Here is a 60,816-nt window from a genome sequence, read left to right as displayed (position 1 = left end):
CTGCATGCATTTGAGCCCCAGCAGAGAGTGCGGGCTGGCCACACATCCAGGAGGAAGGAAGTGAGCTCTGTTCATGTGGAGAACCACCACAGTGTGCTGGCAAAGTGGTGAAATGGGGCAAATATTTTCAATATTACAGTTGTAGGACCTCCAAATAGCAGCCTAAGACCCCTCAAAGGATAATCCATGAGATTCCAGAATGGCTCGGAAGTTTTGGGAGATTCATATTATATATTAGCTGCTGCTCATATAAGATGTACAATACAGGCAGTTCTGGCTTATTTGAAGCCAGCAGTCAGCCAACTCAGCCCATGAGAGGAGGTTTAGAGCATAATCCAAATAAGACAAAGCTCCTGCTAAGAACAACACTGAGAACCCCATTTCCTTAATTTTTTTCACCGATGGGAGCATTTCTTTGGAAGGATGTGAACATTTCCTCTGCAGCACAGCCGGGGTGCACCATCCCTCCCAGGATTTTCACTCTGCATCTCTGCCCCTGACCCAGTATGTGGAGAGTGAGTCCAAGCCACTGCTGGAAGCATGTTCTGGCTGAAAGGACACCTGGAGTGCACCAGCAAACTGCTTGCAAGTGGCCTCTCATTTTGTAGGTCTGTTCTCTGCATGGCCGGGCTGTTCCTGGTGTCTCGCTGAACTTGTGCCATATGGAGCAAATGCTGCAACGTCTGTCTGTGTCTGCCTGACTGTGCCACTCAAGGGTTCTCTGCAAACAGTGCTCTGCTCTCAGTATTTGCATGAGCTGGGACAGTCCTTGGATGGGGCTTTTCTCACCCTTCCCAAGTTGTTGGTTTTTTTTCCCCACAGGATCTCTCAAAGCATAAGGAGCCATCTCCAGGGACCTGGAACTGGATGGCTGCTGGCAGGGAGAATGTGGCTGGAAACAGTTGCAGGGTTATGCTCTGCACCTTCCCTCTCCCTCTCATCCATATGTGACACTGGGATCTGGTTTAGCTCTGGGCAGTGAAAAGTGTGACAAGAAAGAGAGAAAAAAGGTCTCTCATCCACTCCTGTGTCTCTCTGCTGTGCAGCCACCTGGAGTCTGCTGGCTTGCAAGGGAAGAAAGGGCGAAGGCAGAAGATCTGGGCAGAGACCATGGGGCTATGCATCCCTTCCTAGCAAACATGCTCTGCAGCAAGAGGACCTGAAACATGTGAAAAAGTTTGATTTTTTTGCTTGAGAGAAGCAAAACCCTGGACCCAGACATCTCCTTAGCCTGTAGTTTTCTTGAAAAGTGGTGTGTTTGGAAGTGCCTGTGTGCATGTGGTGTGCTCATGTCTGTGTGTGATTCCCAGGTGAGGATCAGCACTCTCAGGGCTGTGATGTGTGTTGAGTTGCACCTCACTCTTCCTGCCTGCCTTGTTTTTCTTGGGCTGACAAGCTCCTGACTAATGGCAGTCACTGCTGCTTAATCAGGAAGCAATTTAATGATAACCTTTTCTAATTAACTAGCAGAGAGAAAAATGAATAAACTGTGAAACAGCCAGCTGGCTGCAGTGTCCCGAGCCAAAGGGCCTGTCAGGTGAGAGAAAATGGTGTCTGGGAACAAGGATGGCAGCTCTGGGCCTGCCATTGGCAGGGTAGTAAAATTCTGAGGTGGGAGGGGGTTATGGTGTTCCCCAGGGCCTTTTCTCTGCTTTCTCCCCTGCTCTGGTCACCCACATGGGAATGTGACTGTTCAGGAAAGGCATTTTCATGTGTATGATCAAGCCCCATGTATAATTAAAACTCTGGGAAGACCTTTTATTTGAATTTTTATTTTAATTGATGCAAATATGAACAATCACCTTATTTTGAAGATGTTCACAAAACCATAAATCCGCCCAAGTTGGAAAGCACATGGAAAGACCATCTGATCAAACCCTTTGTGGGAAAGGGAGCCAAGATGAGGTTATCTATCACCCTGTCCAATTGGATCTTGAAAACCTTCCATGATGGGGACCCCACTATGTCCCTGGGGAGCTTGTTTCAATGTTTGATTGTTCTCAATGCAAAAAAATTCTTTCTCATTTCAAGATGAAACCTCTTCCAGTGTAATTTCTTGAACAGTGTAGGACCCAGTGCTGCTCCCTGAGGAACTGCACTTGTGACAGGCTGCCAGTGCCAGCCTGCATAAAACCCATTGATTGCTGCCTTCTGCTGTGGCCTGGGAGCCAATTCCCTCCCCATGTCACAGATCCCCCCCCCTTCAGCCTGTCTGGTCAACTCATCCAGGAGGAGGCCATGGGAAACATGGTCAAATATTGTGCTGAAGTCCAGGTTAACTACTTCCACTACTCTTCCCATATAGACAGAAAATGTCATTTGGCTGTAGAAGGTGTTTAGGTTAATCTGCTATGATTTCCCTCTAATAAATCTGTGCTGGCTTTCCCAATCACCTATTTAATTTGCTTTGTGATAGTTTCTTGGAAGACTGTACTACTTTCCAAGGGCCTGGAATTATACTAATGGGCCCATAATTTCCTGTGTCCTCTTTTGTGTTCTGCTTGTAGAAAACCTTGACATCTGTCCTCTTCCAGCCTCCAGGCACATCCCCTCATCTATCTGGTCACTAGTGGTGTCCCCAGGGATCAGTGTTGGGCTCAGTCCTGTTTATTTGCAATCTGGATGAGAGGATTGAGTTTACCATTAGCAAATTTGTGGACGACACCAAGTTGGGTTGGACTGTCACTCTGCAGAGAAAGCTGGGCAGGTTGGATGAATGGGCTGAGATTAAGGTATGACATTTAACATGACCAAGTGCCAGGCCCTGCACTTCACCCACAACCACCCCAGGCAGTGCTACAGGATGGGGGCAGAGTGGCTGAAAAGCTGCCCAGTGGAAAAGGATCCGGGGGTGCTGGCTGACAGCAGCTGAACATGAACCAGTACTGCCCAAATGGCCAAGCAGGCCAATGGCACCTGGCCTGTATCAGGAGTAGTGTGGCCAGCAGGACCAGGGCAGTGATTGTCCCCCTGTGCTCAGCACTGGTGAGGCCACATCCTGAGTGCTGTGACCATTTCTGAGCCCCTCAGCTCAGGAAAGACATTGAGGTGCTGGAGTCCAGACAAGGGCAACAGAGCTGTGAGGGGTCTGGAGCAGCTGGGGGAGCTGGGGGTGTTTAGCCTGAGAAAAGGAGGCTCAGTGGAAACTTTATCACTCTCTGAAAGCACCTGAAAGGAGATTGCAGCTAGCAGAGGTAGGGCTCTTCTGCCAGGCAGCCAGGGACAGAGCCTCAATCTGCACCAGTGGAGGTTAAGGTGGGACATTATGAAGAATTTCTTCACAGAACAGGCTATTAGACATTGGAATGGGCTGCCCAGGGAGGTGGTGGAGTCACCTGGAGGTGTTTAGTGAAAGACTGAACGCAGGCTTCAGTGCCATGATGTGGCTGACATGGTGGTGTTCGATCATGGGTTGGACTCGATGATCTCAGAGGTCTTTTCCAACCTACCACTGATATTCAAAAATGACAAAGCAGCCTTGCAATGCCAGCTGCTGCTCCTAACCCCGGGGACAGAGTCCTTCCTCACTGCTGACAAGAGCCGTGACCCTTTCTCACACATCAGCTCACTGCTGACTCCCCGCTCAGACACCGTTAGGAAAAGCACATATTGGAGAGCCAGACCCACACAGCAGGGGCAGCGGGCGAGGGGATCTGCCCCGCCCGTACAGCGCTGGGTGCTGGCTGGGGAAAGACTTCAGCCTGGGGCCGGCAACAGAGTCCCCGCACGCCGTACGGGGCCTGACCGAGGGCGGCCCCGGTGTCCCGGCTCCCTCCACGGAACGCCGCAACTCCAGCGCCCCCGAGATGGCGCCGCGACCGGAAGACTTCATTTCCCAGTGCCCCGCGCGCCCCACTCGCCACTCTTATCTCCCGGCGTGCTGTGCACTCCCCGCCGCTCCGTGCCACAGGGCGGTAGCGCAGGGCCTGCTGGGAGCTGTAGTCTCTCGACGGCGCTCCGGGCCGCGCCCGCCGGCGGTGAGCGGGCGGCGGAGCCTCCGCGGCGGGCGGGAAGAAAGCCTGACCTCCGGGACCGCGGGGGTGGCGGGGGGACCCGAGGGACGGGTCGGGACCTCCGTGGGGTCTGGGACGGGAGCCTGCCTGGCTCCTGGGAGAGGAGGGGGCAGAGGGTGAGCCCCACCGCCCGCAGGAAGCTGAGGAGCGGAGGGGCGGGCATCCCGCAGGACGCGGGCGGCGAGTGCATGGAGCGGGGTGGGCTGCTGGGAGAAGTGGCGGGAGGCAGCTCCTCGCTGCTGTGTGAAGGTGTGTGACCTGCGAACGGAGCTTTCTCAGGAGGAGCTGGCTCTGTCCTGTGGGGTTCAGCATGTATGTGCCACGCTGTGTGAGATACCCAGGAACCGAAGGTGAACAGGGAAGATGGGCATCGTCCCATCTTTGCTAAAAGGTACCCGAAATAGGACACACTAACACCAAAGGGATGTAATCCTTTGCCTCCATGTGCCTTCGCAGGGCTGGCTCTGCAGTGCAGGGTTTCCCTGTGCTTTGCTATTTTACTAGTTCTGCTGGGAATTGCAGAGAAGAGTACTTGAATAGAATAGGAGTTTTCTCCTTTTTCCATATGTTTTATCTATGCAGGACTGGCATGCAAGGCCTCATCAGTGTCTGTCACCATCTACGTGTTGATAATGGCTCAGCATTAATGTGACAGCTTTACTGTACTACTAGATTCATGTAGGATCAGTTACAGTAATACTCAATTACTAATAATGCTAAGTTATCAATACAATAGTAATCTGTGGATTGTTTTTTTTTTGTTTGTTTTTGGGTTTTTTTGTTTGTTTGTTTGTTTGTTTTTCTGTAGACTGGCCTCTCTTCCTCTAAAGAAGCAGTTGCCTCTGTGATTTATTCCCAATGTAGTTTTGGTAGAGACTTGTTGTTGGAATTGTTGAAGATGTCATCAGGCCTTACGGAGGAGCAGAAGAGGAGGATAGAGGAGAACCGGCGGCTGGCTTTGGCCAGGAGGGCAGAGAGGCTGGCAGCCCAGGGCGCTGGGCACGGGGGCATCGCTGCAGCTCCGCACACCGGGCACGGGCTGGGCAAGCCGGGCGGCTCCAAGGAGGAAAACAATCATGTCGGGTTCACCAGCCAGCCCCCACTCAATCCAAACGCGCCTATGGAGCAGAGGAGCTGTCTCCAGAAAGGCTGTAACCATTACCCAGCCAAGCAACAGATGGCTGGCTCACACAGAGAGCAGCAGAAGAGTTGTTCAGAGGACTTGGAGCAAGCAAGTGGCCTAAAGCAGTTCCCTGCGATGATCCCAAATTCTCTGAGTTATTCCCATAAACATTTCTTGGATGCTGGTAGTCAGGAAGATGGACAGCACACTTCTGTTAATCATGGAACATTCCAGCAGCCCAAAGGCAACCCAATGTTCAAAAACCCCACAGGACCAGCTCATCCAAGATTCACTGATAATGGGCACCCTGAGGGTAGTAAAGATTTACAAACTCAGGACAAATCTGCCATTAAATATGTTTCACCACCAAGCGATGCAGAAATGCTGGAAAGCATGAACACAGTGACAGAAAGAACAGGGGGAGGTTTTTTCTCTCAGGCCAGTGATGGGATGCAGAAGCTGACCACCTCTGCTGGTGTAGGTTCTGCCTTTGAAGCTGCCTCTCACAAGAAAGCAAATAATGTTATAAAAGGTAGTAAAGATTTACAAACTTGGGACAAATCTGCCATTAAATATGTTTCACCACCAATCTGTGTCCTCCTGAGCGATTCAGAAATGCTGGCAAATATAAACATACCTACAGAAAGAACAGAGGGAGGTTTTGTCTCTCAGGCCAGTGGTGGGATGCAGAAGCTGGCCACCTCTGCTGCTGTGGGCTCTGCCTTTGAAGCTGCCTCTCACAAGAAAGCAAATAATGTTACAAAAGGAAAATGTGTGAAATATGGGGAAGACCGATTCCAGGTTGAAATAGGGTACAACGCTGAACTTATTGCTGTGTTTAAGAAGGTTCCAAGCAAAGCCTATGGTAAGAATTGTTTGTTTGCTGTTATCTCTGTTTTAAATTGGGTTGAAGTTTTGGCATCTGCTGCTATTGTAGTTGCTACTTCTCTTACCAATGTACCTATTGCTGGGGTGGAATTTGTGGTATTAATGGAGGATTAAAGAAGTAAATACAGATTAAATTGGATAGGAATTCTGGACATAAATAGCTTGAGCTTGGATTTAGAAAAGAAGTCTAAAGCCTTGCTTTATGAGTAGTGCTCTGAGAAGTTAAGTGGCAGCAGCTGGTCAGTTTGTTGAAAGTGAAGGAAGCAAAGTTATTCATATACTGGGATGTGAAAATGGGTCACTTCAGCTATAGTTCAGAGTTATGAGCTGATTCTGTTTCATGGGTGACGGAGAGCAGTGGAATCTCTCCCTTTTGTTTTTCTTCTAATATTTCACCATTATCTTTATTTGTTTTATTCTATTTTTGTTTTCCCTCAGGTTTTGCTGATCCCTGTGAGTGGTTGTTGCATTCCTGTTTAGTATTCATATTCCCTATGTTTTTTCTGATGTCATGTAGCTGTAAACATGGGCATAAGTGTTTTTCAGATGTGTGGCAAAAAATTTGCATGAGTAGATTGAATACTCTTACCTCACATGAACATTTTTTGGCACCACTTTTTTTCTGCCCCAAATGATTCATATTCTGCCCTATTACTCTTGCCCTACTTTAGATCCTGCTATGAAAAAATGGAATTTCAGCATGGAAGATTACAGCAGTGTCTGTAAGTAAATGTTGAATGATAAAAACAAGTGGAATCTTGACACCCCCTCCTTCCCCTGCTTTCCATAGTTATTGTTTAGCTTTGTTAGTGTCTTGAGTAATAAAAGTAGTGCTACTTAAAGATAATACCCATCTTTTAGGCATCAAGCTCATAAAATTTTTCTGATATTTTGTAGTTGATTAGAAATAATTTAATTTTTCATGTAATCTAAATACCAAGCACAGCTTGCCCTTTCTCTACCATTGCATTTTTCAGCAACCAACAAGATCATAGCAAATTATCTGCTGTGCTGGTACTTGTTTTGAATTTGTTTTGAAAACTGAGTGTGTTCCAGTGGCTAATGTTTAATTTCTGGGTCCATTCATGTATTTTCTTTTTAAATAGCTCTTCTATAAACACATTTATTGTTCATTTTCTGTGTCAGAAAAGGATAAAGGGTAGTTCTCCAGAGTTTTGAGTGAGATTGAAAATGAATTTGCCCTTTTTTTGGTATAACAAGGGTGGGTTCATCTTTTTTTTCCTCTCCTGTCGTCTTATTCTGGAAAGATGGAGAGATTATAGAGGCAAACACTTCAGGTAGGCTCTTCAGAAGCACACTGTACTGAAGTGAGTGATAAATCACTATTGATTTCACTGGGAACAGAATTAGGCCTGTGTTGAGCACTTTAAAAAACCACAGTTGAGTGCTGGTATTTTAGCTTCCCATGTGGGTTGCCACACATTTATAATTTAAATGCTGTTGGCTTGCTTGAAGTGTATCAAGTACAGATGAGAGCAGAGTCTCTGCACCAAGGAGCCTGCAAATGAAGAGAATGGTTTTTAGAAATCAAGCATTTTTCTTTAAAGCCATGAAATACCTGAGGACTCTATGGGAGGTTCCTATTTACAAGTGAAGACAGTATGTGACCAACATTGGCCTGTGAAATTGGGGAAAATAGCCTGAGAAAAGGGAACTAACTTAAAAGGGCCTTGAAAATGTAAAAGTGAAAGTGTAAACCAATTATTTTTAAAGTTCCCACTTGTAATTTAGTTTTTCTGAATAATGTAATCCTGTATTACCTTTTTTTTTCCTTTGTACTATAAATTAAACTTGCAGTCAAGCTTAGAAACAAATGTTGAAATAAAGGAGTAAAATAGGCTTTTTTTCTCCCTAATTTCTTTCCGTTTTAGTTGTAGAGGTGACCTCTAACTACACAATGCTAAACCAGTAGCATTTAAAATCTTTTGCTTGGTGCATTGGGAGGAGAAGGTGTAAATTGGTGTTTTCCAATCCCTCTAATTTAAAAATTATTTTCAGTGGGTACTCTTAAACTTTTTATTTGGAGTAGAAATCTCAAATGCTTGGATTTATTCAGGAAGTAGCTTATTTTAAAATAAGGTTGGATGATACCCAAATGGTTTATTTATTAATTGATTAGGAAGAAATCGTCTGATTTTCTTTTTTCTCCATTTTCACATCTTGACCACTGAACTTAAAGTTTGTACTTTTTTGTTGTGTATCAGTTTTCTGGACTAGTTAAAAAGAAGCAGAGAGGAGCATCGTGTGCAGCTCAGTGCTCAAAAGACTGGATTCACCTGGGTTTATGCTAAACATCTCCCACAGAGGGAAAGTTGCCTTCTACAAGTACTTGAAGAGAGAGTGTGCTTAATGGTGCCTTGCTTTTGAGTGTAATTGACTCTGCAGATGTTCATGAATCTTTGTGTTACTATGGTATCTGTGAGGTGGAGGCTTGGGCACAAACTGCACTACTTTGGTGCTGTAAAAAGTATAAGAAATAGTATTTCTTAACCATCAAAGTTCAGTTATAATAATAAAGGCAACACATGGGTATGGATTGGCAGAGAAACACAGGGGTAAGTGACATGTTTATTTCTGTGGACAGCTGTGTTCTCAGGCTAACATCAGTAAAATGCTGTGTCCCTCCAGTCTCCATGCCCTGGCATTGTGTCAGAAGTGATTGCTGGTGGTGGGCAGGACAGGAGTGCAGGTGGCTGGGTGGAGGTGCAAGTCTAACTGTAGGACGCAGAATAAAGGGTAATAAAGGTTAAAGGGAACTTAAATTGTAACAAAAGAGATTTAGGAATTTGGACTGGATTCCTTCCTACAGCATTCCTCCTAGGTGGATTGTGTATCAGACATTGATGTGAGGCAGGAGGCAGATTTTTAAGTTTTTCTCCTTTGTTGTTTACAGAAGCACCTCCCCATCTTTTTAGACACATGCTGTTGATCACCATGCCCCCATCCCTGTGATTTTCTGAGTTAAAGCACTGTAAGGCTGGGTGCAATTTACTGCTAAATGTGCTTCTGCAGATTGTTTGCCCTGGCCTAGGGAGCCACATTTTAGAATTGCTGACAGAGAGGGAGCTTAGTGCAATCACAGTGCTGGACAGGCCCTTGTTCATTTACTATCACATGTTCCCTTTGCCCCTGCTGCATTCTCTGTGGAAAATCCCACCAGCCTCCTCCTCCAGGCCATTGCTTTCTCTATTCTTTGTCCCTGTGAATGAAAGCAGGGAATCATCATCCCTTTTAAACTTGTGTGGGTTCTTTGTTATTAATTCTTTTCTATATCTCTACTCTCCCTAGTGGAAGCAGCCAATCAACTTTCATCAGTAATTCTGGCACCACTGGAAGGACAAAGTGTGGTTGGCCTGGCATCAGGCTCTCATTTTGTTGGCAGCAGGGTTGATGTGAAATCCCTCTTGAAGATGTGTAAGAGCTGGAAGAAGCCCTCAGCCCTGGTCAAAGGGAAGTGTGTGCTCATCTCCCGCCTGCGATTTGAGGTCGATGTTGGGTATTCTGCAGAAGTGATTGCAGTGTTCAAAAAGATGGATTCCAGAAATTATGGTGGGTCTCCTGCTGTGTCTGCTTTGTAATAATGGCTGTGTTGGGGCTGTTCTTGCTTTGTAGATAAGAGGTTGTGAGAGTACATCCCTCTGAAAGAGCACGGGAGAATGTGCTTTGGTGAAGATTTTAAAAGATCTTGTAGTTCTAGTTTAGTGTTGTATCCATGTCCAGCACTTTATCCCATGGCAGAACATGTCCTCTGCCTGTTAGCTGAGGTGATAGTTCAGGTCTCAGCATGATTACCTTGACATTTACTGTAAATACTGTGAATGAGGTGGGTTGTGCTGATAATCTGCCAGCAGTATGGAGACCATGCAGAGTTATTGTCTTTATTATCAAATGCAGCAGGATGTTCTCTTACTTCTGCTTTACTGTGGTGTACAGTGGCTGCAACTGCCTGAGCAGATTTAGTTTGCCAGGAGTTTTACCAATGTTTTCAAGGCAAGTGTAACTGTAGAGCACTCTTTATGTTGGCATTCAGATTTCTATGGTAAATATAATTTTTTTTCCACTTGTAATTTGGGAAATGAGACACAGTGATGAGGTGACATACACAATGTCACAGGCAGTGACAGCATGGAGAAGAAATTCTGGAGCTCTAGTTCTTTGGGCAGGGTCCCACTTCCTTGTTGTGCCTTCACCTGACTCTGAATTTAGTCTTCTTTCCCTGGTATTGCACACAGCTGCTACGCAGGGATAAGCCTGCCAGATAGATCTGGCATTAAATTTGGATATTGATGAATTTCCTCCTGCACCCTCCTGAGCACTTTGACTCTAGGGTATGGAGGCACAAGTGAAAGTGATTGTTTTACTGACTGAAGTCAGAGTTTGTTGATTCACAAGCAGAAACTTTGCACACATTCTTCATCCCTTCTTGCAGTGAAGAAAAAATGGTTGCCAAAATCCTTGAGCAGATGGGCTCATTAGGAGAGCTGATCTTGGCTTGCTGTGGTGATACCACCATTTCTAGATGTATGGTCATACTTTTAAATCTTTTCCAAACTAACTGCTTAACATGACAGCAAACACAGGAGAATTGATTTTGATCAAGGTAATAGTTCTTCTAAAATGGACAGAGAATTCAGTCTTTTTTTAAAAGAGACTTATGACAGTGTTTGTTGTAACTATTGCAGATATGAATACCAGAAAATGGAATTTCCTGCTGGAGGATTACCCCAAACTAAGTGAGTAGCTGTGTTTCTCCAGTGAAGGAGAACTTCTGTGCATCAGTTTCTGTCTATTTCCTTTTGCCTTTATGTATCTGTATAATCCTGCTGAAACTGTGACTTGCCAAACTGAAATGTAAAACTGTCTTTTAGTATGTTTTTTTTCCTAATAGATGCAACTTTGCAGAATCATCCAGTCTCTGCAGCATGCTTCTAGCACATCTGCTTCTCAGGTTTTTATGTTTAATTGAGGTTATAGAGTGCTTTGAGATGAATAGCAGTACACAAGTCCTATAGATTGTAACTATTATTTATCATCGCAGTCAGCATGCTGTGTTTGCTTCACTGCTCATGTGAGGGTTTGTGGCTGTGGAATTTGGTGGGGGTAAGTTTCAGAAGGATAATAAGCCAGGTGCTCTCTGCACATCCTTGGGAAGTGTGAGTGTTTCAGAGGTGAAATGCTGTTGCTCAGAGTGCTTGTTCTCCAGCATGGGCTCCTCCTTCCATGGGATATCAGAGTGTGTTTAATAACTGAGTAAGTGCCTGCTTCTATGATGCATGCCTTAGTAACGTTAGTAATGGTTGTAGGGCTGAAAGCCCTGTGGTGGGGCTGTGTAGGAAGGCCAGGTCTTGAAAACAAGTGAGTGTGTCTTGGAGGAGACTGTTATGGAACTGCAAGATTAGGATGTTGACATTCCTGATTTTGGTGAGTGCTGATGATCACTCACAATTTGGTCAGAAGGCCTTTTGTACATGCAAAGGGCCTGATCCTGTAGCATGTGCCAGGCAGTGTGAGCACGCACATCACCTCCTAGTCTGTCATGGGATCAGTCATGCTGGCTGGGAGTTGTACACATTACATGAGGTGTTCAGAATCCCACAGATTTGAGGAAAGGAAAATAATTCCATGAATCTTGCAGAGAGTAATTTGTGAGGGCATTTGAGGATTCCAGCACGTGCCTTTTAGAGGAGCAGCATTTACTTTGTTGCCTGTTCATTTCCCTACATCAAAATTAAAAAAAGAGAATTTAGGCTGGATGCCATTTCCAGCAGAGAGATCTGTTAGCTGGGAACTGTTTGTAGAGGTTAATGTCTCTTTGCCTAGTTGCTCAGTCATCTTTATATAAAGGTCACTTCACTAAAAACTGTCTGTTGGATGAATCATGCGGTGGCAGATATATCTTAATCACTCTCCCAGCTCATGTACAGAACAATAGCAACAGAATTATCAGTGAGCAAATTGTAGCAATTATGCTAACACACATCTCGGTCTGTGAGTGTAATAACAAGCTTGTGCTCTTCTTTGGATGGAGAGAGTTCCTGCTATTGAAGAAGTATAAATTAAACCAGAGAGTTTTAAAAGTTTGGTCATTGCCCAACCACAAATGGAAATCTTTTCATATGTATATTTCTTGGAATTGCTTTCCCCCTTTATATGGCAGGGGTCCATCCTGCTGTTTTCCTCTTGGAGACTACTGAAACAAAAATACCTAATTGAATTCTGGTGCATTTACTGCTGGTATAGTGAGTTCTTATTTTAGTTGTTTTTCCAAGCAGGTTTTTTTAGCCTTCTGGACTTCATATACAAACCATTATTAAAGAAAAAAAAGGAAGCTGCTTCCTGCAATAAAAATTTGTGCCCCTGCATTTGTGTTCCTAGTGTAGAGGTGTCTTTGATTTCATAGTCACTGGACAAAAATTATTACATAAGTTCTCCTGGTTACAGCTCGCTGTGTGTTTAAAACTGGTGTTAATTTGCTTAGAGATTAACTGTTGGATTAAAAAGAAACACTTTTATTTTTGGGGGGATGGAATAGAGAGGCTGTTGGAGGGGACTAAAGTAGGGTTGTCCAGGAGGAGAATTGGTTGGATGCTCTGGTTGTTATGATGTGTGGGTTGAAAAGGTGAAGGCTCTGAGGTCTTGGTATAATGGATGCTGGGGATCCCTTTAGTCAAACTGGGAAGGTAAAGTTGTGGGGCTTCATGGGTGAAGTACTGAGGAACTGAAGTGGCTGCCTGTAAGCTGCTTCTGTCCAGGAGAAGAGCAGTGGCCACCAGCTGGGCAGGGAGGTGCTATGGATCCTGAAGGATGGCTGTTGGAGTGCTGCTGGTGATGGTACAAAAGCTGTTTCTGAGTCTTGAGGTGCTTCCTGTTTTCTTACCCAATGTGGTAAAGTGGAGGCAGAACCCAACTGTGTGAATTCAGGGAACAGGAGGAGAAGAGAGTTTTCAAAATTGAAGATTAATTATATTCTTTAGGTAACTCTCTTCAGTCACTTCTGATGGTTTTGTCATGGTGGGCACCTCAGAGGTACAGAATCCCAAGGTCAAGATAAAGATGCCCCTGCTTTCTAGGCTTCAGGAGTTCTTTTTTTCAAATCTGTACTTCAATTCTGAGTAAAGTGTGCCCTAAGCTGCCCTCAGCATGAATAATCCAGCTCCAGCTGTATTAGTAGCAATCGTCTCTGAATGATGGCATCAGAGTTGCAGTTTTTTATAATCAAGTCTAAGTAAGAGGGGAGGAGATGTGATTCATCATGTGGTTCTGAAATAGACTTTAGGGAAGAGGCCAGGCTAACACCTGTGCATGATGCCATGATTTCTGTGACCTGTTTCAGGATAGGAGATGATATTTTTGATGAGGTTGAGGGTTGTGTCCCGAGATCCATAATGGAAGTTGTGTGTGTGTTGTCCTTCAGATAATGAACTGCTCTGTTCTTTGCAGTGCAAGAGTTACTGAGCCTCATGTCCGTAGAAGTGGAGCCACTGCCTGAAGCAGTAATTAAGACCTTTGCTGCTCAGCTCCAGAGATCTCCATCACTGACAGACATTCCTGATGCTGACCTTTCAGGAGTGGACTCCAAAATTGTGACGAGCCTCATGCCCTTTCAGCGGGAAGGTGTGAAGTATGTCCTTTTTGCATGCTGTTAAGTGCTAGTCCTTGTCTAGAATTGTGTCATTTCTATTGGTGCACAGATTGCCTTCTTGTCCATGGAGGGCTCTGCATTTCTCTAGAGTCTGGGCCTATTATACTCTGCCACTTTGATTATTTGGTATAGGATGGTTTGTTTAGGACTTTTTTTTTAATTCTTTATTATTTTTTGGGTGACACATCTGTTTTATTTCGAGATAGAATTCATCATGAGTCAGGTGGAAAGTAGTATTTTGCTAGCCTAAAAAATTGATCAAATGATACATCTCTGATCTCCCTCTTGTGATTCAGTATGTAGATATTTGTCATATGATTTTTTATTGTGTAAGGTATTTTTTTTTTTCCCAAGTGCATCTCTTCTGTTGTTGTTGTTTTTTGAATATTAAATACGTATGGGAAAGGACCAAGAAATGGGACTCAAGCCCTAAAACATTTTAAATTACTATTTATATGTATAGATAAAAGTTTAAGTGTCCCTGTCCCCATCATATATAATCAATAGTTGTTGATTTCAATATGCAATCCAGGACAGTCTGTACTTAATGGTCTTAAATTGCTATTGTTGTTAGTAATAATTTCTTAGCCAGAATGAACTCTGGAACACAATGTGAGTAATATAATGGAAAAAATGTGCTTTAAATAATTGTAAGGTCTTGAGACTACTTCTCATATAAAATCAAAGATTTCATATGAGAACCACAGCTGAACCACTCTGTTAAGGAGTTTGCAAGCTTTGAGAGATTTGTGGGAGTTGCTCACTTGTATGAAGACTAAGGGAGAAAATCCAGGCTTACTGAAGAACCCAGATCACTTACAGGTGATCCACATCAGAGGCTTCATCATGACTTGTGCTCATCATGGTTGCCAGATATAACCCATATCTTGACTCTTCTTTCCCTCTCTGTTTTTCCCAGTTTTGCCATTTCCAGAAAGGGACGTTTGCTGCTGGCGGATGACATGGGCCTGGGCAAGACCATCCAGGCCATCTGCATTGCTGCCTATTACCAGCAGGAGTGGCCCTTGCTGGTGGTCACTCCTTCTTCTGTGAGGTTTACATGGGCAGAGGTACTGTGGGCTTGGCCATGTGCAGGGGTCAGTGAAGAGCCTGTGGGATGGTTACACTGTGCTGTGCTTTGCAAAAGTTAAACTTTTAAATGTATTAAGGCAAAGAAACAAAAAAAAATATACTGATTTAGAAACTTGATGATAGTGGGAAAATGCTTGGCATTGACTGTATGGTATATGCCTAATTTTTTTTTTATTGGCTGATTTTCTTTTCATAGTCCAGCTGATCTGTTGGGAAAAGGGACAGCTAGAGAAAGTGTGTCCTCTGACCCTGTGTTAACTTTTTTCCCTGCAAGTCAGTTGGCTCCAAGTGGGCATTTTACTCATCAGTGTCAAAGATAATAGTTACATTCAAGCAATTGTCTGGTATTTGAGCCCATCATAGCAGTATTTGCCAGTTCCTTGGCTGGAACAGAGTCCCAGATGCTGGGATTCTCCATTCTGTTCAAAAAGCCCCATTATCATCATCATTGTCTGTCATAATAAGTCTTTTGGCCTGTCCAGTGTATGCTGCTGACTCTCTGAGTCCTTTATTAATGTTGGTCAAAGCCCAAGAGAGCTTGGATGGCTGAGAAGTGTCTTGAAATAAATCACTGCCATAGTTTGTACCCTGAGGCTGCTGGGTTGCCATGGGCTAGTGAAATGTTCAGTGTGGGAGAAAAAGGTGAGCCAGAGCTTTTAGGTCAGTGAATTCTTTCCAGAGAAGGAGGAGGTGGGAATTTTGCTTTTCCTGGAATATGGCATTGATGAGAAAAGTATTGATTTGGATTTACTGGTTTTGTGCTATAACCAGGTTGTTAGAGCATCTTGGTGTGAGTTTTATTATCCCGTAGTGCAACAAAAGGCAGGGGGAAAAGAAGATAAAGTTGTTTACTGAGAATGGGAGTGATGCTCATCATACTTGAAATCTCAATGTCTATAGACCTGTGGGACAGCACCTAACCTGAGTGCATCTGTGGGTTATCTACCAGGAACAATTTGGGCCTAGGTTTCCTTGTTGAAGTACTGGGAACTGCAAATAAACTTCTAGATTCTGCTTCAGGTGCTTCAGGAGATTTCAGAAATATGAGGCATTTTTGAATGGTTGTTTTGTTGTTTTTTTTTTTTTTTAAATTTGAGTGCTTGATTTCTTCCTTCCCCTGCTCCCAGCTGCCCAGGAGGCTCCTGTGAGAGATGTTTTGTTAGGACACTTCTTTAGAGATCTGGTTGGTTTTTGAGTATGTGATGGATGTGGATGTAAGAAAAATGTGTCACAGAAATTCAGAAGGTGAAATTTGTTATAGTCTGTAATCTACTCAGTTCATTCTTGTACAGATGTGCTGTACTGTAATGGTTACAAGCTTTTGTGGTGTCTCTGGAACCAAATCAGCAGAAATTTTCTTCATCTTAGTGATATCAGTGTTGTATTTTGGCTTTTTGTGCTCAGGCCACTGAGTGACTTTATAGTCAAGGTGCCATAGGAAGGGACAAGGTACTCTTGGGTCTGAAATGTTGTACCCCTGTGCATTTAGAGTTCAGCATTGAAACTTAATTATTTAATAGGGTGGTTTCATAGCACTCCTTGTGGACTAAAGTCAGCACCCCGTAAAAAATTCAGGATCAATTTTATGCTGTAAATTATTCCCATGCCCTTTATAAAAGAAGAGGGCTGTACAGTAGGAGTTTCCAGGTACTTTCCTTTTGCTGCCACCTTTGTCCTAAATTCTGACATAGTGTCAAGCACATCCTTTTCTGGGTGGTATCTAACCTTGCCTGCACATTCACTCATTTGGTGGTGCTTTCAGTGAGTGGAGAAGGATAGTTCATTGTTACTTTCTCACATACTCAGAAATGTGAGAAGCTCACTTTTAACTGCTGCTGCATGAGGTTGCTGAGCAGTGGAGAGGAATGATTGTGGTATGGGGATTTCAACAGGCAAAGCTCCTAGAGACAGAGATGCCATTTCTCATCACCATTTGGTTACATGTCTGTAGGGACCAGATCCTGATGGGCCCAGACAGTTTTCTGCAGAGCAACATCAGCAGAACTCAAATGTTGCAGAGAGCTTGGTGTCACTGGGGACAGAATTACAAGGGAAATGGTGGGTGGTCTGGCTAACAGATGGGTTTGGGGGAGGATATCTTGCTCTGGTGTGTGGAGCATTTCAAGGGGTTGATTAAATGACAATTACCACATGAATTTCAGCTGCTGTCATAGAGCAGCTGGTGTGTTGTCAACTTGATCTTTTCATTTTGGTTTTGATTTTTTGGCTTTGGGGGTTTTTTCGCGGACTTTTTAAGAAGAGGAGGTAGTGGAAGGGTTTTGTTCATCTGGATGAGTTGTACTTCGCCCTCACCATGGAGTAAACATTGCTATAGTCATAGATGTTTACTGCTTAGAAGTCTGTGTTTCACAGCTATAGGTTTCTGTTGAATGGGAAAACTAAATTTCCCTGTAAGCAATGGTCACAGTATTCTCTGGCTCTGAGCATAGCAGGTACCTTTCTCAAGAGGTTATGCACATTTCCACTAAAGATCAGATTTTTGTTTGGTTTTTTGGGGTATTACTGGGGTTGGTTTGTTTTTCTTTTGTTTGTTGGCTTTGGGTTTTTTTCCACTACGAGGGAATACGGTTTGAGCTTTCCTTGCTGTATAAAGTAGATGTTGCCTTGTAGCCTGGGTTTTTTTCTTGATGTTCCCATTACCAGGGAGGTTGCCATGGGAAGGCTGCTTACCCTTACTGTGCTCCAAAGCAATGTCTGATGGTGGATGGGATGGGTCCATGTTCTAAATATTCATGAGGATGTTCTGTGTAGTGCTTTGGGATCTTGACAAAGAAGATAAGCACCAGAATGCAATTAATTTCTTTCCTCTTCCTCCAGGCATTCCACAGATGGCTTCCATCCTTGAGTCCAGGAAGCACCAATGTCGTAGTGAGTGGGAAAGACAACCTAACAGGAAGCTTGATCAACATCATCAGTTTTGATCTCCTCAGCAGGATGGACAAGCAACTTAAGAGCACATTCCAAGTAGTTATTGTTGTAAGTGGTACATGAAAATCTTCGAATTCTGCCTGCAAGTGTGGTAGCCTTTGTACAGCAAAGAAGTGTGAAGTGGGCCTTATTTAGAACTGAAAGTATCTTGTAATTGTGGCTGTGATCACAGCTGTCTTCATGAGTACAAGCATGAGGTTTCTCTGAAACCTGTTGAAATAACTAGTAGAGTTTAATTCCTTTGTGATTCCTAAGGCTGTCTTTTCACTTACTGGTTATGATGCCTCTCTGATTTCATTGTGCTTGCTCATGTCCTCTGCTGGAGAGAAAAGTGTTTAATGTGGTGTGTCAATACAGTAGTCATGGAATTGTATCTTCTTAAGTCTTGGACTTCAGGGTGGTGTTAGTGTTTATCCAGTAAAGCAGATAACCTTTCAACATCAAGTGTGTGGGTAAAGCATCAAAAACATCTTCCTTAGCTTGTGTTCCACTGACAATCTGCATTAAGCCTTCTTTGATCATTTGTATCATTTCTTTTGTAAATTACTTCAAATTCCAGTTTTTATCTTTTTATAGAGCCACAGTAAATGGAATTTTTCTGGATTTCAGTTACTAAAAATTCAAAACATCTAGTGTTTCAAATCCAGCTTGGATCAATAGAGAGCAAAAGTGTACATGTAGCTTACTATGAGTATTTGATGTTCACAGTCTGGTTTTCAGCACACACACACACCTGCCCAAAGATCATGACAATTGGAACATACTAATCTTTCTGTTTCTCAGCTTCAGATGGGAATGTGGTAATAGATGGAGTTCTTTGGAGACCAAGCTACTCATGGGAGAACTGATCTTTTTCATTTTTATATTTTGTCTCCTACACACACTGACTAAACATTCTGTCAAGGTGGAAATGCAGATTATTATTTTTGTAGACTTGAGGCTACTGCCTTGGAACTTTTAACCAGCCCTGAACTGGCAGATGTTCTTTCTGTGTGTTTGTATGTTCAAATTTGGACCCTTGGTGGGTTTTTACAGATGAGAGTAGTCCTACTGAGTGCTGAGCTTTCCTGCTTTTTCTTCCACTCTTCTTTTGGTAGCTGGGAAAATGAATGTAGCTTATTTGTTATTTGTGAGGGAGAAGGCTGTGCCTGAGAGGCTAAGCAGTTACATTGTCTTTGCATGCTTGTTTCCACACACATGGAAAGATGAGAATATACCCTTGGAGGGTGCCAACTGCTTTTTGCGCCTTAAATTCTGCCTTACTATAGCAGTAGAAGTGAAGCCCATTTGAGGGTGATGTCTGAAGTAGGAGACTATTACCCACCTGGTGAGCCCTATCAGCAGAACAGTTGGATCTTAATTAGATTTCTTTTTTCCTTATTTGCATTAACCCCTTGTTAAGGGAACTGGAACTGTATAGGCCTCCTATGTTTGCTGCATTTAAAAGATACATAGGGGCAAATGAGTATCAGTTATGGAAATAATATTACTCTTTCTCCTCCCCTTGCCAGCCCTCTCTGCTCACTTTTTTTTGGTGTTCATTTATGATTCATGCCTGCAAGGTTTGATTTTGTTCCATTTGATTGCAGCTGCAGGTTTGAGTGCAGGAAGCCTGCTACTCTGCATCCTGTCTTTTTGTTTAGAATTTGATGTGACTATTCCAATGCCTGAAATATCCTGAATGAAAGGCCTGTAATGCTGGATAGCTGAGAATACTGGGAATTTGTTCTGTGACTCCATTTGGACTATGGATCTGAACTGACTTTGCTTTCATGCTTGTTTTGTTTCAGGATGAATCTCATTTCCTGAAGAACACAAAAACTGCACGCTGCCAAGCTGCCATGCCTCTACTCAAGGTGTGTTTGCTGGCTGCCAAAGCTCTGAGTGCTAACCTCAGGCTCCCAGGGCAGTGTAGCTCCACTTACCAGGTTTAGGAAACAGCAGCTGAATTCTTTGTGTGTTAGGGGAAATTTGGGTAATAGTGTAGATCCAAAACAGAAATTGGACTTTACCACTTGGTTCCATACAAATATTAGATGGTAAAACCTAACAAAACAACTTCAAAAGCTTGATACAATTGTGGTACTGCCACTGATGGGTTCTGTCATGACAGGGAGAAGGGAATGTCAGAATTTACTGGATGTATTCAGGGAGAGTACACAGAATATAGTGGTGTCAAAATAGCTTGTTAAATGAAAATAATCATTATCAGTTACTTCTTGGCACACAGCTTGCTGCTGCATGTCAGACTGGCATTGCCTAGGGCCCTTCCCTGGTTTTAGGGTTCTAGACTGTTACTGCAGGCTTCCAATGTATTTGTGTGTCTGGTTACATGTACAGAATCACTGGGAAATGGCAGAATGTGAGGTTAGTGGGACAAGTGGCCCACAGAAGGGAGGCAGAAGTCAATTATAAGATACCAGGAGAAATGTAAATTCTAAAATTTGCCTGTTGTCCTGGGATCACAGACTCAAACTCACCCTTGTGGCCTCTAACAGATACAGATTTAAGTTACGGGTAGTTTCTAGACACTGCAGAGTCTGTACTTTGGAAGAAGGTAGATGCAGTTCCTCTTCAGCAATTAACCAACAGTATGTATAAAGGGAAGATCTGATCTGTGATGGCTTTATTGCAACCACCTTTAATATGCAAGATTCTTAATGGCTTGCTGAAGATGGTTGTCCTTGAATAACTTGGTTGTTCTCCTTAAAGGCCTGACTCTTCTCTTAGTTTTCAAATCACTTCAGGCTTTTAATGCTTGGAAGCTTAAGTGGGAGGTCCAATTCTGTGAGCAGTTTGAAATACAGTAATTAGGGTGTATGACTGAAAATCGTGGAAAATAACAAATTCGCCATCATTTTGAGCAAAATGCTCAAAAACCAGCCTCATCCTTTGCTACTTGAAGCTTTGTAAGGATCAGCTTGTCAAAATTATTTTCAGGCTGCAAGATATGAGAGTGAAAGATGGTAGCTGTTAGGCAGAGGTTAATTGCCTGTATGCACTTCCTGAGAATTTACAGTTTTATGCTGTCACATCACTGGTCTTAAAGAATTGAGAGCTGATGCTTCTGAAACTGAATTTCAGTCTTCTGAAAGCATTAAGAGTTTCATATTCATATGAACCATGGTGCATTATCTCACCTGCAATGAGCATGCAGTACCAGATGTTTTGTGTTAGATGTTCAGGTAAATTCTGTTTGCCTGATTGCTGACTAAAATTTCTGAAGTACTTGCAATAATAGCCATTTTTCTTGCTTTCCAACATAGGCATTTTGCTCTAAAACTATCCCCTTTGGCAGGTGTGTCTTCAGCTCCTAGTGAGTGATGCTGTGGTCACTCCTGGCAAAACACATCACACCAGTATTTTTGTATTTGAAAGAACTGCCAAAATATCAGAAGCTTTCATCACTTAAATACTGAATTTAACAACTATACTATGTGATACCTATAGTAAGTAGCCAGTGGGATAGAAATTAGAGTATTTTCATTCTTTTACATGATACCTTGAAATTACTGAATAAGAGGTGTGGCTAAACATGCTGCTGAAGATAATATTCTTATTCTTGCCTTCTTTATGTTAAAAAGGTTTGAGCAGCAGTAGGGCTCTTAGAAGAGAGCAGAAAAAGGTGTAACTGTATAAGCAAGTCCTTGAGAGGTAAACTGCTTCTAGTACCCCAGTCCCTGCCTTAAGGTTACAGTGTGCAGCTGTGCCAGTGCTGTAACCAGAGGCTCTGGAGCTAATGCATGCCTTGTTTGTTTACCTTCTGAGCATTGCCACTTCTAACTGTTAGCATAATACCACTTTAAACTATCCAAAATTGCCATAGTTGCTGGTATTTCCTATGAGGATCTCAATGTCTAAAAGCATAAAACTTGAATGGACTTCTAGGGACCAAAAACAAGAAACCTACTTAAGAAATGTGATCCTTGGCCGTTACATGCTGCAAAGATTTATGAGTCCATAATGACACTGGACAGATCTAAGTTAAAATGTTTTGGAGATAAAAAAAATTAATTAAGTATGGATGGAACTGAAAAAAATTTCTATCTTGATAGAATTTGCACTTTCGACTTCTCCAGTTGAGTAATAAATGAAATACATAAGTTGTTGCAAGTGTTTTATACAGAACTGCACAATAATTGGATTAAATTGGTACATTGATAATAAAGATGACATACCTTGGATATTAGTTTCTAATTTGTCTTGTTAGATAGCCAAATTGAATTTCCACCTCTCAGATCTTTATCTCATTGTTACAGCATTTAAAGCCTTATTTTAGTTTTTATGTCTGATGTTGACAGGTTTTCAAAATGGTGTTTTTAGCCAGTCAGTCATAATTCATCTTTTCCTGCTCTCTTGTATATATTGCAGAGCAAGTGTGGTATGGAATTGTCAACCAAAGCCATGTATTAAACATGTCACCTAAGTTTGCCCATTGGGGATTTTTAGACATCTTTTTAATATTAACAAAAGCTGCAGATTTTGTGTGTGCACCACTCAGTATCTTTTCTGACATACTTGGCTGCTACCCTGACAGAGATTGAGAAAAGTTTTGCTTGAGACAAAGGAAGAAATTTTGTAATGGCTGGATGAATGTATGCAGTGGCTGTGCTCACTGCCTCATGGCTCACCCCACGTTGTCATTAGTTTAGAATGAATATATAGACATGTGATGCCAGATTTACTGTTAGTGGACAGAACTTTGAGAGGAACAGTAAGATAGAGTGAAATAGCAGCAGCAAGATGTTTAGGCCATATATCTTATTCCCTTCATGTTCCAGTGCATGTGCAAACTTGTGGGTGTGCAGGCTTGTACATGGGGGAGAATGTTCTGTCTGCCTCAGTGAAAGGAGGTGGTAGAGTTTGCACAGTCTGTGTGCATCCCTGCAGAATTATGGAGAAGGATGGATTGAAAGCTGTAGTAGAAAACAGTCCTTTGATGTTTGGTCATGTTGCAGAAATGCTGCTTTCAAAGTCAGCTGGCTTTCACACCAGCAGGTCTGTGCCAGCAGCTGCCTGAGATTTGTCCCCAGCTGCAGCAGCTCTCACATACTCAGGGGCCAGAGGTTGCTGTGTTCAAAGTGATCTTTGTGTCTTGTTTCCATGCACATCAAAGTGAGAATAGCTTCATACTGTTGGGCTGTAGTTGAGTCACCAAAAGGCCTCGTTAGGCCTGGCATGTCCTTCCCCCTAACTCAAAGCTGTGTCAATTGGTAATAGGACCTGCTTGTCATCTTGCTGTTTTCTGTAGTCTCCTGTTTGGGACTAAGTTCTCCTAGGCATAGTGACAATACTGGTTTTTCCCTTCACCTCTGCCCTGGATCTGCTTCCCTCAGAGGCAGAAAGTGTCAATAGTGTTACACTTTTTGTAAGCATTTTGGTTTTTGCTTCTAAGATTAGACTGGCTCAGAACATAGACACAGGAGAGGCAGTATACATACTACCAATGTCCTTAAACCAGCAAAGCCTCAGGGATGTGGATGGAGAAGAAACAAACAAAACAAAAGTTTTTCACTGATCTGTAGTAGGATCTCTTGGGGACCAGAGTGGAAAGGATTCTACTTATTTTGACCGGCCGAGGTGCTGCATGGTCTTTTTTCTTCTGTAATTGCATGGAATAGTGCAAGGCATGGAAACTAGGGAAGGTCCCAATGGAAAATGGATGTGTTTTTTGGGAGCATTACAATAAGTAGTGAAGAACTGCACTGGAAACTGATAAATAAAAGGTACTGTCTAATCAAAAATTCCCGTGGCATTAAATGTTCCTGTACTCTTTGTGGTCTCTATGAGCACTGCTCTCCAACACATGGATAATATTACTAATTTGATTGTTCCCATTGAGCTGCTGTTCCAGTTAATAGTCTGCTACACATCCTGATGTTTGCAGGGTTAAAGGTCTTTGGTTTTGTTGTGGGAGTCCAAATACACTGTGTGGCTGGAATCTAAACCATTTATGCTTGCTGCTATAGAGCAACTTGAAAACAGTGGAGAGAAACAGGTCCATGCTGAAGGTAGAAGGTGAGAAGGGAATACAAAAATTTCTATTCCTGGTAGGAAATCAACAGCAGCTGTCTTTAGGTGCTACAAATCTGTATGGATTAGATAAATAAGCTTTTCCTTATTGTCACCTGCTGAGAGAAGGAGCCTCATCTTGAAACTGAAGAAGCTGTGGGCCCTCAGGGCTTCATCTTCAGATCTGCTCTTACCTTCCAAATTTTTTTTCTTCTTGGAATAGGAAGGCAGTTTAATTTGTTTCAGTCATAGCTTATCACTGCTGTTTGACACACATTGTCTGTCTAGATGTCAATTAACAATAGGGAAAAGTATTTATATATTTTTTTAGTAATTTAATCTTAAAAAATGCGGAGCCTGATCTCTTGCCCAAGTAGAGAAACAAACTCCTGAAAGCAGCTGCTACTCTTCTCCTTTACCTCATCTTCTATTTCATTAGGTGATTATTTTATTATGGTCCTTCTCAGATTTTTCATTTTGCAGGATAAGCTATTCTTAAGCTAAGCAGTTTAAAATGACACAGTAAGCAAAAACTGGGGACACGAGTACAGCCAGAACCAGCCACGCTTATTTAAAAAAGTATGTCAGTCTGATAGCATATGGCAGAGCTCCTGCTGGGAAATCCATTTAACACAGAGACAGTCATTGTATGCTAATGAGGCTCTTTGTGTGTTCAATTATTTGTCTGTCACATAACCTCTCTGCCTGCCTACTCCCCTTTCAATCGTTGGTTGCTGGGTCTTGACCTCTATAGTAAGTGCCATAATTTCATCAATTATTCTTTGACTTTCAGAAATGACTTTTGTAAATGTTTTTACAGCTGTGGAATTAATTCTTGCTGGTGTATTTTGTAATGCTACAAAGCCACATTTGTCTTAGGCTACTTAGTAAATGAGAACTTGAGACCAGGTCTCCACGAGCTCTGTGAACTTCATGCCTAAATGCAGCTGAGCAGCTAATGTTAGTTCATCTGTGTGGAAATATGTATCAATTGATTACAAGATCTGATTTTGCTAGAAAGTCCTTTCTGGCCCCTGCAATCTTATTTTCTGTGGCATTGTTCCATATTATTGTTACAGACCTTTGAAGAAAGAGGCTACATGCTCACTCTTGGCAGCACAGAAGGTTCAGCAGGAAACAAGAATTAAGCAGTGATCAGTAGCGACTTCTCTGCAGGAGCAAATCTTTATTGGCATCTATTCAAAATGAATTGCCACTAGAAAAAGAAATGGGAATCAAAGCCATTTCTTTCATCCAGAATTTAAGTCAGCCTTCAACACTTGGAAATTTGTCGTCCTAGGGTTTTTCTTTTCCTTCTGTTCTTTCTTGAGCTCCATCTGTCACAGGTTTTAAAACTGAAAGGGACCTTTGGGATAATGAGTTAGACCACCTATGTTCCATGAAATATTCTGGAATTAATTTCTGAAGTTCTTCACAGCTCTTGTAGAGTTAGTATCTTTGGGGGTATGTTTGGTTGGTTGGTTTTGTTGTTGTTGTTTTTATTGATTTTTCTACTTTTCAGTTTGCTTTACATGGTCATTAGAAGACATGTCGCAGCTCTTGGTAAGAGCTTGCAATGGGTGCATACCCTCTCTGTTCAGAAATAAGTTACACACGGCAAAACAGCAGCTGGACAAGTTTAGAATTCAAATAACCTGTAACTTCATCATCCTCTCTTTTGACACCTATTTAGGGACTGGGGAAGGAGCCTGAATAATTGTTTTAAGTACTGGGGAATTAGTGTTCCAACCTCTTCTTGTGCAGCTCCCAGGGAACACCCTCTGAGAAGCAAGAGCCTTGAGAATGGCATAAACCCTTTCAACACAGTTGGGTTTATGTTGCATTTATTATGTCCGTCATCTGCTTTGAGTGTGTTCTTGCTTTAGCTTGGTCCAGAGTTTCCTTACATGAGATGTCTGTCATCCCGTATTTCCTTTTTCCTTTGCCTTCATGTTTCACTTTTTCTGGCAGTTACCTTCTGTTGGTCCAGGAGGAACAAATTTAATTTGGAGGTTTCTTGCACTTGTGGGACTTACTTGTCTTGCTTTTTAGCAGGTTTCTCAGGGTAGTGTCAGTTTCTTCCTCAAAGGTTTCTGCTAGGTGTCAGATATTGTCTAGGTTCTGTTCAGTTGCTCTCTAGTGTTACCTTAATTTTAAAAAAGGACCTAATTTCTGCTTGATCAGTTTCCTCATGGGATATGGTATTTCTGGTCTCTGTGACTCCTTCCTCTTTTGAGTAGCATCAGCACCTCTGTCTTGTTCAAACTCTCACCTGCTGACATGCTCAAAGGTTTGACCTCTCCTCTTGCTTAGTTCAGTAACTAATCTGCTTTTTTAAATGTTCATGGGAATTGTCTGATCCTGGTGGTGATCACATTTCCCTCTGATCTGTTTTAGTAGGGATTATTGGAGAAGGCAAGTCCCACCTTGATCACAACCTGTATATAAATAGCTGATAGAGTCTTGAATTAATTTCCGGAACTCTTTTTCCACCAGATTTGGTTGGTAAGTGGATGAAACAGCTGAATAGATCTGGATGACTTGTTGATCTCAGTGAAATGATAAAAGAATTTAATTTTCTTTTTCATTTAAATCTGAATGAGCTGTTGGTACAGATGTCACTCAACAATCTCTTTGTTATTTAAATGAACCTGCATTAAACCATGTAGGAAATTGCAAGGCACGTGTAATTTAACTATAATATGTGAATTTACAGCAGTAGAAATTCATAGCTTTTATCTTATAATAGAATTAGGTAATAGTGGTGGTATGAAGGTAGAAGTGTATCTTGGAAACTTTAAAGTGTAATTTTTGCCCCTTCTTCTTGGGAGCACCTACTTTAGATGGAGGCTTTCTGTCTTCTTCCTGTCTCCTCTACAACACATTTTACAATCTTCTTCCATGATTTGTATTTATTCTCTCATGGTCTAGCATCCAGCCAGATGTGCCTGTACTCACCATTGGCTGTCAGATCTTCTTCTGACATAATTTTTCTCTCCTTGCTTGTATAATTAAAAAAAAAAAATGAAGTAAGAAAAAAATCCTTCTTCTTTGTATCTCTTCTGCTTTTGTGAGAAAGACAGTCTGCTTGTAGCTTGCTGTGGCAGGTTTATTATGAGAGAATTTATTTTGGAGGTGGGGACGTACCTGCGAGGGTGTGTCATTTTCCTGGGTTAGCTGATGCCAAATGAAAAGCTGAGCCAGCCATAAGATGTGTCTAGTGGGTAAATGCTGATTCAGAAAGTACTGTGGTGAAAATGGATGTACCCTTCTCTTAGAGCATGGGGATGGGTGTTAAGAAACTGTGTGTCCCTGGAAGTTTGAAGTACTGGTCTTGAATGTCTTCAGGCAGCGATAGGTGAAGGTGAAGCACTCTTCCATTTAGGGTACTTGAATGGGGGGTCTGGGATTTTCTTTCAGGACTGTGGTGACTTCCTGTGTTCTGCAGTTGTAAGCTGCATGGTAACGATGCCCTGCTTGTTTTTCCCAGGCTGCCAGGAGGGTGATCCTGCTCTCGGGAACGCCGGCCATGTCGCGGCCCGCGGAGCTGTACACGCAGATCGCCGCCGTGCAGCCCGGCTTCTTCCCGCTCTTCCACTCCTTCGGCCTGCGCTACTGCGACGCCAGGAAGGTACTGCCCTGGCAAAGGGCCACGTGGCACTCTGCACACAGCACTGGCCTGTTGCAAAATGTGGAGGCTTTTTCTTTCTTCTTTCTGCACGGTATTACATCTTTTCTTGAGAAAGTTTCTCTGCAAAGTAACACTTTGAAAGTTTGTAAGCTGAGGAAGTGTAGGTACTGCAGTGGTGGGCCTGTGAAGATGCAGACTACTGAGATGTGAAGGCAGTAGTGTTTCTTGCCTTGAAAGCCACAGAAATAAAAATGGGGGAAAAAAAAATCCCCGAGCAAATGTGGCCATAACTGGTGAAAAGAGCCTATTCTTATCAGATCTTCCCCCCCCAAGTTTTTAAAAGGGGCAGAGTAACTAAGGGGCCTTTAAGCAGCTGCAGATTTAGGCTAATTGATTTTAAAAAAAATTAAAAAGAGAAAACAAAAAAACCTAGTTCCTAGTCTTAGTCACTGTTTGATAAAGGACTTCATTACTTGGGGTTTTGGATTTTATACCTCCAGGTAAGTAAAAAATGGAAGGCTTACAGACTATATCTATGTATTCCACCCTCTTCTAATTTAGAAAATGAATGCAATCCTCAGCATATTTTGAAAATAACTCCTCTGCCAGCTGCTCAGCAGTTGTTTCCACGGAGTTACTGAGTCCAACCACTGCAAGAATTTGGTTTTGCTTGAAGCCAGCATTTGCAGCCATGATAGCAAATGTCTGCCTTGCTGCCAAGGTATGGGTAACTCACCTGTATGTGGATTTTACATCCCTAGGGCTGTTGTGTGTGTTGGAACACACACTGCTAAGAGAAGAGTTGTTGCTGCTGCAGCTTGTAGACAGAGGCTCTAGGATCTTCTGTGCTGCTTGCATAGACACAAAAGAGGGACTCAAATCTCCCTACAGCTCTAATTCATAATGTTCAACAAAGTACTTGGAAACACCAAAGGACCATTTCAGTGTTCAAAAATATTTACTGAAGAGCTGAACATCATCAGTGTATGCCATAAAAATAGTTACAGCTATTTGTAGGGCTTTTGTGTTTTTCTTTTCTGTTTGGGGTAGCTAACATATACCAAGTTTCCACCAAGAAGATTGTTACTGCAGTCTCATATAAAATTCTTGAATCCCCTTTTTCCTAGATCTGAATTCCCACTTGCTTTCATAGCCAGTGTAGTGCTGTTCTGTGTATGTGCAAGTGTGCAAGTGAGAGGAGCACTTAACTGGCTTTGGTAGTCAGGTGCTGGTGCCATTGATGAGAGAAAGGTCATTAGCATGCAGAATCACAGATCATCAGTCCTGGTCTCCATCCATAGTAGGAATCATATGGAGGGAGAGGCCACATCTTCTGGTAAGCTTCATTATCTTTCAAACTGAAAGATTCCTTCCTGAGCATTCCTTTCAGGATGGTTCCTAGAGGAAAATGAAGAAATACATTTTAATCTTGGTTTTCTGCAGTAAAAAGGAAAGTTCATTCGCAGCATGTGAGTCTAAGCAGGTTTGGAGTTTGATAAGCCCTGTTAAGGGTAAAGTTCTGTACAAGTAGCTGTCATTTCAATTACGAGGCAGATGGACCTTGGATGAAAGAAAATAAAATTGTTTTACAGGATCCAGGTTATAATTGTGTGTCCAGTGTAAATGACTTCTCAACCTTCAGTGAAACTCAGCATGGAGGTCACAGTCTATATCAGCTTCCCTTCAAAACCTCGTCAGGATTTCTAGTACAATTTTCTTTCTGTGTTTGACCTGCCTCTCCTAGACAGTTGAACACTGTTGGTCTTCTCCATGCTCACCTGGGACATTTTGTTGCAGTTAATGTCAGTAAATGATAGCATGAACTTAGGAGGAATTTGGTTGTTTGGAGAAGTGGGGCTGCTGGAAATGAAGAGATATAGATAGCATTAGAGACAAATATGGAACTTCTGAATATGGATTGCGACAGATCTACTTTACAATGAAAAAATTTAAAAGGTGATTGTAGTTGGTTCCTTCATGACTGTGGAATATCCCTGACATTTGGTGCTGTAGCTCTAACATGAGACTGTGTTAGGAGCTGCATCTTCTCTGAAGAACTGTTGTGGTACTTCTGCTGTCAATACTCAAATAAATTGTGCTTTCTGTCCTAAAATTGGCAGCATTATGAGTGGAGATATAATTGCACAGAAAGGCTTTGCAAGGCTTTTGAAGACGTGTAAGGATGAAGGGTGTTATGTAAAAATGTTTTGGTATTAATAATAAATCCAATTGCACTATAAGATTAAAGAAAAATTGGCAAACCTGATCCATTCAATTTAAAAGTAAAGTCTGACTAGTTTCTGTTTCAAGATTTTATGACAGAAAATTGCAAATATCTGGCAGATCTGATTACAAAAGTTATAGAAGTTTATAAGTATTAATTCAACCTCCCAGCATCTGTACTTTTAAAAATACAGCAAGTGAAATGTCACCCGTTGTTTACAAGATGTCCCAAGACTGTTTCCCAAAATACATGCTGTGAATTCATTTTTCAAATTGGCTGATGTTGGCAAATATTAAGTAATTTCTATCTGAGCACATGCTCTGAATTTGTAAGAGTTTGGCAGCTTCTGCTAACACTGTAATAAGTTTACTGACTCATGTAAGATGCTGTAACACTTTGGTAAGAAAATCACAGTTGGAAGCATGTGTTCTGGAGTATTATGGATCAAAGCCAGATGTGTATTTTGGCAAAATAAATGTCCCTCTTTTTTCTCTCTTTTCCACAATAGAGTATACCAAAGTAAATTTTAATAATTCCAAAAGCAATTATCTCTTTATAACTAGCTAGGTGCAGCACAGAGCTAGAATATTTCCTTGTTTGCAAATTGTTCCAGCACCATAAGCGACATATAACTTAACCATGCTGTGGGGACTCTGCCTGTGTGTGCTTTTTAACATGACAGTAGATGGTGTCTTGGCTCTGTGTGTGCCTTGTGCTTTGCCTTATGAGCATGCTGCTCTTCTGAAATCAGTTTGGCTATGTGGACACAAAGCATATGTATACTTGCTTGTTATGGAGGTAGAAAGTGGGAAAACATGGGCTTTTAAGGGGAAAGAGGTAGCCCAGGGGATATCCAGGCCCCACAGCAGGCCTTGCTGAGCAGCCTAATCATGTTGGTCCTTCCTACTCACCTTCCAGTGCACTGAGCAGTGTGGGCAGTGGGGCTTTGGAGGCTGGGCACAGCGCCAGGGGGTCCTTCTTGGTTCTGTCCATCTGCTCTGCTGGGCCATGGAGCTTGAGAAATGCAGAAAGGGAGCATAAAGACTGGCTCAGCAATGTCAGTTTTCATGCAGAATACCTAAAGCTAACAAACCCAGGGAGACTTGAGCTAGCTTTCCATGCACCTGAGAGATGCGTCTGTGGTGCACTCTTGGTTTCAGGGAAGCAGAGCAGTGATACCCATGTTGGTTTCTTGAGGGGCTGGCTGAGATCCAGGTGGGTTTATTAACTCTAGCCCTATACCACTGGGTTGTCAGAGCCAAAGTTTTAATTCTGTAGAATTCAAACTGGCTATGTATTAAGGGTTTGAATTGTTTCCTGCTTTAATGAACCAACTGTAGCTAATCAGATGGTGCCATAATTTGTAGGAATAGATTAAGTCAGATGAGTTTAATGATGGCCATTAAGTACCAGAATCTGAAGTCAGTTAATGGTTCACATCAGTACAATATGGCAATAGGATTGCAGATTGTTTTATCTCAACCTAAAGTAAGAACATTCACTTTTGGATACCAGAGAGGTCTTACTTGCCTATAAACTCTTTCATTCCTCCTCTTCCTGTCCCACAGCATGTTCTCATCCCTGTTCATCCAAGCACCACCCCTTAATACAGTCAGTAGTAAGTGGCATGACTAACCTTATGGCTAGTATGATTTATTTTTTGTCTCATGCATTCTAGGAGAGGATGGAGGATGCAGTGAATCTTTCTCTTCCATTTATTTATGTGTTGTAGCAGTTTTCTCTTGGAGAAGACAAAATCAATATAGATATTTAATGTTAAGTATATTTTATCAATTAATGTAGCTGATTGAGGTGCTGATACTCTTCCCATATCCATTATATGCATTTCAGGAAGGTATATGTACGGCTTACTTTGGATTGTTATTCCAAGACCAGAGGTTGTATTTTTGGACATTGCCAATATTATTTAGGACTAGAGCTATGAGAAAGATGTCACCTCTCTCCCCACCTTGGTCTTTGGTATTCCTGTAGCTGAATTCCCTATGCCTATTTGTGAAATTGTAGCAGAAAGGTTTCTCTTTTTTTTCCTTGCTTCCGCATTAAAACTGTATTGGTCTCTTCTCTGAAAGACACTTGTTTGAAAGATGCTTCTTTTGGGGAATGTACCAATTTTGATGCCACTGTTTTTCTTTCTCAGAGAACAAAAGATAGGCTGTGGGGTTGCAGGTAGGAGAAGTGATGAGCTGAGATTAAGTGAACAGGTGTATATTGCCAGCACACAGGATCTTGGAGGATAGACCAGCTTCAGAGCGGAGTGCTTCAAGGAGGAGTAAATGAATGGCTTGTTCAGAAGAGCTTTGAAGTGATGATGCTTTGAAGAGACAATGTTTGGAGTAATGTCTTTTGGGCCACAGTTTATTTCTGGTTTGCTTGAGTCTGAGCCAAACACAGTAATGGCAGAAATAGAGTTTGCCAGGAAGCAGAGCAGGAGTCAGGTCACAGTGGAGAACAGGCAGTTCTGACCTAGCATGTCAGACAAGTGTAACAACTCTGTGAAGGCATCTGGGTTAAGGATGTTTGTCCTCGTGCTGGTAGAGAATATTTTCCTGTGTCTCTCTGCTTAAAGCTGAGGTAAATGTTCCTGCACAGAACTGCAGTGAATTCTTTTGGCCTGCTCAAAGCTGCAAGTAGAGAGCAGCAACACCTTGCTGTGTGAGAGTGAGTATCAGGACACAGGGCTGGAGAAAGGATTCCTGCCACCTTTCTGCATAGTCTGCTTCCCTGCTCCTCCCTGGGCTCCTGTAGATAGGAAGAAGGGAAGCTTGTAAGGAACCTTTTCATGTTGAATAGATTCGTTTGTACGCTTCTACCTTATTGCAATTTTTGTCAAATCTCCTTCTGACCATCAAGTTCTTGCCTTGTCCAGATTCCCTGGAAATTTATTCTGCTTTTGGATTGTGTGCAGAGCAGTCTCTTACAGGTTTGACTGATAACTGCTTTGATCTTTCCCAGATGCCATGGGGTTGGGACTACTCTGGGTCATCCAACTTAACTGAACTGAAAATTTTGCTGGAGGAGTCCATCATGATCCGACGTCTGAAGTCAGATGTGCTTTCCCAGCTTCCAGCAAAGCAACGCAAAATGGTTGTGGTGGCTCCTGAAGGCATTAGTGCAAAGACCAAAGCTGCCTTGGCAGCTGAAGCAAAGAAGATGGCCAAAGGATATGAAAGTGTAAGTCAGAAACTTATTTGCACGATGAGCCATTGCTATTTCAGGTACTTCTATTTTAAAAAACTTTTTAATGAAAAAGCAGTACCCTGAGTTCCAAAGGTCAGAGCCACACCTTTATTGTGAAGGCACAGTTTTAAATGAGTGTACAGCACAATCAAAACTAGCTCAGCTTGATTTGCTTTTGATCTAAGTGGTCAACTTTGTCCCTTTGTGTGAAATACTATTTCCTCTCTTTTTTTCTCTCTTGCTAGTAATTTTAAATTGTCTTTTATATCTCCTGCCTCTCTACTTACTCTCCTGTTTAGCATTGTAATCTCATTCAGCCTACAAAAGTAGACTTATTTGTGTTGTGAACACAGCAGTGGCCAAAAATGCAAAGGATCTATTTTTGCTTTTCTTGTTTGTTTTCCATGTATGGGTGGAAAATTCGTGTTGTAGGCTCCTAGGCTGCTAATACAGTTCTGTAAGAACTTGGGGGTTTTTCCTTGCCATTTTAGTTGGGACACGCTTTCTCAACTACAGCTACATTTGTGATACACTTGTCATCCAGCTGGTAGGAGTTCAGTGGGAAGTGGGGAGGGAGGTGTCAGGGCTGTGTGAGTATCTGCTGTACCTAATGGCTAGTAGGAGACTTCCCTCCCAGGCCTCTATTGTTGTGCTTTTTTAGGCTGATTTTTTTTCCTAGCAAAGTGTTTGTTGGCAGCAGCAGAAATAGCAGATTTGTAAGCAAGAAGGAGAAGAGGCATTTTTGAGACTCAGATTTGTTTATCTCTTCCTTCTACAGAAACAACAGGAGAAGGAAGCTCTTCTTGTCTACTTCAGCAGAACAGCAGAAGCCAAAATCCGCTCAGTCGTGTAAGCTCCGTGTCACTGCCTCATTCTTGCCCAGTAAAATGTGCTTTTCTGCTGAGAACAGGGAGACAGTGCCTGAGAGATAACAGTGCAGGGACATGAAGTATAGCCTCAAGTCAGCCTAGAAAGACTTGATTGTAATTACAATGTACTAAACATTTTCTTCTCTTAGGGTTCTTTGGCTGAATAAGTCTTCTGATTTCATTCCAGATACAAATCTAAACTGTCATTTGAACCATTTAAAATGGCTTTGTTTTTGGGACTTGGATCAAATTCCCTGGTCTGGACCCTTTTTCAATTTAAGGAGCAGGGAAATAATGAAACTAAAAGCATCAACAGAATTTGAGAAAACAAATGCTGCAGTTCTGCTGCAGCAGGAATCCTGACCCAAAAAGCTTATGAGATGGGCTTAGCTTTACTTGTAGTGTGCTTTAGGAATCTCACAGCTCCTACTGAGGTTCTTGGCTCTTCCACAGGGCTCAAGAAGGACCTCAGTAGTAAAATTTTTGTACCACAGGTGTGCTTTTAACTCTCTCTTCCCTCGAAGTAATTTCTTTCTGCGCTCTTTCATCCTTAGCCTTTTTGCTGGGACTGCAGAGGAGTTGCTTTAGGTCATAGCATAACTTTATAATAAGTAATATGGTAATAATATGAAAATTATTTACTTTCCACAGCTCTCTGAATGTAAGGACCAACTGATGTGCACTGTGTGATTTCACAGTCACAGACCTTGCTGCAAAACTTGCTTGTTTGGCACAGAACTACACTTCATAGTCCCAGCATTCATTTCTGTAAAAGAGTTTCTTCCTTTTGTTAGTGAACAGTTACAAGACTTTAATGTTTTTATTATAGTTACAAGTGTGAACTGAATATAAAACCATGAAGTGCTTTTATTTGACTCTCTAGGAGGAAGTAGTCAATTTTTTCCTAAGGTTTAGTAGCATTTAAAATATCAGTTACTACAAGCTGCATCTAACTAATGATACTGTCCTATGATCATCAGCACTTCCCATGTCTTAGCCTTAATGACTTATCTTCCATTGCTTCCACTGAAATGACTTACCACTTGTTAAATAGAATGTGGGAATGAGATACAAAATAAAATAACTGATGTGTTGATTGGCATCTGCCTACTACTCTGAATGTTTGCTTTGATATTTGTTTTAAAATACAGTAGTTCCACTTCTCTCCCAGATTTCTTTGTTAAAATAATACTGTCATGTAATGGGGATCTGAATATTATGAACCTTGCAAAGTTGTCTGCCCTCTTAATACAGTGCTGGAAATCCTTCTTGGTCTTTTGTGACAGTTGCAGCTGACCTAGATGTGTTGACTTAGCAAAGGTCTTGGTATTCCTGATCTTCTCAACAACTTTGCTGTTCCAAAGAAAAAATTACATCATCTGTATGGGCTTATAGGTTTTCCTCAGGCTTGAGTTAACCTGATTGTAATACAAGTTACTACACAGAAATGGGTTCTGTAGCTGTGCTGCTAGTCCATGGGAAAAGCTAGATGTTTTCATTTAAGTCACTTAAAAGGAGCCTTGTTGCCTCTCGTTGGCCATTAGCCTATATGCATGTGGATAACTCCTAGAAATAGCTGACAAATTTAGATATTTAAGCTGGAGTAAATTGTCAGTGGGAACCCTTGCAAGAAAAGGTATTTTTTTCTGATCAGTGTGTTTAGAGGTGTTTTTTTCTGATATAAAAACAATCCCAAGTAAACCCAGGAAGTGAAACTGCGTACAGATTACTTTAGTGTATTGTGGTTGTGCAGAAGTTAGAAATACAGATGGGTGAGTGAGATTGTAATTAAGTATAGATTATCTTCAGTCGATTGGCCTGGGATATCATCTTCCAAGTAGGATATAATAAACTGATTCTCTTTGACACTCAAGTATAATGTAGGCAGATGTCTGCCTGTGGTGAAGAAAAACTGAGGGAATTTTCCTTTCTATATTTTAATCTACAGAAGACTTGACTTTCTGCTTGCACTTTACTGCAGCTTTTTATGCTAGCCTCTTTCCTAGTGTTTGTGTATAGATGGGCAGTAGCCAAAATTTGTTGTGAGCAAAGTCTGTATTCTCTCAGCACATAATTTTATAGTGTTTTGGTGTTTTTCCTTTTTCATGTAGAGAGTACATCCTGGAGTTACTGGAAAGTGGGAAGAATAAATTCCTGGTGTTTGCTCATCACAAGATAATGCTGGATGCAGTAGCTGCAGAGCTGAAGAAGAAAGTAAGTGGCTGATTTGTCTTAACTTTATCACTGTTCCAGCTTCAAAGCTGTTGAACAGCCCCATGGATTTATGGCTGGTCAGATAGTTCAGGACAGTTAGTGACAGAGATGATTTCTACTTGCTGTGCTTCTGAGTGTGCCCTTCACCGAGGGAGCTGAGTTGTCAGGGTGAATGCCTCACAGCATGCATTTTGTATTAGCTGAATGGCTTTTATGTATTTAGTGTTCTTTAATTCCACTGTCTGCCTTGGAGCTTGTGAATTCTTGTGTTACCCTGTGTGGCCGTTGTTCTCCAGGCTTTCCTCAGAGGGAGAACAAGGCTACCCAAGCCCACCATCTCTGCCTGCCTTTACCTCTGTGGTACTCTTACATTTTTGAAGTAAGATACTGTAGGGAGAGTTGATAGACCTGCCAGTCATTTCTCTTGACTTCTCTTGTTTGTCTAACTTTCCATGTGAGATTTCCTTTGATGCTCCTAAAGCATGCTGGATCACGCTGGGGCAGTGTGAAGAATGATTTAAGATAACATTCCAGACTATAACCCACAGTGGCACTGGTGACTTTGCTCAGTGGCAGCACTGGACATGGGATCCACTAAAACATGGAAGGGGTATGCAAGAAAGGGGACAGCAGATCTCTAAACAGCATCTTCTGCCCTTTCACAGCATGTTGAGCACATTCGCATCGACGGCTCCACATCCTCAGCTGAGCGTCAGACTCTGTGCCAGAAGTTCCAGCTCTCAGAGAAGCAGGCTGTGGCTGTCCTTTCCCTCACTGCTGCAAACATGGGCCTCACATTGTCTGCTGCAGATCTGGTGGTGTTTGCAGAGCTCTTCTGGAACCCAGGGGTGAGTGTCCTGGAGGGGACAGGGGTTGGATGTTCCCTGGAGAGGAGAAATGTTGCTGATTAAGAGATATAATGGGCAGGCAACTTTCTCTAGCGTTTGTCTCTTTCTGATGTCTGCTGGCTCTGCAACCACAGGTGTCTGGGCTGGAACCTGTGAGGCTGGTTTACACAGCTTGCTGGCAGGGGAAGATAGCACAAAAGGGAAACATGCTTCTGTCTTTATTTAACAAAGCTCTTAAGGGTTTGCTCCTGAAAGGGTTCATCATCAGTACTGACCCTCAACTTTGGAAAACTGTTCAGTGCCTTTTGGGAACCTGGTGGACCAGATTACTTCTTGGCTTACTCTGTTTGAGAATACAGGTCTTAAGGGGATCCAGATAAGAAAGAGTTGCTAAGCAGAAGTAGTGAGATCCTCTGTTCTTTGAGCTTACGCTGTTTCTCAAATGTTGCAGTTTTCACTTTTTGTCATGTTTTTACGTTAAGATTTTGATCCAAGCAGAAGATCGGGCACACCGAATTGGACAGACCAGCTCTGTTAATGTTCACTACCTGGTGGCTAAAGGCACAGCAGATGACTACTTATGGTAAGAAGTGAGAAAGACACTTTGGTTCTCCTGACATGTTTCCACTGTCTGTTACAGATGTGGTGTGAGGGGTAATGCTAGTACTGATTTCCACGGCTTGTGAGGGGAGGATCAATGTGTGCCAGGGCTGCTGCAAGCTGGTGGCATGGCCTGCCTGCAGTGGACATGACTGAGTGGCTGACAAGCAGGAGGAATAAAAGTAGTTACCTGACAAAGAAAGGGTTCTCAAGAGAAATTTTGGGAGAGCTGATAGATCTAAAACCTTCACAGTCTCTGTGTAAGGAGGAGGAATTGTCTTAGGTACCAGTCCAGAACATTCCTGTGCTAGAGAGGGTCCTGTAAAGTGCTGTGACTGAAATGAAGTCAGCAGACACTGGAGATGGTTCTCAGTGTATTGTAGATCAGTTATGAGGAGCAGTCTGGCTGCTGTGTGCTTGGACAAGGAGCTGTGGAGGAGGACTGCACTGTTGCCTTCCTCTTGCTCTTCAGTGAGCCCTTCAAATAGATGTAAAAGCTATTGACCCACCTCTGGGTAGTTGTGGTTTGAGGCTTTTTGGCTTCAGTGAGAGTTAGCAGTAGACATTAGTCCTTAGGGCTGGGGAATCTGACATCTGGGGGTGGGCAGGATCTGAGGAATCTTTAGTGCTGCAAGGAAGCTGACCTGCAAATGATGAGAAGAAATTATCCACAGCTGCTTCATTTAAATCCAAAATTACATCTTTATTACCTTGTTTAAAGGAATGAATGAACTAAGTGAACTTGTGCAGTTCCCAGACTATCATGATGGCAAGTAATTATAACCCTACAATGCAAGGATCTGGAAACTGATGCATCACCCAAATTTCATGGAAAGTTAATGACAGTAATTCTGCCTTTATTTGTGAAATGCTGTCTGTGCAGTCATTAGTGCTTAATGGGGAAGAAATATGGCTGTCTAAAGGACAGTGGCATCTTTTTAAAGACAAGAAAAAGAACAAGAGGGCAAGGCTATTTGGTAAATGCACTAATTGTGCTGTGGCCTTGGCATCTTTCAGTGTCCAGTGTGCAGGTATGGCTGGGACCTCTCAGCCTCTTGGGCCAGTGATGGATTCTTCTCCTGCTGTACATTGGGAGTTATCCTTGAAATTCATCATTGGTGTTGCCTCAGTCAACTAGTTTCTCTATTGGACGTATGTGTTCTCCAAAGGTCTATAGCCCAAAATCCTCTAATTGTTACTAATTTAATTTAATTGATATCTTAAGACAGCATACAGTGATTATAACCAAGACCAGGACAGGTTAAGGAAGCAACAAAGTTTAGTAGAAAAGCCATCTTTATTCCCAGTTGTATCCTTTTTTAATCTACATAGTAAATGAAGCAGTGTCCTTGATTTTTTTTTTTCCTTTCATTAATATCTGTTTATCACTCCTAGGCCAATGATTCAGGAGAAGATCAAAGTGCTGGGTGAAGCTGGTCTTTCAGAAACCAATTTCTCTGAAACAGCTGAGTCAACTAATTACTGTCCTAAGGTAATTGACCTGAAAGAATATTGGTGGTCCCTGGGAGAGGCTGGATGGGCTTTGGCTTGTGTACATCTAGATTGGCTCAGGTGACCTTACACCTGTTCTGCCTTTAATGCCACAGACCAGATTGTTCAGCTCCTCCCAGGATCCATGCCTTGCCACAGAAGTTCCAAGCCTGCTACTTGCAAGGAAACCTGTTAGCATGCATGTCATAGATATGTCTTAGAGTTTGTAATATATGAGAAACATGTGGGTGTGTATCATGTGAGGTATGATGTGTACACACATGTGCACTGTGTAAGGGGAGTGTCCTCTGATTTTGCTCACTGTGTTTTACATGACAGTGTGGATGCAGATCCTGTTCTGTTCTGTTTCCTCAGACAGATCCAAAGCAGAAGACAATCTTTGACCTTTTCCAGAAGACCTTCTCTGAGAGCAGAGATGATGCTGATGATGTTTTGTTTTTGGAGGCAGCTGATGCTGGCTGTGAGTTTGACTCTGGCACTGCCCTGCAAGACAGAGAAGCAGAGGCATGTTCAGTGAGTCCCAAAAAAAAGCGGCGTATTGAGGAAGTGTAAATGGTGACAGCTAAAAATAGCAGCTTAGAGATTATTTTTTTTATTAAAAAAGAAAAACCAAAAGCAATCATATATTATTTTTTGAATTTTTGAAAATAAAAGACTTGAAATGTTCTGTATCTCTGGCATGTTTCATCTCAAAGGATGAGAAGGCAGTCTGACACTGTGACAGGTGTGCAGCACACACCTGGCAGCCTGCAGAGTTTGCAGTCCTGGTTTTGCTGATGACTGAATGGACACGGGCAAGTATCATTCTGCTGTGTTTCAGCATGTCAGTTTCCACAGTTGTTTTGTTTAAAAGGCAGATAATGGTTGTCTGTCCCCAAGGCAGAACTCTTGAGAAAACCAACTCATCAACAGCTGCAGAGTGCTTTTAACAATGTTTTCCATTTCCAAAAGTATTTATTTCTAGGAGTTTGTTCACTGGCAAATTGGGCCATTACTTGAATCACTCACAGACTGGCTCTTGGGTATTCCATTTGGCCTTGAGGAAAAAAGATCCAAACAGATCTTGATGTTTTGTGGAGGTGGGGAAGAGGAGGGAAAAGAGGAAGTTACCACCTTGAGCTAAGTAATGTAGCTGTTTGCCACTAAGTGTGCATTACCTGTTTTAGGCACATGTCTGCCTCGGCACACTCATCTCTGGCTGAATATTAGGATCTGCTCCATGGCATGTGCTGCTTCTATCAGCAGAGGGGGAAGCTTGTGCTGACTGCCAGGGGTTAACCCTGACTGGGGTGGGTGGGTGGGTGTTTTCTTCAAGACTTGACTGATTTCTACAGGTGAATGATGAGAAGGGGACACAGGCAGACTTTTGCTCTTGTTTTGTAAGAAACTGGTTCTGGACTGAACTGTTTAAATTAAAAAAAATTGTTCTAGGTTGTGTACCAAACTTCGGGTACTTTCTCTATTTTAGCATTCCATCTCCCAGTTGGCTGTGTTTTACACTGTAATCTGTACAAAAGGTGGCAAACTGAAGGCTTACATTTATCTCCTGGAGGCCAGTAGCTAACGTGCTGTGGAGGTGATGTGCTTGGCTCTGTGCAGGTACCAGACACTGACAAAAATACCTCTTGCAAGGCAGAGGAGAAAAATGTTTGTGCTGTCAGATCAACCTGGTAACATTAGGTATTCTTTCCTGCATTGAAGGGTTTGATTGTTCCATTTTCAGCTGGTGAGGTCATGGAAATGCCCCACAGGCTGCATGTACAGTTGTGCTGCATTTCATACGTGCCTGCAGATGGTGCTTTGGGGTGTGAGCAGTGGCAAGGGGTGTTGTGGCTGGAGGAAATGCTTTATCTCTGGGTTTGAGGCTGAGTTAACCATCACTGCTCTTACTTCAACAGCTGCCCAGGTGATGAAGACACACTTTTTGACATTTTATAATGTCTGTCATCTTGAACACATAGTATTTAATCTTTCTGTAGGATGAGTGATCTTTCTACTTGCAAAGTGGGTTGTTCTGAGTAAGGGGTGAGAAATGTTGCTGTCTGCTGACTGAAAAACAAAAATGCAAAAGGCCTTATTTATGTACCCATATTGTTGTCTCCTATGGGAGTAGTTCTCTTCTTTGTAAAGCTGCAGCTGTTTCAAAACAGTACTTTCCTAAGATACACTGAAAGTATCCTTGGAGAATTCTGCTTCTTATTAACTTGATTCATCTTGTTTGTATGTTGATAAATCCCTTTTAGAGAAATGCCAGGTGAACCTTCCATTTGTTAGGACATATAAAATCTCAGCTGGTTTGCTGCCCAGATACAGAGGTTTTTCAGATACACCTGAGATCCACTTTTTATCCTTGCTACATGAAAAAGGGGAGAAGAAGCTTTCAGGAAAGTGCTGTTAGTGATTACTTCAAGGGACTGGAAGGACTGCAGGCCTTACTCCAATGGCACCATTAGTCAATCATTTATCTGGTGAGGAGGTGGCTGGGCAGCTGGCAGCAGGCTCAGACAGGATCTCCAAGGCTTGCTGAAGAATTCTGCAAGGCAGTGTGCAGGATGGGACCCACAGCAGGCTCGGGAACATGGAGCACTCCTGGGCCTCCTGCACCTGCCAGCTGAAGATGGTAGAGCTGTATCTTTTTGGCATCATCTAAAACCAGCAGAGGAAAGGGAAGGACTCATCTCACTGGATCTTGGAGCATCTTGCTGTGGCTGGTTGCCTGCTTGTACACCTGCATCAGTGCTCCCACCCGTGTTGGAGAAAGGTGTGTTTTCAAGGAGGATGCTAAAACAGCAACAACAGGTTAAAATACATCAATAAACTGGAGCAGTTCCAACTAAGTGTTCAGGCTGGCTAGCTTCGTGACCTGAAAAGTTCAAGGAGGTGGACTATCAAGACATGGCTGTGCTGGCCTGTGTCCTTCATCTTCTCAGTCCCTTGGAAATAAATGTGTGTTTCCTTTGGCACTGGGAATGTGCTGTCACCCAGGGTGGCTGGGTTTGGTTGTTGCCAGAGCTCTTTGTGACACTGGTAGATGATGGATATGGCCGTGTGCTGCACTGTCACAGCAAACCTGAACTCTGTACATACAGAGCAGTAGATTCTCTGGATGTGTTGGCTGACAATTTATATTTTTTAACCATATAGTCACTAGGCAGCCAAAGGAAATTACTTTTTTCTGTTTTCTAATATGTTGGTATCAAAGCTGTATCCTGTGAGTCATCATTGTGACGAGGATCTGAAAAGGGCAGATTTATTCGTAGGATATAGCAAATGAAATTTTGATTCAACTGAGGGAGATATAAATACCATTGCCTAAAGCCTTGCTGAGCCCTCATCTCAAACATTGCTCTGGCCCACCAGCTCCCACAAGAGCTTGCAGGGATGAGCAGGGAATGAAGAGCCTGGCATGACAGAGGGCATTAAAAACGTCAGTGTTCAAACCCTCAGAGCAAGAGCCAAGAAGGGATGTGACATTTGTCCATGAGCATCTCTTAAAAGTACAGACCCCAGCCAGGGAAAGTAACACAGTGGCTGGGTACATTCGATTCCTTGATTCCCTCTTAGCTAAACAGACTGCAAGAGTGCTGTCCTTGCTTGAGGCAGGCAGGGTGGGTATGGAGGAAAATTACCTGCAGCAATTACCTGGGGACTGGGAAGCTCCGGCCCTCTTCTGGCAGGAGGGGACGGACGGGAGCTTCCTCTGCGCATGGAAAAGCTCTCAGGCTAACTGGATTACATTTCTTAATGGAGGCTAATAAGTTGCTAATCCCCTTACAAGCATTGCAGCTCCGTGGCACTGCTGTATTTTTCCCTGTGTGTTTTGGGACTGGGAATCACCTCTGAAGTGGCACACGAGGGCTTTCAGGGCTGGTGGTTTCAGCACTGGCTAACCCCGAGGAAATTAGGAAATCAGGTTAAGACCTGACCTGATGACAAAACTCTTGAAACCTCATGGTTTAGGGTTGATATGTTTTATTATAAGCATTCATTCTCGTTGATTTTTATATTTACTTTTTCTGCAGTTCTGGGCACGTTTTCTGTCCCTGTATTGACTTGCTGCTCATCCTCTTTAAAAACGAGCTGAGTGAATGGAACTGCCCAGTTTCCTTTTCTGCTGCGACTTCCCTCGCTGGAAACCCAGGAATGTGAGCTCCGGCGGTGCTGGCGCCCCTGCACCGCCTGGGTCTCACACGGGTTCCACAGGATGGGTCAGGCTGAAGGGACCGCGCTGCTCATCCGCTCGAGCCTCCCTGCTCGAGCAGGGCCCTGACAGAGCACACGGCAGTGTCGCAGTGAGGGAGCCCCCACACGGTCTCTGAGCGGCAGCGCTGAGCCCGCGCTCGGCTGTCTGCCAGTCTGCCTGTCCGTCCTGCGGGTCGTGCTCTGTCCGGCTGAATCCGCTCTCTCCGCGTCACTTCCGTCCGCGCCGGCCCGCCCGCGCCTGCGCACTGCCGCTCCCTCTCCGCGTCGGCCCCGGCTAAAGATGGTGAGTGAGCCCGGGCCCGTCCGCCTCCATCCGCCTCCATCCGCGCCGGGACCGCCGCGCTGAGCCGGCGGGGCGCGTCCGGGGCAGCTCGGGGCTGGGGATGCGCCGCGTCCCCGAGCCGGCTCCGCGCTGCGTTGTGACAGCGGTTCGCTCGGGTCGGGCGGCCGGAGGGAGGCGGCCTGGGTGAGGGGAATGGCAGCCGGGGCGCGGGCACAGCGGGGCTGCAGCGCTCCGTGTCACCGCCGGCTGGCCCGGGACGGACGGAGCTCTGCTCGGTGTGGGCGGCCCCGGGTGCCCGGCAGGAGCTGCGGGGCTGCGGCAGCACCAGCCCGGTGGCGTTTCATCGCCAGTGCTCCAGGGGAGGGCAGCGAGGAGGATTGGAGGACTGGAACGGCTCTCATGAGCACAGGCTGGGGGAGTTGGGCCTGTTCAGCCTCAGAAGAGGCGATTGAGAGGGGATTTCATTATATAAATGTATATAATTAGATAGTTAAAATAGCGTACGGATATTATCTCTTCTGTCAAGAGGCAGGAGCCTGGCTCTTCTGGTGGTGCCAAGCCGTAGGACAAACGGGCAGACACCGATGCACTGCAAGTCCCACCTGAGCACGGGGATGAAGTTCGCTGTGCAGTGACCGAGCACTGAGAGGCTGCGCAGAGAGGGTGTGGAGTGTCCCTCAGTGAGATACTCGGGAACAGTCTGGGTGCCCTCCTGTGCCGTGTGCTCCGGGCCGATCTGCTTGAGCAGGCAGGCTGGACCAGGTGGCCCTTCCAGCCGCACCCTGTGCATACTCAGTTTTCCCAGGCTGCAGCCCGGCTGTAGGTGCTCAGCACTCAGTTGCCATGCTGGGAGAGGGGAGCAGCGAGGAGAAAGCTGTCTCTGTAGGGCTGGAGCTCATTCTGGTTTGCCTCCCCACAGGCCAAGCGCACCAAGAAGGTCGGGATCGTGGGTAAATATGGGACCCGTTACGGTGCATCCCTTAGGAAAATGGTGAAGAAGATTGAAATCAGCCAGCATGCCAAGTATACCTGCTCCTTCTGTGGCAAGGTGAGAGAGCTCCTTCCCCCAAAAAATGTCTTTAAAAATCGCATTGTTGTTGATGCCAGAAAGGTGCATCAACAGTAATTTTTGTACTGAAGAGAAACATGCCTGGTTGCAAGACGGGGACTAGTGTGTAGTGAGCTTTAAGCTGCTGTCAGAGTCCTTGAAAAAGAGAGTAGACATTTCACATGAATGTTTAGTAGTAGTTAAATGAAAACAAACATTATTACATTTCATGATGCAAAAGAGTGAGCAATGTTGCCATATTACATGTTTTACATAATTAATAAAAGAAACCTGACAGAATTGAAGCATCACAGTTGTTATCTTGATAGTTAAGGTTTAACTTGGACGTTTTTCCCCTTTGGTAACTTTCTACAGCTTACCTGGCAGAGGAACAGAGCTTGCTTTTTCTACTTTAAACTTCTGATGGCAGTTGCTTACTTTTGTGTGCTGTATAACTCTGGATGGGGAAGAATTTCTGATAGAAAGTGATCTTACCTGCATGTGTACATAATTAAAATTTTCTGTTAGATCTAGTTTTTGACAGTTTGAAAGGTCCATCACCTTATGCTTTGCACAGATATTTTTATTGCTGTTTGTAGAGTAGGAATCTTTAAATTGTCTGGAAATGTAAAAATATTTTCGTCATGGGGTTTTTACTTGCTTTGATTTGTTGTTGGGTTTTTGTTTGTTTTTAACTTACTGCTTTTCATATATGAAGTGAGAATGTTCATAGTTTGCAGAGCGGCCTAAATCAGGCATAGGTGTGGGCAAGCCTGTTGTCACCTCTGCAGGGTGAGGGATTCCTGCCTGGGGAGGGAGTTCTGTACTCACCACTCACTCAGATGCTGTTGGAAGTGGGTCTGGTTGAGCAAGCTGGGCTTGCCCAGGGAGTCCTGGGAACAGTGGGGTTACATGAGCACCAAACCAGAGAGAATATCAGTTGTTATAACCAAGGTAGCTCCTTACTATTTTTCTCCTTCACAATAAGCTAAAGTTTTGATGATGCCTTCAGAAATGACCCAGTTCATATCTGAATGCAAGTGTTTCAGAAGTGTCTGCAGAATTTGAGTAAAAGGATTGTCTGTCCCTTTCTTGTCTAAACTTGGCTTGTAGGAGTGCTGTGAAGGCCTTGCCTGAAGTTTCTTGTTCGGCTTTTTCAGCTGATGGAGAGTGACTTTATTTTTTTTCTTTGTAATTCTGTTCCAGACCAAGATGAAGAGGAAGGCTGTGGGTATCTGGCACTGCGGGTCCTGCATGAAGACAGTTGCTGGTGGTGCCTGGACTTACAAGTAAGGAAATGAAGGAGCTCTAATCAGTATTTATTCTCACATAGCTGTGGCATAATACAGCTTTTGACTTCTTTTTTTTTTTTTTTTTAATTTTGATCTACTAATCGTTAAGTGGATCTGTCTTGAGATAGTAATGGGGGAAGTTGCCTGTTTTGTTAAAATTTGATTGCTATTCTTTGCAATAGGCAAAGCCAGATTTATTCCAAGATAAGTTATTTTCATGTTTTCCTTTTGTTGTAAAAGCAAAAAAATTGAGTTATAATACCCTTTATTGTGAGGGTGCAGTTGCTTGCTCCCCTTGTTTGCTCCTTCCCCCACAATCCTGTAGAAGACACTCCTGCCCCACATGCGTGTAGCAGTTGTGAGGGACCTGAGCCCACACACTGGTGCTCGTGGTCAGTGCATGACTGGGAGATTGGGGTTGGGATGCAGCCTCTGAAGTTCCATGTGCTTTGTGGAGCCAGGCCTACGCTGTGTTGTGAGGAAAAATTAAAATCAAAGTGGAGTTAGACCCTGTTTGACAGCGCAGTCAGATTATAACAGTTGGAAATGATAAGTGCTTTCTCAAAAATAAACAACACCAGCACAGTTGTTCTGCCACATGCAAATGACTCTGCTTCTCCCTCCAGTACCACCTCTGCAGTGACAGTCAAATCTGCCATCAGAAGACTGAAGGAACTGAAAGACCAGTAGAAGCTACTTCCTGTTCTCCTTGTGAAACGTCCTTTTTCCTCCACTGTCAAGAGCTATCCTTTTATCAATAAAAGGATGATGATGATGGAGTGGAATAATTTTTGTCTTTTCTGCAAAAAGTCCTGTCTGTTATGTATGGTGAGTGCCAGCTGCCCACCAAAGCTGCCCCGTCATTGCCTTCCTCTACTGAGCAAGGGAGAGAAAACAGAATGAAAGGTCTGTGGGGTGAGATAAGGGCAGGGAGAGATGCCTCACCAGCTACTGTCATGTGCAAAACAGACCAACCTGGGAAATCAGTTTAATTTATTACCAGTTGTATCAGGGTAGGATAATGAGAAATAAGACCAAATGTTAATTCTAATCACCCTCCCTTCTTCCAAGTCCCAGCTTTACTCTTCTTGCCCTCCCCAGCAGCTGCACAGGGGGATGAGGAAAGGGGGCTGAGTCCGTCACATGCTGACTCTGCTGCTCCAGCTTCCTCAGGGGGAGAGCTCCTCTCAGTTCCTCTGCTCCAGCATGGGTCCCTCATGGCATCCCAGGTCCTGCCAGCAAACCTGCTCCTCGTGGGCTCCTGGGCTCTTCTCTCTGCAGGGCACAGGTCCTGCCACAGGCCTGCTGCACTGCAGGCTTCCTGCAGTGTCACAGCCTCCTTTGGACAGCCCTGCTTCAGCATGGAGCCTCCATGGGCTGTAGGACTGGGATGGCAGATTCATTTTAGAATAATTTGGTTGCAGTGGAAAGGAGGTATGTAGCTGTTTTGATTAGCTATAGAGAGAGCACCATAAAAGTATGAAAAATACATATGTAAGCAAATAATGGGGAAAAAAAAGAGTAAAATGTGAAAAATACCACCCATGGATCCAGTGACAAGACTTGATTGTGGGTGACTTCAACGTCCCTTAGTCGAGATGATGGTCACAGTTTGTCTGTGCGAGGTGGGGAGCCCCTGAAACACAAAAGTTCACTGGGTTAGTATCTTCAGGTGTGGTGGCAATGCCCAGGTTCCTCCCCTGAGGGGGGTGGGGTGTCCACTGGATGTAACATTGTGGGTCAGGTGCAGTCCAGGCCCTACATGGGTCTGGGGGTGCCTCGGGGCTCTTTGATGGTTTATGACCAAGCCATGACAGCTGCCTCACATCATCCTCGCTGAGGCAGGAATGAATGCTGTCATGCCTACCCGTGCATGTGGGTGTCCCAGTACCTTTCAGGGGAGGGAGGAAAGGGAGGAGGAGTTTTACATCTCAGCCAGTGGTGTAAGGGAGGACATTTGCATGCTAAAAAGAATTTTCCCATCTCGAAGGATCTGCTGCTCAATGCCCTTCTCCCTCACCTGGCTCAAAACCAGTTTGTTGCTAAACAAAAGTTGATTTAAAGTCCTGCACCTCACCAGCTGCTTTTGGAAAGGCTGATTTTGTCATTAACCCTTAAAATTTCAGTCTCTCAAAGGTGCCTGGAGCATCTCCTGTTTCTGCTGCAGTCAGTGGCCTGGGCACCTCCAGACCTGTTCCTCTCATACTCTCACTGCCCTCTCTGGCTGCAATTGCTGTTTGGGTTTTTTTTCTCCTTTAATCTGTTACCCCAGACACCACCATCACTGCCAATGGGCTCCTCCTTGGCGAGTGGTGGGACACATTGGAGTGGGCTGACATTGGTTTTGTCAGGCAGGGGAAGCTTCTGGCAGCTTCTCCCAGAGGCCGCCCTGCAGCCCTCCCACTGCCAAACCTTGCCATGCAAACCCAGTGCACTGCTCTGTATTTATAGGTCTAGCTATGGGGACACTAGCAGTGCTATCCAGTAGTTTGAGTGGCCCTGGTTACTGGGGAAACCATTAAAAACCACTTTCCTTTCTAGTTAATTGCACATTTTGTTGCTTGAATGCGCTGAGGTGAATCTGAGGAAAGCTTAAATAACTTGGAGAAGCCTGGCTCATCTTGGTATGTCCTTCACATCTGTACCTCGAGGAATAGAGTAGAGCTCAAGGAATGGAGGAATGGGCAGATGTAAGGGGGGGAAGAGAGAACACATAAAACATCTCTGTCTTTTCCCATTTCCTCAAGAAACTGGGCCATGTGCTGCAAGATGGCTGGTGCTGCTAATCCTTCAGCACCTCACACAGATAGCTGGGAGTGTTCTGGTGTGTGCAGATCTCGGGGTTACCCCACCTGAACACTTTGCTCCCTGGTCTGGTAGCAGGCTCTCATGTCCAGATGTTTGAGTCACCTAATCCACACTGAGTTGCAACAATAAATTTTCATGTTAAGCCAATGCTTTGGGCATTCAGTCTTGTTGAAAAAGCTGCTGTTTGAGTTAATTAGTGCCTGCAAATAATCCATTTAAACTGTCAAGATGCTGGAATATCTTTTATGGTCTGACTTGTGAATTTCAATTTGGTTTTATCTGGGTTTTTTTTGGTGGCTGCATCTCCCATCCCTAGCAATACAGGTCAGAAAACAAAAGTCTTGTTAATAACTTTGGTTATTAACAAAATTTATAAACATTTTTTTCTGCTGGAGGAAAAATAGCAAGAAAGTAGCAGAGTTGCTTATTTTTATTCCAAATTAAGCTTTACATGGATTTGGGGAGTGATAAGCCACAGCAATAATGATTCATTAAAGAGCCTGACATCTTCAAAATATTAATTCAAAGCTGGACCTAAGTAGGAACTTTTTCCCAAGCTGCAAAAAGTCTGTGGCTCACAAGTTTGACTTCAGTCACCTGAACTTGTTTTCCAAACTTTTCATTTTTCCTTTTAATTCAAACTTCCCTTACTGAAGTCAATTCATGCATTCAGGTATCTGGTGTCATTCATATCAATCTGCACATCCTCATATCCCAGCTGGCTTGGTGGTGTAACCCCTTCCCTGGGAAGCCAGTTGCAGTGCCACCCGCTCTCTGGGTGAAGAACCTTTTCCTAATATCCAGCTTAAACCTCCCCTGACAACTTAATTATGTTCCTTTGGGTCCTGTTACTGACCACCAGAGAGATCAGCCCCTGCCCCGTGGGAATGTTGCATCCTCTCATGGGCAGGACAGTGTGGTTCTGCACATTGCTTTTTATTCTTGATTCAGTGTGCTTGGGTCACATTTCCAGGTGGTGAGACATGACTCTGCACACCTCTGTGCTTTCTTCATTAATGCAGAGGTCGTAATTGAAGTACAGGTTTCTGATGAAGCTTTCTCAACTGCTCTAAGTACGGATGGCTATTCATTAACAGGTGCAGAGGATATGTTTCACTGTGTTGATACCCCAGGATGGCTGCACAGGTATCTTCTCTGAGACGACTTCTACTCCTGCTAAAGAGGTTATTAGTTCCCTTTGGATTTATATTTGCAGAGGTTGGAGCTGGGCAGGGTAGAAATACAAAGACGAGATAAGGATGCGAGACGATCTTTTTGACCTGGATTGTGTGGTCCTACCTTGTGTGGTCATCCCTAGCCCTGTGGGATGGGCTGTGCCCACAGATCCCCTGGGCATCTTATGCCGTGGTACCCCGGCGTGCTCCTCGGCAGAGGCGTTCTGCGTGGGTGAATCTTCGAGGCAGCCAGTGCCATTTCCCCGAAGTGAGGCAGGCAGGAGGAGGGAGGGATGCGCTGGCAATGCTGCGAGCGGCCAGCGGGCGCCACTGCCGCTCTGCTGCGCGGCCGCTGCATCCCCGGCTCCGCGGCACCCCCCGGCTCCGCTGCATCCCCGGCTCCGCTGCATCCCCGGCTCCGCGGCATCCCCCGGCTCCGCTGCATCCCCGGCTCCGCGGCATCCCCGGCTCCGCGGCATCCCCCTGCTCCGCTGCATCCCCGGCTCCGCTGCATCCCCGGCTCCGCTGCATCCCCCTGCTCCGCTGCATCCCCGGCTCCGCTGCATCTCCGGCTCCGCTGCATCCCCGGCTCCGCGGCATCCCCGGCTCCGCTGCATCCCCCCGTCAGCGGCTCCGCGCCCCTGGGCTCCGGCCACAGCTGCTCAGCTCAGCGGCTCCTGCTCCCCCCCAAAACACATCATAGCATTCTCTTCGATTGTCTGTGACAGAAGGCATCGGGAGGTTAAAATAGGAAAGGGCAGATTGGACATGAGGATTTTGTAGTCATTGGTCACCTCTAGCAAAGCTGAATTTGTGTCAGTGCTTGTCACAGACATCTTTTGTAAAAAATCCTTTCCTGAGGATTTTTCCTCCTGAGAAGCTGTGAGGCCTCAGGAACAAAATGTAAACAATGGTTACCTGCTGTTGTGGAATGCAACAGGTGGATCTGTGATTGGTCTCATGTGGTTGGTTGTAATTAATGGCCAATCACAGTCAGCTGGCTTGGACACAGAGCCCGAGCCACAAGCCTTTGTTATCATTCTTGACTATTCTATTCTTAGCTAGCCTTCTGATGAAACCTTTTCTTCTATTCTTTTAGTATAGTTTTAATGTAATATATATAATAAAATAATAAACCAAGCCTTCTAAAACATGGAGTCAGATCCTTCATCTCTTCCCTCATCCAAGAATCCCTGTGAACACTATCACAAGTTCTCAATCCAAATGCTGTGTATATACTAGGAGAAATTTACATTGACAACTATGTGATTCAGCCAGGTGGTTCTCCAAATTTGGCATTTCCTCTGGGAATCTAGGGTGAAAACAGGAATTCTAAACAATATTGCTTACTGCTTTCAGTACATTTGCTGTTAAACCTTAGTCAGGAACTGGGGTAGAGTTGTCTTAGATGCTGTAGCAGCAGAGAGCTGATACCTGTCCTGGAAGGTGTGAGTTTATGGCAATGCCAGACCCATCTGGATTACAACAGCTCTGGGAACTGGAGAAGGGTTTGATGGAAACTGAGACTTTGAATCTGACTGAATGTTCTGTAGATGTGGCTGTGCAGGTTAGTTTATCTTGGTTACTTTTGAAGAGCAAGTGAGAAGGGGACCTCTTTCTCAGAGCAACCTACCAGTCCCGTGGGATTTTTCTTTCAGGATCAAGGATATAACCTAAGGGGATGGTAGCTGTAATCAGCATGGCATTTCAGGTACCAAAAGGTGTTTAGGAGCCCAAAGGAACTTGGAAATAAAAAAAACTGAACAAACTCAGGGCAGCTTTCCTCATTCTGATTTCTGTTAAGCATTTCTTTGTTTCCAAAACAAAATAATTGCTTTGGCTTTTCCCCCTTTGTGCTTCCTGCCCCCTCTTGGTGACCAACACCCTGTTTGGTCTGTAGGGGATCACAATGCTAAGCCTTGGGGGCACCCCTGGAGCTGTGCCCCATATTAAAGACTGGGAGTTTAGGGCTTACAGGAATGAGAAACCTCAGCCACAGAGGTTGGTTGGTTGCTCTTTCTGCATGTCCTGACTTAAGGGTGGTGTGAACTCAGCCTCTGTGCAGGTGCTCCCTTTTGGTTTGGTGTCTTAGGAATCTGACTGTAACACAGCCTCGCAGTTATAAGCAATAGGCACCATGTTTTAAGGAGCATATTCCAATGTGATTTCTAACTTTCATGGCCATCAAATGTTTTGTTGTATGGCCAGCTGCTTTCCTCCTTGAGCACAACCAAGGCTTGCTCATGGCCTTCCTAAACTCCTTCCTCCATGCTGCATCCCTAGGAGATTTCAATGGCACTTCAGAAACAAAAGTGACTGATGCAGGTGAGTCACCTTCCTGGTGCAGACTAACCCTGTCTTGGGATTATCTTCCAGGTCTCTCCCTAGAAAGAAAGGAGATTTAGTGAGGAAGTTTATTGCTGGCTTTGCATGCAGCTCAGAACACTGGACAACAAGAGAAGCAGCCAGATTTAGAGAATGATGTGAGCACCACTTCAATGGGCTGCAAGTCACCATCTGATTTTATGTATTATCCTAGCTTCCACCTGCTGCTCATCCTACCTGGATTTTCAGCAGCTCCACTTGGGGGACAATTGCATCACAGAGCTGGCCCAGCTCCTATGGATGAAGCCAGTCCTATGGGTGATATCTCTCTGCTACCCAGCTTTCCTTGGAAAAATGGCTCCTTAAAGGATGCTACAAAATGATTTGCAGCGGCATGAGATTGTGTATTTCCAACAGCTTGAGGTGCCTGCTTGAAGCTGGCCCCAGTGCTCTGGAAGTGGGCAGTTGCCACCGGTAACACATCCTTGCTCCGAGTATTTGATCTCAGCGGATGTCTTTTGAGCCATGGAGTGTGGCAGAGTTGTGGATATGCCTCAGGTGCCCTTATTAGATGCCTGGATGCATTTTGAAAATGGCTGCTTAGAAAATGTCTAATTGCTATTCCACATATTCAAAAAGCTTTTTTTTTCTCTTGTCAAGGCTTTGGCATGCCTTGGATTGCTAAATATACTTTTCTCTTGCAAATTCTTGGCAGGAATCTGTGTAAGGAATCATGCCAAGCAGTCTCTTCAAATGTTAACAAGCTCATCGGTGCGGCTTTCCCAGTGCAGGGTTTGTGCTCTTTTTTTTTTCCACCTTCCTTCCCAAAAAACCCCAACCCTTCTTTTTGTACGCTGTTGCTCTAAGCACATGAACTATGGCAGCTCTGCAAGAAAGGATTTTTCTAACCAGAGCCAAAAAAAGGTGCTTGATTCGTGTTCAACAGTTTGGTGTCACAGCCCTGCTCAACCTCCCGGGCTCCTGTTGAGTAAGACGCATGGATTTCGGGGTGCTTGTGGAAAACCTAATCCATTTCCTCTCCTCCTTTGCCATTCTTGCTTTTCCTCTGTTCTTAGCAAGCTGGACTGTGTTCTTGCATGGCAATTGTAGATTTGATGTCTTTCTTCCAGTAGCCTATTAGCAAGTGAATGAGGTTGTCATGCTCCCCTTTTGTTTCCTCCCCAGCGCTTATCCGGGTGAGAAGCAGCCCTGGAGGTGGTGCCTGCAGCCGGGCAGGACCCGAGATTAGAGCTTCAGACCGGGCTGCTCCTCTCCCTCTGCCCCAGGCAAAGAGCTGCGCTGCTCTGGCATCCGGAATTTACAAAGCAAAGAAAGCAGCGAGAAGCCAGAGCAGCACCTCTGGAAACCTCAATGTCTCCCTGAAGGAAGCCTTACCCTGGGACAGTCGGCATTCATCAATCAGTATGAGGTTACACATCCCCCTTTGGCTTCACTGCAGACAATCCTGCCTGAGCATTTGGAGAGCTTTGCCCCTGATTTGCTCTCCTGGCCTTCAATCATCTGATGGGCACACCTTGAGAGCAAGCCTTTGTGTCCAGGTTGGGGGGTTGGATTCCCCTCCCTGTACTCAGTCCTACCTCCTCTTCATGGAGAGGATGCTCCATGTGGGATGCAGGGAAGGTGCTGCAGAGGAATTGATTGTGGGGCCAGAGCCTGAGTGCATCACGCTGCAGCCCGGAATGAGCAGTGGTGTTATTGAAGGGACCTCTGCTCACACTGAGGAATATTTATTTATAACTCATGAGTTTAGTTTCAGGAATTTGCTCTGTGACCCTTCTCCATTTCTTTGATTAAACCTCCTATTGTAAGACGAGAGTTTTATTTTTCAGTCCTTCCCCACCCTGAGACAAATGTCTTGCAAGTCACAGCTTTGCTCTGCCCTTCAGGCAATTCTGGAACAGCTTCAGCTCTCTGCAAGTGTGCAGAGAGAACCTGATTCCTTCAAGTAAACATACTTGATGCTAAGTGATGGGCCAAGAGGGCACTTGCCTTTTTCACTGAATATACTTCTTCCAAGCTGCCACCCACTACTGGGCCTCACCTTTGAAGGAAGACATTCTGATGCAAAGAAGGATTGTCTCTAATATCCCAGCTGTGAGGGCAAGTTGATTGCTTGAAGATAGGATCTTGGGCTCTATCAGTCATGTCTTTTTCCATTCAAGTGGTTGCATTTGAAACTGTCCCTACTATTACTATGATGGATTAGATTTGAGATTAAAAGGCAAATCTGTAAAGGGAACATTAAAAAAATCCTTAAATGAAAACTAGACCCAAATCATGCAAGGAAAGAAGAGGAACAAATAAATAATCTAGGCATTAAACAATTAATTTTTAACCTTAGTCAGCTGAAGATGTATTTTTCTTTTTGCATGAGGAATATGAAACTGCGAGTTCCTGCAGCAAGCAGGAGATGCTGGTTCCAAAGTAGGTCCACCTCTGACAGAAATGCTCAGAAATGCTGTGGTGCTCCTTGGGGACCTCAGGTGAAGACTATGCTGGTACCTGTCAAAACAAAGAACAAAACAGTCCAAGAAAAAGATAGAAGATGGTAAACAATCAAACAGATATGGAAGATTCACAGCCCTAAAAACAGGCTTTTTATCTGAGCCCATCAGCAGCCTGGCCATCACTTTGGTTTGGACTATTATTACTGCACCAGTGCTTAGCAGGTGAAGACAATGATGGTTTTACAATATATACCTTCATCAGTGATAAGTCATTTCACATTGCTCACTTGGAGAATCTGAGGCATAAGAAATGGTGATAGAGCTGCTGGTGGTGTTACTTTTTTGCTCTCAGAGGGTAGAGAGTGATTGTACATGGTAATCAGGCTACTTTGTTTGGTCAATGTACTTTCCTGCCCTTTTCTACTGCTTCCCTTCCTTCTCTGGTGTGTTCTCACCTTACATGGACCCCTCCCATGTTGTGAGGCCCTTAAAGCATGGAACATCCTCTTGTTTTGCCCACTGGGGCAAGCTGAGCACAGAGGATCCTGCATGCTGCCTGTTACCTCTGCTCATCGGGAGCATGGAGATCACCCAAGCCTTTGAGAATACATTTCAGGAGCATTCCCTGCCATCACAACAGGAACTGGTACCTTTGTCAAAGGGAAAACTTGCCATCACTTGCAGAAAAAGGGGTTGCATAGAAATGAGACAGACTCTGGCTTGTGGTTTTGCTCTAAATCAGCTGCATTTTTAACATTCAGAAGCCAACAAAGATGAAAGACTGCTGATCAACCTCTCTACTCCCTTGGGGAAAAAAGCAAAAAGACTTGATAAATATTTTGCATTAATAAATTCCATTTGTCTTATAAAACAAAGTTTGCCAGCTACCAAAGCAGGAAAAATATTTTACATAACTCTGAGTGCGACGTCTAAAAGGTTGCCATGAGCCTGGTTTGAGCAACTCTTTCCATATCCCAGAATGTGAAGGAATGCTAATCTTCCCCCAAGCTAGGACCAAGCTAGCTGCATGTGTCTGTGTGGTGGCTGCCAGGTGCCCACCAAAGCTGCTTGACTTGACTTGGGGAAATTAATTTAATTTATTGCCAATCAAATCAATGTGGGGTAATGAGAAAATGAAAACCAAACTCTTAAAACACCTTCCTCCCAGCCCTTGCTTCTTTCCCAGGCACAGCTCCACTCCTGATTTTCTTTCCCTCCTCCATGGCCTCAGGGGCACCACTGCCTCACCATGGTCTTCCCCATGTGCTGCAGGGGAATCTCAGCTCCAGCACCTGGAGCACCTCTTGCCCTTCCTTCTTCACTGAGCTGGTGTCTGTTCCTCTCATTCCTCCCTCTGTTGTGCAGTAACTTCTTTTCTTTCCCTTCCTAAATCCCTTATCCCAGAGGTGCTGCCACCACTGTGGATGGGCTCAGCCTTGGCCAGCTGTGGGTCCATCTTGGAGCTGGCTGACATTGGCTCTGCTGGACACAGGGGAAGCTTCTGGAAGCTTATCACAGAAGCCACCTCTGCTATCAAAACCTTGCCATGCCAACCCATGTACTTTTCTGCCAGACAGTTAGATTTATTGAAGGCTGGTCCAGCAGGTGAGAGGTAAGCCATGGAAAAAGAGATAAAGATGTGTAAGTGTCCCAGAAGCTGTTTGTGAACCCAAAACAATGTCCCTCATTGTGCTGTGGGAACGTTACTATGAAAGGCAGGAAAAGCACAGCTGCCTACTATCATTATTTTGTTATTAATTTTTAAGTGTGATGTTGATTAATGAGTGGAGCAAATTCCCCAGGGATGTTTCTTGGTCTGGACTACCAAGTTTCTGATTCTCAGGGCAGGAATTGAGCACTGGCTGTTCCTGCTGATCCTGACAGGGTCTATGTGATGGTTTGCATCACCCTGCTGTGGTTTCATGTCAGGCTGTGGAGTGTCAGACATCAGCCACAGCATCTCGGGGAGCTGCAGGAGGCTTTGCAAGCCCGCACCCTCAGTCTTGGTTAGCACTTCCTGGCACACAGAAATACAAATTGTTATGAGTGGTAGAAGAATGAGACACCCAAGCCTGAGACAAGCAGGGTGCAGCTGAGATCTGCCTTCAAATAACAGTCTCAAGACCACTTCAGGTTTGGCACTCAGAGCATTCCAAGCCAAGGGTGCTTTTTTGGCTTTGTAGGATGCAGATCATCACAGCTGACCTCCCTCCACCCTTCCCATCAGTTTTCCCTAGGTATCAGCTTGGCTTGCAGGAGCTGGGGTTGTTTCTCTACTCAGTTTTAGTCCATCTCCTGGTCACCCCTGCCTGCTTCCTTGAAGATGAACTGGCTGCAGCTTTTTGTATGCTTACACTTCCCCTTGAGCCTCCCTTTGCCTTGGGCCATCTGCCACCAGATGATCTTTTGGAAGGAGGGGGTGACCAAAGGCTCACAAGTCTCTGTCAACGTCAAGGCCAGGAAATTCTGTGAGTTAAAACACAAAGAAAATGAGGGATGCAGCAGCTCTGGGGGTACAAGAATTGTTTGGAGATTGTCTCTACAAGCATTAAAGCCCCTCAGCCCCACTGCCAGAGATGTGCATGCCAGGAAGATATGCCATGGTGAGCCACTGGGATATGACCATTCTCTCTTGGGAAGGTATTTGAAATGGTTGACTAAAGATTTATCCTGATTTGGGGTGAAAATTTATTTGTGAATCCCAAACAATGTCTCTTGCGGAGCTGTGGGAATGTTGCTATAAAAGTCACGAAAGGCCCAGCTGTCTACGATTATTGTTTTGTTGTTAATTTTTAACAATAAGGGCAATTACCCACTGGAGCAGATCCCCCCTGGGATGTTTGTTGGTCTTCAGTATTTAAACTATGAGGTTCTGTGAGCAGAGACATGTCTAGGGCAAAGTGTTTGTACAGCACCAAAAACCTCAGCGCCTTCAGCCACAGCTTGTGCAAACCTACTCTCAGTTGTGTTGCAGCAGTTCAGGAGGGCACATGTGGCCAGACATGCTGTCTCAGCAGAGGGGTGTCTGCTCTCTTACTGGGGTGGCAATACGTCTTAAAAAAACTTAGAGACCTGAGTAGCCCTGAGCACCTGAAGTCATTCCCAGTTTTATCAGATTGATATTTCACAGCAGGATGGCCTGTTCAGGCTATAAATAGCCAGCCCCTAGCTGAGAACAATTAGTATTTGTTCTAACAGCAACTGAGGCTCTTTGGAAAGAGTTTCAACAGCTAAAGGATCAGTCCTTGGTCACCAAGGGCGGGGAGTTGTTTTGGTTTTATCCTCCCCCTCTCCCCCTCAGCAGACCGTGCAAGTGCCTCCTCTTTTAGGAATCAGTTCTGGAACAAATGGAGACTCACCACTAAATTATATCTCTGGGCAGAAAAGCAGTGCCAAGGCAGTCGGTTGGTTTTGTAATGTAGGACAGAGCCCCCCTTGCCCTGCGTGCAGTCATGCACAGACTCCTTGGCAGCTAATTAATAATTTGCAGTTTAGCAGCGGCTGCTCCCTTGCATCATTTCAACACGGTTGCCAAGTGGAAAATTGAAAAGCAAGAGAGAGCCAGAGAGAGGATGACAATGACACAACAACAACAGCAGCAGCAACAACAAAGGTTTAAAGTTCTAGGAAATTTCACTATGTGAGGTCAAAATTCTTTGTGTGTTTAGGGGCTGGGCTGTTGGCTGGCACGCACCTCTAGTTAACATGGCAAGACCCTTTCTTTTCAAAGTCCTGTTGTCCTCAAGCACCTCCTGTTTTAGAGGAATTTCTTGGCCCTAAAATGCATGTGTTTGGGGAGGGGGAAGATGTGGGGAGTACACAGGGCAGGTGGAAGAGAACTCCAGTGAGGGTTTTTCTCATGGTTGGTAAAGTAACAAGTGCTCTGGGGGATAGGGACAGGCAAGGAGGGATGGTGAAGCACACCTCCCAGGACAGGACTGGGAAGAGGATGGGGGTGATGCCACAAAGGAATTTGCAGAGCAGGGGATACCCAAGCATAGGCTTACAGTCAAAGGAAACCTGGTCCTAGTTTTTGTGGATCCTGAGGAGCACATCTTGCCAGGAGTGTCTCTCCTCCCACTTTGCTGGTCAGCAGTTGGCCTCTGTTTGGCCTGTTCATGACACTAAAGGGCTCTCCTCTGGGTGGGGGGGGTTTTAGCATGGTCCAGTTAGATAACAGTAACACTATGGTCTCGTGAGTTAGGTTTTCCACTCTTTTATGATGCTAGCCCTGGGAAAGAGCTGGAGCACAGAATATTGGCACAGCAAGAAGTACAGCAGCTAAACTGAGCATGTGGAGTTTTCACACATCTTTATGCTTGAGGTTGTCAGAGATGTGAGGAGAAGGGAGCCAAGGGAAGGCTGGTATTCAGAGCATCTGATGAGCTGTTTCTGCTTTGCCAGCCTTTCTTCTGTTTCTCCTCTCCATGGAGGAAGCCATGGAGGCATCTGACTCTTCCCAGCTACAGTCACAGTAGCCTTCATGGGGTTGGCAGCTCCAGGATCTGTGTGGCTGCAGACTGGAAATTATTTGTGGGAAGTAGGCATAAAAGATCATCAGTCTAAACACATGACCTATGTGTTCATGAGGAAAGGCTAAAAGATCTGAAGAAGGAGAGCCTTTTTGAAAACATTTGTTTTTAAATACACAAGATATTTTGCTGTAAGGTGAAATGGCCTCATTGGTTCTCTGTATTCACTGCAGACCTAACAAGAAATGATGACTGAAACTCCAGCAGCGGGTTGAGTGTTGGTTGGACATCTTCTGGCCATGTAGATCTGATTGACCTTGCTTTGAGTTAGGCTTGGAGCAGAGACTTCCAGAGGTCCTTTCCAGCAATAAAATTCTAAAATTCTGTGATAGGAACAATTTCCCTTCAATAAGGAAGGCCACACAGTGATGAAGTGAGGTCATAGTAATGTCACGTCTGGGAAGTTCCAAGTTGGAGATTAGGCAAGCATTTGTCAGAAGTGGCTTGGGGAGAGCTGTCAGTGTTCAAAGGAGGGAAAGCAGAATGTCCTTCTGATGTCTCTTCTGTTTTTGACTTTAAAAACCATCAGCTCTTCACTCTCAAGCACTGACATCTGAGGGTATCAGGCTATGCATCCTCCACTTCTGCTTGGAGGATATTGAGGCTCACAGATAACTGACATGAGAAAGGATGGGGGAATCTGGGAGGCCAACTGGTTCCATTCAGAAAACTGTTGTTCTCCCATGTTCACCCTCTTGGTTTGGGGGCTTTCTGGAGAGGGAAGGAACCAATGGTGTAGATGAGATGACTCATGGCCCTTTTCTAAGAAGCCCAGTAATGCTGTGTTGAATCACTGAGCAAACAGGCAGAGCTGCAAATACCCAGAAGTCTTGGGCTCCTTCTGCTGCTCACATTTCATGATTTCATTACTAAATCTAAACCTGGGGCTCACAGTCCCTTCCCGGGAGGTGTGTTTAACAGCATACACATATCATCAGCCACATCTCTTCCTCTTTGCCCTGAGCCATTGTACACAAAGCAGTGATGGGGGGCTTGTAGCTTCTTGCAGTTTCTTGCTTCTGTGGGATTCCTGTGGGCTGAGCATGACTGAATGGCTGTGGTCCTGTGGATGAGAAATGCCTCACACCCTGCTGGCACCGAGGAGGGATTACTGTTCCCTGGTTAATGTGCTTGTTTAATGCCCATTCCGTGAGGCTGTTTCTCAGGCTGTTTTCCTTGCAGGATATGTCTCTGTGTGTGCAATTAGCTAAGAGACATTAGCTTAATGACTTGTGCGTGTCTGAGTAAGGCCTGGCCCAGTCTCGGATGGCTGCCTTTCTCCTGTCTGGAGACTTAATTCTCTGCAGCACAAACTGCTCTGTCATGCTCATCCCAGGGGCTGAATGCAGACAGTGTCTCTTGCTGGTCCCCAGCCAAAGGAACCCTGCTATCACACATAATTGCCTCCTTGACTCATCGTGACTTTTATTGCTCCCACCCCCCCCCTTTTTTGTTTTGCTTTATAAGTTTGATTTGTTCTTTCGAGCTATTGTTTCCATCCCTGTATTCCCAGTGGCTCCAGAGGACTGCAGTGTATTCATGCAGGAATTACTGGGGCTGGCTCTGTGGTCTGTTTTGTGTAAGAGTTCAGACTGAGTGATTGTTCTAGTGTCTTCTGGCTGGTTTCTGAGCTTATGGGTTAGGCAGAGGGAGAGCAATACCTGGACAATGCAAGCTGCATTGTTCAGGAGCCTGGTGCTTAATCAGAGTCCCTCACCAAAATGTAGATGACCATTTCTTTTTAATGGACTGATTGTCTTGGTCATCTCAAGTGGTCCACTGCAGCTGGCTGAGCAGTGGCTCAGGTAAGATGAAGGGGACACTGGTGATCCAGTCTTCTGAACAG

General features: G+C 44.2%; 2 protein-coding genes across 6 annotated transcripts; both read left to right on the top strand.

Moving 5' to 3' along the window:
- Positions 1–3,959: 3,959 nt before the first annotated feature.
- On the top strand, positions 3,960–39,507 carry SMARCAL1 (SWI/SNF related, matrix associated, actin dependent regulator of chromatin, subfamily a like 1). 5 transcript variants are annotated; one of them, XM_059475785.1, is made up of 17 exons: positions 3,960–3,977; positions 4,822–6,001; positions 6,696–6,746; positions 9,334–9,594; positions 10,728–10,778; positions 13,486–13,666; positions 14,607–14,757; positions 17,618–17,776; positions 19,519–19,584; positions 27,231–27,371; positions 32,569–32,787; positions 33,572–33,642; positions 35,774–35,876; positions 36,542–36,724; positions 37,207–37,307; positions 38,720–38,816; positions 39,191–39,507. In XM_059475785.1, the coding sequence occupies exons 2-17, from the start codon at positions 4,912–4,914 to the stop codon at positions 39,386–39,388; spliced, it is 3,123 nt and encodes a 1,040-aa protein (XP_059331768.1). In that variant the 5' UTR covers positions 3,960–3,977; positions 4,822–4,911; the 3' UTR covers positions 39,389–39,507. The 5 variants fall into 5 exon arrangements, 4 of the variants coding, with proteins under 4 accessions (XP_059331768.1, XP_059331770.1, XP_059331771.1 ...); XM_059475787.1 differs by having other exon boundaries at positions 3,969–3,977; positions 4,878–6,001; XM_059475786.1 differs by lacking the exon at positions 3,960–3,977 and adding an exon at positions 4,224–4,404 and having other exon boundaries at positions 4,878–6,001.
- Positions 39,508–43,176: 3,669 nt separating this feature from the next.
- RPL37A (ribosomal protein L37a) lies at positions 43,177–46,450 on the top strand. Its single transcript, XM_059476185.1, has 4 exons — positions 43,177–43,322; positions 44,242–44,370; positions 45,577–45,659; positions 46,289–46,450. Exons 1-4 carry the CDS (start codon positions 43,320–43,322, stop codon positions 46,350–46,352), a joined length of 279 nt encoding a protein of 92 aa, XP_059332168.1. The 5' UTR covers positions 43,177–43,319; the 3' UTR covers positions 46,353–46,450.
- Positions 46,451–60,816: the final 14,366 nt, after the last annotated feature.

Source organism: Ammospiza nelsoni, chromosome 7, assembly GCF_027579445.1.
Source record: "Ammospiza nelsoni isolate bAmmNel1 chromosome 7, bAmmNel1.pri, whole genome shotgun sequence".
In the NCBI taxonomy this organism is placed as follows: Eukaryota; Metazoa; Chordata; class Aves; order Passeriformes; family Passerellidae; genus Ammospiza; species Ammospiza nelsoni.
This window is presented reverse-complemented; position numbering and strand designations above follow the sequence as displayed.

What these genes read in the sequence shown, in the direction of transcription:
- RPL37A (XM_059476185.1), top strand. An exon ending in CCTGCTCCTTCTGTGGCAAG is followed by an intron (nt 44,371 to 45,576) that starts GTGAGAGAGCTC and finishes ATTCTGTTCCAG; the next exon opens with ACCAAGATGAAGAGGAAGGC. An exon ending in GGTGGTGCCTGGACTTACAA is followed by an intron (nt 45,660 to 46,288) that starts GTAAGGAAATGA and finishes TTCTCCCTCCAG; the next exon opens with TACCACCTCTGCAGTGACAG.
- SMARCAL1 (XM_059475785.1), top strand. Translation starts at nt 4,912, where the DNA reads ATGTCATCAGGCCTTACGGAGGAGCAGAAGAGGAGGATAGAGGAGAAC. An exon ending in CTGCCATGCCTCTACTCAAG is followed by an intron (nt 19,585 to 27,230) that starts GTGTGTTTGCTG and finishes TGTTTTTCCCAG; the next exon opens with GCTGCCAGGAGGGTGATCCT. An exon ending in TGGCCAAAGGATATGAAAGT is followed by an intron (nt 32,788 to 33,571) that starts GTAAGTCAGAAA and finishes TTCCTTCTACAG; the next exon opens with AAACAACAGGAGAAGGAAGC.